Source organism: Hyalella azteca, unplaced genomic scaffold (assembly GCF_000764305.2).
Source record: "Hyalella azteca isolate HAZT.00-mixed unplaced genomic scaffold, Hazt_2.0.2 contig12479, whole genome shotgun sequence".
NCBI classification, from domain to species: domain Eukaryota; kingdom Metazoa; phylum Arthropoda; class Malacostraca; order Amphipoda; family Hyalellidae; genus Hyalella; species Hyalella azteca.
Genome location: NW_025942437.1, coordinates 164,024 through 236,112, shown reverse-complemented (window position 1 = coordinate 236,112; position 72,089 = coordinate 164,024). Strand labels below are relative to the sequence as shown.

The 72,089-nt window shown below is 38.8% G+C and overlaps 7 protein-coding genes across 7 annotated transcripts in view; 3 read left to right on the top strand and 4 right to left on the bottom strand.

Moving 5' to 3' along the window:
- The window catches only part of LOC108678330 (sodium-independent sulfate anion transporter), a 43,955-nt gene extending 43,312 nt beyond the window's left edge, over positions 1-643 (bottom strand). The window contains exon 1 of the mRNA XM_018166711.2: positions 589-643. Coding sequence (XP_018022200.1) covers positions 589-643 — 55 coding nt within the window. The remainder of the gene's footprint in view (positions 1-588) is intronic.
- Positions 644-7,559: 6,916 nt separating this feature from the next.
- LOC108678329 (serine protease 27-like) lies at positions 7,560-16,747 on the top strand. The gene is made up of 6 exons (XM_047883286.1): positions 7,560-7,656; positions 7,957-8,134; positions 9,662-9,740; positions 11,301-11,456; positions 14,707-14,845; positions 16,516-16,747. The coding sequence occupies exons 1-6, from the start codon at positions 7,617-7,619 to the stop codon at positions 16,734-16,736; spliced, it is 813 nt and encodes a 270-aa protein (XP_047739242.1). The 5' UTR covers positions 7,560-7,616; the 3' UTR covers positions 16,737-16,747.
- Positions 16,748-25,312: 8,565 nt separating this feature from the next.
- On the bottom strand, positions 25,313-26,708 carry LOC108678341 (endochitinase). Its single transcript, XM_018166723.2, has 2 exons — positions 26,563-26,708; positions 25,313-26,330 (listed from the first exon to the last, which is right to left on the bottom strand). Exons 1-2 carry the CDS (start codon positions 26,612-26,614, stop codon positions 26,008-26,010), a joined length of 375 nt encoding a protein of 124 aa, XP_018022212.1. The 5' UTR covers positions 26,615-26,708; the 3' UTR covers positions 25,313-26,007.
- Positions 26,709-45,247: 18,539 nt separating this feature from the next.
- Positions 45,248-46,938, bottom strand: LOC108678340 (salivary glue protein Sgs-3-like). The gene is made up of 2 exons (XM_018166722.2): positions 46,804-46,938; positions 45,248-46,252 (listed from the first exon to the last, which is right to left on the bottom strand). The coding sequence occupies exons 1-2, from the start codon at positions 46,862-46,864 to the stop codon at positions 45,330-45,332; spliced, it is 984 nt and encodes a 327-aa protein (XP_018022211.1). The 5' UTR covers positions 46,865-46,938; the 3' UTR covers positions 45,248-45,329.
- Positions 46,939-47,878: 940 nt separating this feature from the next.
- Positions 47,879-49,934, top strand: LOC108678344 (probable endochitinase). The gene is made up of 2 exons (XM_018166725.2): positions 47,879-48,008; positions 48,884-49,934. Exons 1-2 carry the CDS (start codon positions 47,966-47,968, stop codon positions 49,576-49,578), a joined length of 738 nt encoding a protein of 245 aa, XP_018022214.1. The 5' UTR covers positions 47,879-47,965; the 3' UTR covers positions 49,579-49,934.
- Positions 49,935-53,210: 3,276 nt separating this feature from the next.
- Positions 53,211-54,357, top strand: LOC108678342 (cell wall protein DAN4). Its single transcript, XM_018166724.2, has 2 exons — positions 53,211-53,349; positions 53,457-54,357. Exons 1-2 carry the CDS (start codon positions 53,286-53,288, stop codon positions 54,179-54,181), a joined length of 789 nt encoding a protein of 262 aa, XP_018022213.1. The 5' UTR covers positions 53,211-53,285; the 3' UTR covers positions 54,182-54,357.
- A 1,649-nt stretch (positions 54,358-56,006) lies between these two features.
- LOC108678346 (zonadhesin) lies at positions 56,007-57,828 on the bottom strand. Its single transcript, XM_018166727.2, has 2 exons — positions 57,715-57,828; positions 56,007-57,348 (listed from the first exon to the last, which is right to left on the bottom strand). The coding sequence occupies exons 1-2, from the start codon at positions 57,764-57,766 to the stop codon at positions 56,414-56,416; spliced, it is 987 nt and encodes a 328-aa protein (XP_018022216.1). The 5' UTR covers positions 57,767-57,828; the 3' UTR covers positions 56,007-56,413.
- Positions 57,829-72,089: the final 14,261 nt, after the last annotated feature.

Sequence of the window (72,089 nt, the reverse complement as noted above, 5' to 3'; positions counted from 1 at the left end):
AGGTAATGGAACATGCTTTTCCAGTAGATTTATTTAGTGTACATAAATTACTTCAAACAAAAAATTTAGTGCCTAAATTTACCCCAAAACAGGAACACCTACACATAACTGTATATAAATGAAAATGACACAAATGAACACAAGAAAATCTGATCACTTAAACTCCTAAAATTCATAGCTTAAAAGTGGGACATCTTGAGAAAAATAAATAATCAATTTCTTTGGAATATTGTTTGCAACAGTCATCCAAAAGCTATCAAAAAATATTCAGCAAGAAAACTTTCGGAATTGACTTTGCTACAACAAATATTACAATTTTACTGACTGAAGAAAAAGATTGGAAATGATTACTATACCCAAAATTTTTTGGTCATTTTTTCATCAATATTTAGTTTCACACAAGAGGAAGTTCACTAATCATATTTCAGATTTTTCCAGCATTTCTGAAATTCGTGCAAATGTATTGAACTTTATCTGTTGATCATGAGTTATAACTTGATATTGTAATACAAGATCTCTGGAAATGTCTTCTATGGTTCACCATTCCCTCCAAACAGCTATAATAGTTACATATATGAGGAACAATACCTTCAATTTGGGTCATAAAGGACTGATGGGGCAAATTGGGACAGTCCTCCATCATAGCGTAAAAATGTTTTAGCAGCAAAACTAATTGACATATTTCAAAACTGAAAAAAGGAGGCGTAAATTTCAACATTTTTCCTATCTATGTAGCCTGAAGGAAATTAAGAAATCTATTTCTATAAAATTTCAGGAAAAAATGTTGAAAAATTATATTTGGAGAAGTACCATCAAACGAGGTAATATATAAGGAACGGGCGGGGGTGAATCTGGACAGTCCTCTGCCACATCGGATAAATATTAAAGAAGCAAAACTGATTGAAATATTGTAAAACTGAAAATAAAAAAAATGGCGTTAAGTTCAACATTTTTCCTATCTGTTTAGCATAAAGAAATTAAGATATCATACATTTACTAGCTTTAAAAGAGACTGAAAAAATGTTGAAAAGTTATATTTCCAACAGGTAGGTACTTCTGTTAAGGTCCGTAGTAATAAAAGTATTCGCCGTATTGAAAAATTTTGCTTAGAAATAGTTGCAGACAGGTGTCGGCTAGAAAACTTTATTGACAGAATTTTCGTACCTCGATCTAAAACAAATTGGCGGCCATTTCCGCACGATGTGGTAATTAGAGACACTCCCTCCCGGGGTAATTTGGGATATCCCTAAAAACGCATTTACATTAGAACATCAGTTAGCAAAGGCTCAAGTTAACAAAAACACTGATTAACAACAAAGAATTCTTATCACATTTAAATCGCTCGGTAAAAATATTTCACTTTACGAAAACTTAATGCATCATTGTTCATCACAAAATTTTGCATAGAATGTCATAGATAGAATTGTGCATAGAATGTTATAGATAGAATTGTGCACCGGTCAACATAGAATGAAAAGTAATCAACCTAAACAACGATTTATTTCTCCAAAATATATGATGGTTCTTACTAAAATATTCCTTTCTGTTTCTGCTACATTTTTAAAGCTTTTTTTATAGTGAATTCACTTAACCCTATTACAACGGTGCTAAATTACAAGCCCAGTCAAATAGGCTAACAGAATAAATGCTATACAGATGCTGTCATTTTGGGTGTTTTAAGACTCTGCATCAAAGCGCTCAGCCGCGGTAGTCGTCTATGGAGATTCTTAACTATGAATTCGACAGATAACTCCCCTCGTAAATAAGATACAAATTTGAAATTTGGAATGCTATCCTGGCTAATTATTTTTAATCTGTGGACATTAAGATAAATTATGTAAACTTTGTATTACCAGTGTTATCGCTAACGAAAATTTTGAACCATGAGGATCGTAAAACGAGCGACTTTTCTAACATTTTCGCGTTACCAGTTTGTTTAACTCGTTATTCTTCATTGATCGCTATACCAAGCCTTTCTGAATCATTTTTCTGGTGGTTGATATATTCGTTTTTAACAACAGGTCCGTGAATTTTCCATAGATTTAATCGAGATTTGCCCCTCCGTTGTCGTACTTGGCAGGAAAGGCAGGTCTGTCCTATGGTAATAAATCTTCTATGGGTCCGCGGTAAACATCCTCCCTCTCCCCCCCCCCCACACTTTGCAGTCCACTCAGCTTTCAAAGTGCTTGTCTGGTGCTGGTGTGACTTTTAAAAGGCCAAGAATGACAATACATATTTGCATGCATAGTCAATAATATGTAAATATTGTTAAGCTGGTCGTAAATAAATGGCATGCGTTACGATGATTACGGAGAAATAATCTTCGTGACCATACTGCTATTGATGATGACCGTGACCGTACCGCTACTGATTATGACCATTGCCGTACCGCTACTGATTATGACCATGACCGTACCGCTACTGATGATGACCATGACCGTACCGCTACTGATTATGACCATGACCGTACCGCTACTGATAATGACCATTACCGTACCGCTACTGATGATGACCATTACCGTACCGCTACTATGACCGTACCGCTACTGATAATGACCGTGACCGTACCGCTACTTATAATGACCGTGACCGTACCGCTAATGACTATGACCGTCACCGTACCGTTACTGACTATGACCGTGACTGTACCGCTATTGATGATGAGCGTGGCCGTACTGCTATTGATGATTGCTGTAGATTTTATGTTGTATTGTTGGAGTGGTAGTGGTATAAATCTCACAGCCTCACACTGTTGTCGGCTGTTAGGTGTAAAACAGAGATGATTGTTTACGATATGGGTGGGTAGGGAATGGGATGAGGGTGAGCTTTGAGAGGGGAAGAGACATCCTTCCCGCTCGAATTCCTGAGTAGTCTATGGTTAGGAAAATCCCGCCGACAAATTACCCGCGTAAGCAGTGCTTCTTGGTTAATCCTGCATAAATTCTTTTACCAAATCAATAAACAGGCTCATGTATGTCCGAATTTCTGGAGCTTTGGATCATGCTATGAAGGAATCCCTCGGTTCATGAAGGAATGAAGGAATCAGCCTATAGTCTAAAACGCTCCACCCTATAGTTGCGCAAGTTTGCGTGTATACACATCGTATACACGCAACAGAACAAAATTGATGCAAATGGAATTCCGGAAATTTTGGTAACTGCTGACGGAGCCTGGTCAAAACGATCGTATATGGTCACAGTTATTCCTCTCTCTCCGGGCTTGCAGCAATCGTCGGCTTTCAAAATGATTTGAAATTTCTCGCACTTAATATTGCGATTGGTGTTTTTGGAAGAGCTTCTGATGAAATAAATAAAAGCATAACAAAATAATCCGTTTGCAACTAGTAAAAATATTGTGAGATTAACGATGGTGTTGTTCATGAATTCATGAGTACATATTCAAATGACGTTGATATTTCAATGTTACAAATTATAAATTAGTTAACATTGCTATGTTACAATATCTAGAGTATTAATGAATGATACCCGTCAGTCAGTCCATCAACAAATTTATGTAAGAATACAAAGATGCGTGTAACTATACAGTGCATCCAATAACTATACATTGCAGCTAATAACTATACAGTTATGAATAGTTATAGTGGGTAGGTGAGGGGACGAGGGGACACACCACACTCAGACACTGCCATCAGCCTATACAGCAGTAAATCACTCCTCAACCCTCACCTATCCCACTCATCCGTTCCACCGTTGTCCTCAGTTACACAATACTGCTGTTGTCTCGAGTCTATACACGCAGTTCTGCTTTGGTAGCGTATCGCGGACTTCAGCGTATCGCTGTCTGCAGTGAAGATGAGAAATTTTGCGCTAACTCGGGAAATAGAGAGAATTTAAATACATAGCAATGAAAATGTTTGCCTCGACTTAACTAAAAAAATCCATGCACAATTAATGTGCAGCTCATACTCAGTGGTGGGCACAGTTCCGCTAATCCGCTAACCGCTAATTAGCGAAGCTAACTTTTTCCTTATCGGATTAGCTGTTCAGCTAACTTTGAAAACCTTTAGCGGACCAATTAGCTTCCGCTAAATTTAGTTCCGCCAACTGGAAGTCCGCTAAAAATGTTTAAAAACCTCTGATTTAATGCTAAGTATCGTAAGCCATGTGCCACGCCCACACCTATACTGCAGTCCCCTGGTGGACGCAATGCTGGCAGGCATCACGAAAAGGTTTGGGCCCCTCCTAGAAGACAAGGAGTGCCAGCTGGCAGCGGCCTTCCACCCTAAGTTTCGCCTGTTCTGGCTGGAAAAGCATAATCACAGCCATCTCAGCAGGGTATATGATTTATCGGTTTAGCGTTATCGAAGCTAACTTTTCAGTTAGCGGATTAGCGGTTATCGAAGCTAACTTTTAGGTTAGCTGTGCCCACCACTGCTCATACTTCACTATTCTCGCGCGCCTTCGGCCACGTCACCATACGCTGTCAGACGCTGCCGCTGAAATTTACACTGCTTTCGCCCAGTGTGCCGAGTTTAGAGTTGGAGCGTCCGTGAACAGGCCACTTAAATGTGTTAGTATAGAACAGAAAAAATAGTTCTTCTTAATGAAAAAATGGATAAGGTAATATCAATAAATTAAAAACATTTACACATCACAGAAAACGTCATTTATTCTACATCTACATATATAAATAATATATATATATATATACCGTATGCATAGATTACAAGAAATATGTGAGTACTCGTTTACAAACACGTGAGATATCCCAGTTAAAATTTAGGGCAGGGAATAGAGCAGGCCGTCGCCGGCTGCAGAGCCGACGAAGAGACGCGACAGAGCAGCGATAGAGCAGAAATGTCCGCTTTAGAGACGATATCGCCAGCCGCGTATCAGCGCTAATTAGCTTCTGCGTACCTGCCCAGGTGTGCTCTGTCCTGCCGTCACGCAGCCCTCACTGAGCACCGCCTGCTCAAACCTGCCCAACGCCTGCTCTAGGGCGGCTCTGGCAGAGTACGCTGCAGTTACGCGTCACCGTTTGTCAACAACGATTTAAAAAATTTTGTTCCTTCTCTCTCTGAGATCACCTAGACTACTCTCTTGCAATGACAGGTTGTATTGACATTGGTTACTGACATTCTCATCGTATTGACTTTAGCAACGTAATTTAGAATCTAGCAAATTCAATTATCGAGGAAATATACAAATCAAATTACTGACTGCTATGAACTATCTGCAAACGTCGAATGTAGCTCCGGGATTCGAACGCAGATCCTCCGCGTCGTATGTCCACGCCTGTACCAGCTAGGCCACGCGAACACCTTACCAGCCCAGGCTCTATGAACTACTTAACTGTAATACAGAACAAATGACTCGCCATCATCTAGCAAATCGAGGAATAGCTATATTTGTGGTTGAACTTGATAGATATTATTCATATTAGTGTAGTTAGGCAGAAGTTCTTCATTTATACAGGTTTGGTTGAAGACCAGAGCGTACTTTTTATTTACGATTTTCTTATTGTTCTTTTCTATTCGATAAGTGAACAGATCAATGTCACGAATGTAATTGAATAATTTTATCAGCCTAAACTATAGTTTTGGAGATTTCTTCAATGTGCAAACGTATTTTTGAGCCAGTCAATTTTTCAGTAAGAAACTAAATGATCGTAGTTGTTAATAATCATGAACAGCCTGAATGATCAGAATAGACTGGTGGACACTGTTCGCAGTGCACTGAATTTCTCCTGTCTGTAGCGAACGGTTCATCTATTAGTGAAAAATAAGCCGCTGTCTGCAGTGAAGATGATAAATTTTGCGCTAACTCGGGAAATAGGGAGAATTTAAATAGTAATGAAAGTGTTTACCTCGACGTAACTAAAAAAATCTATGCACAATTAATGTGCAGCTCATACTTCACTATTCTCGCGCACTTTCGGCCACGTCACTACGCTGCCAGACGCTCCCGCTGAAATTTACACTGCTCTCGCCCAGGGTGCCGAGTTTAGAGTTGGAGCGTCCGTGAACGGGCCTCTTAAGCACATGTCCGACCTGGGCTGTATCCTGTACAGTTACCAGCAGCGGTCTACAGGCGGTAGCGTCTTTCGATCGCAGCCTCATGCATGCCGTTATATTCACAACGACGTTAAGTGCCTTGCCACAGCAATCAGTAATAACTCAGCATCCGGATCATTGCTTTCGGGAACGTTAAACCAAACAAGATTAAGTCTTCTTTTCCTTCTATCTAGCAGTTCACGAATGCTCTCGTTGGCGAGATCAGAGATGACCTCTTTGCGGCCTTTACTTTCTGTGTTATCGCTATTTTCTGTTTTGTGCAGATGATCTTTCATTTCCACCAGCTCGTTTCGTAACGAGTGTAATTCGCTTCGCAACAAGCTCAATTCTTTTATTGCGATTCTCTTCCATTTCGGCTCTTTTTCTCAACTCCAGTTTGATGGTTTCCTCCATTTCGGCCTTAAAGACAGAAAACATAGAAGAGCACTTCTCTTCCACCATTTTTTCGCTTTTCACAGCGCTAAGTGCAGGTTGTTGGCAGTCCTGGCAATACCAGTGTACAGTCTTGTTTCTGTGAATAACCGAGCAGTCTGTCTTGCTCAACTTTGCATACTTGTTGTAGATGATATCCCCGCAAACGGTCACAGGCCACTGTAGCGTCATTGACGTTAATCGGAACCAGCTTGCAAAATTTACAAATTTCCCCTCGCTCATTTTGCGATTTGATTTTCGCATTCGGTTTTACAGGACTGGAGGCCTTTTCAATGAATCTTATTCCTCTCTGACCAGCCATCTTGAAATGCAAGAGCTAGATAAACACAAGTTAAAAACCGAAATCAAGTTGAGCAAAAATTGTACAAATTGTTTGATTGTTACAAATTGTTACAGACTTGAGAGCAAGCGGCTTTCAGAGAACGGCGATCTCAGCGGCTTAGGTGTTCATGGGAAGAGGTAGGCTAGGAAGAGGTAGGTATGAAAACAAAGGCTGTATTGTCCCGCGTGGGCGAGGAGTTATACGTTACCCTCGCAAGCAACCCTCACTGACTCAATAAGTCCGCGTTATTTAAAATGAAAATACTTTCACTATAGACTTGTTCATTCTATTCGCACTCTCTTTTGCTGAAATTCGGTTATTCTCTGACACGGATCATAAAAAAATTCGAAAAGAGTTCCGAAAACGGCACAGTAAAAAGTTAAAAATTTAGAAATTTGAGACCACTAGCACGAGCGCCCTCTCTCTACCACGGCTGAACGGAGATCCTATCTGTGAGATGGCGCTACGGATCATTTCTGTGAGCTGGCATTTCGTTCAGATATGATCTGAAACTATAATTTATAATTAGTATCTGCTAAAACTTACCCTTCTTTGTGAGCAACCATCTGTTCAACGCATAAATTTCTGGTAGGTTGGTCTAGTGTTGCTGAATTGTTTATAAACCTGTATTAATGGACTGATGAAACGTTCTCCATGGAAAGAGCTGCTGTGCAGGCACCATCCTGGTTATCATTCACACTCCGAGTTTATTGCTATGATATATATTATATAATATAAACTTGCTGAGGATTGGTTATTTGTTAAAGATGTCACGATGACGGATTCTGGAGACCGTTCATACAGGAGGACGGATGGCTTGAAAAGAAGATGGCCATTCTATGTCAGCCGTACTACCTCAACTCGGAAGGTACAATTATTAATTATTCCATGATACCCTGTCAAATGTTGAATTTATTATTGATAAGTCACAGTCTTGCAATACTATAGCCTAGCCAGGCTTCCGTCCCATGTGATATCCTCAGCCTCTGTCTCCCATTTGCCTTGTTAACTCTTTGTCTTTACCACTTTCTGCCCCTCATCACTCTCTGCCCCTCACCACTCTGCCCTCACCACTCTGTTCCTCACCACTCTTCATCTCACCACTCTGCCCCTCAACACTCGCCCCTGGCCACTCTGCGCCCATCACCACACCCCTCTCTCTCCCCAGTCTGCGGTCGCCGCACGCGTTACGCCAGCACAGGCGCGGTGCTCAACACCCAAGACTTCGAGAGACCGCGCAACCGCTGGCCGTGGGTGGCGAGTCTGCTACGAGACGACGCCCACGCCTGCACGGCCACTGTCATCACCCCCGTGTACCTGCTGACGGCCGCCCACTGTGTCACCAGGTGGGTTGACGGCCACTGTCATCACCCCCGTGTACCTGCTGACGGCCGCCCACTGTGTCACCAGGTGGGTTGACGGCCGCTGATTGTGTCACCAGGTTGGTTGACGGCTGCAAACTGTGTAACGTGTGCGTACGCTTGTACGTTGCAGGCATATGTACAGATGTAAGTACAGTTGTACACATTCATACGTTAGCACTCAGTGCAGGGTTTGCTTGGGTGATGGTCTATGGTTCGTAAAAAGGCTCATATTATAAATATTTGTAATATGTATTAGTGTAATCACGCGCTGTTGCTCATTCTACCGATGTTGAAAGAGATTTGATACCTCCCATTATTTAGATAAATTACGACTCCAGTAACTTCATGGGTGTGCTCTTAAGGGGACCGACTACCCTAAAATTTTCAATTTTGGCGTTTTCCGGTTTTTGAGCTCATCTTAAAGCTGGAATTCTGCTCTTTCCAATGGTACCACTGCCATCGCTGTACGCCAATATTTACGTTAATGACGTCTCTTTAAAGGGAAGCGGGTGGGAGAGTTCTTTAAGTAATTAGATATAAAGTAGTTAGCTGCTGAAATCTTTGAATGTAGTTTCTACTTGAGTTGTGTTGCAGTTACATGCTTGGTCTCATCTTAAAGCTGACATTCTGAGCTTTCCAACGATACTACTGCGATCCATGTACTGCAATATTGACGCAGATGGCCGGGCTTTAATGGGGGGTGGGGGTGGAGTTCCTTAACTAAATAGACCTAAGAAAATTACAGCGGCACGACTACATATCTTGGTGTATCTGGCATCTGAGCTCAGTTACCCTCCTAACATTGTACGTAGAGGTGCGCTACAAGTTGCTGCTAGCATCCTTGAGTGGATTAAGCTACAGAAGCCTGTAGTTTGGTATCCATTCTACATTGAGTGCCTATTTCGAGGCGCACGGGACTTTGTCGCGCCGTCCAGAAAAGTTTGAAAAGTTCAACTTATTGTCACGGAAAACCTATCTCCTCCTACAGTTTTTAAGCTACAGCAATGAGACATACACCATTCGATTTGTAAGGAAATTACCTAAAAACTTGATGATCATTTTTTTGAATTTCTGTCTGGTTCGTTTTTTATATGGGAGAGAAGGGGGGGAAGGGGGGATAAATGAGAAAAATGGGATAAAACGCGCATAAAAAAAAACTAAGGGGAAAATGAGAAAAGTGATCATCAAATTTTTAGGTGTGGTCCTTACAAACCGAATGATACGTGTCTCGATGTTGTAGGATGATATTTGTAGGAGATAGATTTTCTAAACTATCCCTTTTTAGCCGTTTTCTATGAATTTCACGTTTTCTATCAATTTTTTCGAAAAATTCATAGAAGCAAAATGTTATTTTTTTTACATTTTACGTATGAATGTGAAGTTTCATGATGATCGGATAATAACTGTAGAAGTTTTTCCGGAGGGTAGTCGGTCCCCTTAACTCTAACTCAATGATGCAGTAATTAATGCAACTCGATAAATAATAACTCAATGATATAATTATTTCAGGACCCCGGAAACCAGCACTGAAGCCATAGAGTCGACTCGTCTCAAGGTTGAGGTTGGAGCCGCTCACTCCAGGCTGGAGGTGAGTAACTCGTACACTCACAAGAATGTGTAAGTAATAATGTCCTAATAATAATGATCTTTTAGATATACGCACTCATGAATGGTCGTACGAAATTAGGAGTAACAAAAAAACTATATATTTTATATATCTTCATACCTAGGCCGAAAACAGTTTGAAATTAATTATAATTCCAACAAAAATAATAGTAACAACAATTTTTGCTAATAAAATAATGAATAAAATATAAATTACAATGAAATGAAAAATTAAGTTTAAGAGAAGTAATCCAATTATAAAAATTTTCAAAAATTGTACAAATGACGGAACAAATACAGACGAGAGTTAATTACCTGACCTATGCTGAATACCTCAAGGATTTCCTGGATAAGCTGGATTAGAAGAGGCGAGACGCGGTCATGGCACGGGAAATTAACTACACTTTGCCAGAAATTTGGACAAATGCTGCTTCAGTAAACTGAGTGTCATCTGGCACTGTTTAGTGGCTTGCACACCTGCTGTACAAAAGTTACATTGCTTGATGACATGAGATGACATTGCTTGATGACATGAGATGACATTGCTTGATGCCATGAGATTGACATTGCTCATTGATGACATGAGATGACATTGCTTGATGACATGAGATGAAATTGCTCATTGAAGACATGAGATGACATTGCTTGATGACATGAGATGACATTGCTTGATGACATGAGATGACATTGCTCATTGAAGACATGAGATGACATTGCTTGATGACATGAGATGACATTGCTTGATGACATGAGATGACATTGCTTGATGACATGAGATGACATTGCTTGATGACATGAGATGACATTGCTTGATGACATGAGATGATATTGCTTGATGACATGAGATGATATTGCTTGATGACATGAGATGATATTGCTAATTGATGACAAGACAAATGCTCGCCTTAACAAGCGATATTTCATCTAATCATTGATGCCTATTTGGTTATGGTAATCGGAGTATTTATTTATTAATTTATTTGTTTATGGTGCCGCTTGCAATTGTTCCACTTTCTGGCTTCCTTCATATAGGAAACTTATGCAGCGAAATTATATTTTATGATAACCGGCTGATTTGATTCACTAATTGATTTCAATTTGGTCAATCAGCAAGGTATACATTAAAGTCTAAAAAAATTTGAAAATTTGTTGTGTTGTATAATTTGTGCTCAGACAATATTGTATGCTCAGAGTTTTCACGTGTAGCAGGCACAGGTATGTTCCACCTTGTTATTACTTAACGATATTACGGGGATTGAATCTGTCTTGAATATAATATTATTAATGCTCGGTGAAAGTTACTCGCCTGTATCCCTTTTCCTTAACAATATTTTCTGCGTTTAATTCATCTTGAATATCATATTATTTATCTTAGGAGAAATAAATTCGCCTGCATCCCTTGTACATAACAATATTCTCTGCATTCAATCCATCTTAAATATCATATTATTATTCTTAGGGGAAATAAATTCGCCTGCATCCCTCGTACTTAACAATATTCTCTGCATTCAATCCATCTTAAATACCATATTATTAATCTTAGGTGAAAGAAATTCGCCTGCATCCCTCGTACCAGACCGGCCGCAGCCCCCGCAACGACATCGCGTTCGTGGAGCTCCAGACGCCTCTGGTGTACAGCGCGGAGCTCTATCCCGCCTGCGTGGCGGACGCCCAGCTCAACGCCCGCGTCCATGCCGTCGTAAGAACGGCTCGGATTAAGAATATTTCGATAGTTAATAATATGCAATATAATGATACTTAATAGATACTGCACCGTATCTTGGTTTTTCCCAAATTAATTGCAATTTAAAATCGGTTTTTACTGATATTATCAGATAATAAAAAGAATTTTGCATTGTCTTCAGATTTTTCACACTCGGACAGGTTTACTGATTCTTCCAGCATTAAAGTGACAAAATTGTCACGTTTGCATATCCTCGAGTTAAGCAAATTTGAAAATGTATTTTTCTCCGATGGTTTACATATTCAATTTTGATGTCTTTCGCCGGCTGGGGCTGTAGGCGGACGTGTGCTGCTGAGCTCCGTTTACAACATACTCTCGTGCAAACATCTGATACCCTCGTGTTTGAAAACTACGTCACAAATCTTCATAAGCTGGTTCTTTTGATTTAGATGATTACGCTTTGAGGATCCAGCGACGTTGAAGGTCCTGCTGTTTAATCTGACTGTGGCAACCGGTGCCTACTGTACCAATACGGATCTGCCATCTTGGTCAATTCGTCCATGTTGGCCTGATCGGCTTCCGAATTTAAAACGACGAATCGAATATTTACGATCAAATTCTTCTGGACATAGAGGTCTAATTAATGAACGCTGATGCTCGACTCGTGTGCAATAAGCGAAAATTCGACCATGTGACGCCGATATTGCGCGATCTTTACTGGCTGCGCATTCAGCAGCGTACGCAGTTCATGGTCGCTGTTCTGACGTCTGATGCCTTCACGGTCTGGCGCCTCCTTATCTCACGGAAGGTCTGCAGCGCGTGTCAGATCTGCCTCCCAGAAGACGATTGCGCTCGTCATCTACAGCGGACCTCTTCGTACCATCTACACGTCTATCTACCGTCGGCGAGAACCTGGAACAGTCTGCCGGCTTCCGTAACTTCGGCTCCTTCGTTGCAGGTCGTTTCGTCGACGTCTATAAAAGACGGAACTATTTCGCGGAGCCTACGAATCTAGTGCTTGGTCATTTTATTCGTTCCCATCCTTTCTTGTGTCAATTTTATTTTTGCTTTCTATTTATCTTATGTGTGACCTGCCCTCAAAGTTCGTTTGAACCACGCCACGCGCCACAATAAATGCTTCGTGGAATAATAATAATTTACTTAAATCGCAATTTTACTGCAAGTTGGGGGCACTGGTTCATTAGCTGGCAAACGCCATTTACATGCGCAATCATTTACAGACGAGCTACTTAACAAGTCAGGACGACATTTCTCGGCGACCCTATAGCCAACTAATAAATCAATGTGATTATGCATTATTATTCCTCGTGCCAGAATTATTCCTCGCGCCAGATTGCATACATCTACTTATTGAGCAAATAAATTTACACAACAATTCCAGTCCATTTCAAAGTCATTTACGATATTACCATTAGCTACCACTAACGTTAAGCATTACTAATGTGAATCCTGATAACCAATTTCGTCGCAGTCAGGGCATTATTCCTGATCAACACCTAACAATACTCGCGGTCTCTGACCAATGGTGTTACTTGCTATTGAAAGATATCGTGTAAATGTCTATGATTCCATGCAATTGCTTGCTCTGCGCTGGCTCGAGCGGCTGTTCGACGTACCGTGCATGTGTCTGCTTGTTGTGCCTTATTAGTTTCAGCTGTTGTTCACCTATCGTCTCCTGATTACTAGTCACTACGAAATTGAGCGCAGCTTTTTTCTTTCTGACTTGAGTATCAAATTGTTTACTCGTGATATTTAAGTATTATTTGGTCTGCAAAAGCTCAGCAACATCAGACTCTCTGCGCAAGCGATTATCTTCCGGCCTTAATCCCGATCGAAGTCCTTTTAACGTGACTGATAGTAGCGTGGTCAGCAACCAGCTCTTCTCTTCAGACCCGACATGTGGCTCTCTTGGTCGTGGCAGCGATCGAATGTTAATCAGATAGCGGAAGATAAAACGCCTTCAAGGATTTCAGCATTTCAAATCAGAAGGAAAATTATTTTAACGAATTTTTCATGCAAATCTCTGAGTCTGAAGAAGGGGAGATCCATCCGTAACCATGGCATGTGCTAGCTCTTATAATGCCTCCCACACTCACCATTCCAACAAAAAAAAAAGGAATTGATTTTATTAATTAAAAACAGGGAATGGTTTCATGTCAATGATCAGGGCCCCGACCTTAACGCCTCTGATGGTGGCCTACACCTGTCTCTTATACACATCTAGATGTGTATAAGAGACAGANCACCTCGCTATATCGTACTCACATGCACCTCGTTATATCGTACTTACGTGCACCTCGCTATATCGTACTTACATGCACCTCGCTATATCGTACTTACATGCACCTCGCTATATCGTACTCACATGCACCTCGTTATATCGTACTTACGTGCACCTCGCTATATCGTACTTACATGCACCTCGCTATATCGTACTTACATGCACCTCGCTATATCGTACTCACATGCACCTCGTTATATCGTACTTACGTGCACCTCGCTATATCGTACTTACATGCACCTCGCTATATCGTACTTACATGCACCTCGCTATATCGTACTCACATGCACCTCGTTATATCGTACTTACGTGCACCTCGCTATATCGTACTTACATGCACCTCGCTATATCGTACTTACATGCACCTCGCTATATCGTACTCACATGCACCTCGTTATATCGTACTTACGTGCACCTCGCTATATCGTACTTACATGCACCTCGCTATATCGTACTTACATGCACCTCGCTATATCGTACTCACATGCACCTCGTTATATCGTACTTACGTGCACCTCGCTATATCGTACTTACATGCACCTCGCTATATCGTACTTACATGCACCTCGCTATATCGTACTCACATGCACCTCGTTATATCGTACTTACGTGCACCTCGCTATATCGTACTTACATGCACCTCGCTATATCGTACTTACATGCACCTCGCTATATCGTACTCACATGCACCTCGCTATATCGTACTCACATGCACTTCGCTATACCGTACTCACATGCACCTCGCTATATCGTACTTACATGCACCTCGCTATGTAGTAATCATCAAATTTTCTTTCAAAGATTTTCGGCTATCAATAATCTTACCAAAATGCCATTGGAAGTCTTTAAATGACAAAAATTACGTAGGTTCTACCTTTTTTAATCTCTTATTCCTGAGAAATTAACTGCTCGTCTCGCAACACATAATTTTTGTAGTAAGCTTTACTGACAATTTCTCGACAGGTATTCAATCGCAGCTTCGAAAGGCCCAGTTTCGCGTACGAGGTCGTGGGGATGAGAGTGTCGCCCGAGTGTCGGGCGCAGGTCAGCGAGTGTCCTACACTGCAGCTCTCCAAGTCGCAGTTCTGCGCCGAGGGCAGAGGTCAATCATGGAGTGGTATTTAATTATGAATATTTCGCTCTGGGAGCTGACAAATATCAGTAACATAACAGAAAAAGAAGTTGACTTTATTTCAATAGGCAAGAACTACGGCTGGGCAGAGTTATCAGCTGAAAATGTCACAGAAAAACTGGATAAGAGGCTTATGAGGTGAAACGGGATGAGAAGAAGTCCGAGAGTGGGGTAAAGTCCACGAAGGGGGTGAAGTCCACGACGAGGGAGAAATCTTTGGCTGTGTTGAAGTCAAGGTTGGATAGTGAAGTGTGGGGTGGAAGGAGAAGTCAAGAGAGGGGTGAAGCCTTACGCGATGATTAAGGGGACCGGCTACCCTCCAGAAAAACTTCTAGAGTTAGCAGCCGATCAGCATGAAACTTCGTATACATACGTAAAATGTAAAAAAAATAACATTTTGCTCCATGAATTTTGCGAAAAAATTGATAGAAAACGTTAAATTCATAGAAAACGGCTAAAATTGGGTACTTTAGAAAATCTATCTCCTCCTACAAATATCATCCTACAACATCGAGACACGTATCATTCGATTCATAAAGACCATACCTATCGACTTGGTGATAATTTTTCTCATTTTCCCCATAGTTTTTTATGCGCGTTTTTCCTATTTTTCTCATTTTTCTCCCCTCCCCCTTCTCCCCCATATATAAGACAAACCATACACAAATTAAAAAAAAATGATCACCAAGTCGATAGGTATGGTCTTTACGAATCGAATGGTATATGTCTCATTGCTGTAGCTTGAAAACTGTAGGAGGAGATAGGTTTGCCGTGAGAGCAATAGGAGGTTTACACCACGCCCAAAAAACTGCCGCGTGGCACGTAAAGGGACGTAAAAGAGTCGTAACGTAGACTAGATACCATAATTAAGCCTCAAACCAAGTCAGCGAGGCATGGAGCGACTGACTGCATACCTCTCACCTCGCTGTCATGATGGACACTGACTGCTCTGGCTGCAGCAGGCTATATTTATAGCCCTGCTCTCGAATTACGCCCATAGGAATTACTGAAGGCCGCCCACCATCGCCCCCCATTCCACGGTGCGTCGTGTACGTCAAAATGCAGGTAGAAAGATAATTCTGATACCGTTCGACGCGTCAGAAAGTAAGCTTTAAGATAAGTGTAAGCACCGGATAATGCCATAATTGGCCGCTTTACGTCAGACGTTCCTTTTTAGTGTGTCCAGCCTTCGAATTAATCCCATAGACTTTACTGAAGGGCCCTCGAAACCGCCCCCCTTTAGGGAGCTATTACGAAATCATTTTCCGACGTAGAGAGATGATTCTGGTACCGTTCGATGCGTCAGAAAGTAAGCTTTAAGATGAGCACAAAAACCGGAAAACGCCAAATTGAAAATTTAGGGGTAGCCGGTCCCTAAGTCCACGATAGGGGTAAAACCCTCGAAGTCCAGGGTAGAGATGAAGTCCACAGCAGAGGTGAAGTCCAGGGCGGAGGTAAAGTCCACGGCAAGGGTGGTAAAGTCCAGGACGAGGTCGTGATCCGCAATAGCTGACTCGCTACTCAGACGCAGATACGTTCGGTTGCTCAATAGACCAGAAATAGATAGGTATAGGATTATCAGCTTAATAATTATTTTTAAAACTTACTTAATGTTTTAATTTCATGACCTGTTTCTGCAGGCGGTGGCTCAGTTCTGCTCGTGAGAGGCTCGTCAGGAGGGCCGTTCTTGCAGAACCTCGTCAACGAAAGCGTCACAGAAGCGTGGACGGTGTCGGGCGTGACGTCCTCGTCGTCCCGGACCGTGGACTGCTCCGTCCCTGTCTTCACAAACGTCCATTTGTTCTCTGACTGGCTCAAGGATTCTGTCCTCGAGTTTATGTCCAAGCTCACACTTCCGTGAGCAAAGATTTTTCGCGGCGAGCTGGAGTTGCCGCGAAATTTGAAGAGGAATTTATTCTTATTATATTCTTTATATTCTTATATTTATTCTTTCATATTCATTCATTCATATTCATATTCTTATTTTTATTCTTTATAAAGAGGAAGGAGGAATTTATTCTTTTAATAAACTGAAATATTAATACTTCTGCTTCATTTTAAACGTAGATATTGTTCCCTCTAACTACAAATTGCTATACCTCTAGTGCTTTTATTTCTTCTGTATTTCTTAATTTAGATTGGTATTCAATCAGTTCTAGAGCGTAGTGCTGGTATTGGTATGTGCGATAAGATACGTAAATGATTGATGATTGGCCCATGGATGATGACGGAGCCTTATTGGGACCAAAAATAGGGCATTTATCAGCAATAAATTTATAGCTCTGTCTTTTCCTGATAAGATTAGAAATATTTTAAGGTGTTATNATGCAGTGTTAATTCAACTCTCTCAATGTGTTCAGGTGCATGCAGTGTTAATTCAACTCTCTCAATGTGTTCAGGTGCATGCAGTGTTAATTCAACTCTCTCAATGTGTTCAGGTGCATGCAGTGTTAATTCAACTCTCTCAACGTGTTCAGGTGCATGTAGTGTTAATTCAACTTCAACTCGACTGTTTCTATTGCAGGAGGACGTTAAGGCCCTGATTGAAAGCCGAGAGGCTTCGAACAGGCTCGGCTTTTCCCTAAGCGTTTCTTCACTAATTAGGATAGACTTTACTCCACTCGCAAATGAGATGGCGATATGGATTTTTCCATACTTACCCAGCTATTTATTTATAAGCGTCGACCAGTAACAAAAAATATGTAAACTTTGTATTAAAAGAGTTTTAATGAGAGGAAATTTCAAGAAACTTTGTATATTATTGTTCATCAAGCCTGCGAATTTTACACTTCCTTGATCAGCTTCCTTGTTATAGATATTTTCCACCAAAAAATATTTATGATCGAGTCTGCTGATACGCGGAGGGATAATCCCGCATACTAGCTGCTCAAATGGAGACGTTGTGCAATGTTTGAGGGGAAAGAGACGTCGTAAATTACTCCAACTGTCAGTTCACAACAGGTGGCATGGTAAAGGCGAAGTCAATGAGGGGCGAAGAATAATACGTGGCCAGTTGTCGGCATATCCAATTAGTTATAGCCGACCGTTGGCCATTTCTCGGCCAACTGAAAGCGACCAGTTACCGCAAAGAAGGGTCTGGCTAGGATATCATATTACAAAGAGTACAAGCTCGAGGGTAGCGACTGGCCGAGCTTTGGGCAGATCAAGGATTTTACACGATGGTCGCGAAAACCTCGCTCTCAGACTTCGCTGCATTTTGACTACAAGCCTTAAGGTGAGATCCAGCGCACCATGCTGGAGCTGCTCAACCTGCTCGACGACTCTGAGTGGAACGTTAATGTAAGGTCTGCTTCTTATTAGTAGCTGGTGCTGGTTTAGGGTCTTACTTAGGATGTGAACAACTATTGTCGACATACTGCTAATATGAACAACTGTCAACACTCTTTTGTAGCGTCCTTCTCAATTTGGAATCTAATAATCATACGTGCACTGATGGCCGAAAACGGTATTTTTTCATCTACTCGGAGTTGGACTCAAGTAGTTTGCGTTTATAAAGGGTGTATATGTAGTGTATGTAGTGTATCTCTCTATATATATTTTATGACAGATTATAAATTCTGTCATGGCATAAAATGCTTAATGGAATATTCATATTTAAAAAGAAAGTCGTTCCTACTGTAATTCAATTAAAATTATCTCTGAAATCGGACTAATTTACATGTTTATTATTATTGATGAACTTGTGATACGGTTTTGTGTTTGCAGGCGATCTGCACAGAGGCCGGGCTTATGCATAAGCCTTATGGCTTATGCATAAGCCCGGCATAAGCCATAAGGCTTATGCATAAGCCCGGCCTCTGTGCAGATCGCCTGCAAACACAAAACCGTATCACAAGTTCATCAATAATAATAAACATGTAAATTAGTCCGATTTCAGAGATAATTTTAATTGAAACACAGTAGGAACTACGTTCTTTTTAAATATGAATATTCCATTATGCGTTTTATGCCATGACAGAATTTATAATCTGTCATAAAATATATATAGAGATACACTACATACACTACATGTGGCGCTGCGTGAACGCCGCATGAAGATAGCAAGTGATGACTATAAGAAGAGCAAGGAGAGCGTCCTCTATCGCAAGGAGGACACTACTCCTATAGACTCTACGTTATGAAATTCTCATCAGAAATGCCCTCTCAAAAATTTTGCACAAAGTAGAAGGAACGGAGTCATTGCGTCTTAACACAGCTGTCTGGGTCTTTTGCTGCTTCGTAAGGCGTATTCAAGCCTTCCAGTAAACCCGGATGATGCTTGTTTAGCGCCAATCAGCCTCCGCTAATCTGAAAAGATGTTTATTTTTTGTTTATTTAGTTTGTTCCAGCTTACGTTTCAAATTCACTTGGCGTCCTTGCATGTTAAAATATTTCCTTATCCGTTCCTCTCTTGGTTAAAATGTATGGCAATGACATTATAGCTAGTGCTGTCTGCAACGCGACATATGCAGGAGTGCAATGCACTATGTTTATTATTCCAATTTTATATTAATAATATAGTTTCTCTTATTATTTGAGGCTTGAGAGTTGTTGCCCTAGGTGATTCATCAAAACAAGCAGAAATAACTTTTCATTTTATTGGATTGGTTCATTTCTGTACAAAAAAATTCGCCTGTGTGAAATCCATTTCTCATGGCGCCTAAGTTGTCAACAACATTGAAGGACATAAGCCGATATGCACCTCTCAGACAATTATCCCTCCTGCTGGTCTCCAAGTTCCGTGAACAAGAAATATCTCGAAAACAATGAACGCAGCTCGATGAAACTCGCAGCTCGAACTACTCAAATTTAAAAGTTTTGTCTAAGCAATATTCTAAGGTTAGCGAACTTGATAAAAGGAATGCTGTTTATTGTTCATTTCCTTACTTTGGTCCCGCTTCGGAGTCTATATCTAAGGAGTTGGAAAGTTTGTTCTTTGAATAGCTCACAAATGTAAATATTCATATATTGCAATCAGTTCTTTTTTTTTCAAGTATAAAGATACACTCCCTGTTCCTATGCAATCGTCTCTGCAATTGATGCTGCCCAAAAAGGGTAAAAATTCGAAGAGAAGTTAAATGATAATGAAATTGGTGGACGTTTCACTATTTATTTTACAACACAATTCAACTGCAACACAAAAAGCAGATATCAACACAAACGATTTCGACTATTTCCAATAATTTCATCCAAAACAAAGATAATGCCTACAAAGTTTTTCGAGCGAAAAAATATGCAACGAGAAAAGCGTGTTATTCAAAGACGAACGAAGATGGCGTTTCTACGAACAAGCAAGCAAATCTTGATCAGATAACGCAGGAAAAAATTAAAATGGCACGCAGTTTGCAAAATAAGGACAAATGGTAGAAGCCAGCAAATAATGAATATCATTCACGGCATAAATTCACGAAATGAAGATACTTGGGTCGTGGTGAAAATAAATGAAAAAGTGCCGTGCTCAGCTGTTATAATTTGAACTGCACCCACTCAAGTACAGAACAAATGTCCTAGCATAATACTGATTTCTAATCAATTATTCAAAGTATACAGTGACAAATTGGAAACCAATGCTTCAATTAAATGTCTCGGCTGTAGGCCCATTGGCCGTAACATTGCAGCGTATGTTTACGAACTTGAGACTTGCGTGCAAATGCAAAATTAATTATAATGAGTCAGACAGCATGAATCCTAATATTACCGTGTCAATTCGATCTTCGCAGCATTTTTGCACGACGATTCCTGGAACTCTTTTAGCAAACCAACCCTCGTTTACACGCCCTTATAATCCAGCACAAGCAGTGACAATGAAAGCTAACAGTCAATGCACAGTTCATGATATTGCTGACGAAATGTATCTAAAATTTATCGTTGTAAAATGCTTGATGCTATGTCGGCATAAATCTCAATCAATTTATCCGTGAAATTTGGTTTCATTATCAGTTCTCCACTTCTCCTGTACTGGTGTCATCACATATCTACATCGATGTGTTTATTTTTCTTTGTTTCCAGTTCAACAATTTACTGATGCCGATAACCGTTTAAATTTTGAGATTGTTCTTCACCTGGAGCCCCGACTTCGCCGTGAATTTTCGATTTCGTTCTTCTTTCGTATTTCTAATATTTCCAATAACGGCCTCATTACCTCGTCCACCTCGGGTTCGTCGAGGGACCGCATTTTCTCCGCCCCGATGATGTTTTCCCTGTTGATCTGTTCACTTTGAAGAGTCGAATATATCAAGGATGGTTTTCATTCGAATTCTGCATCGTCCTGGCGATTCTTCAGAGTAGCAACGGCGTAATACCTGTTTGAATTCTGGTAGGTGTTGCCCTTAATAAGGGCCACCTTCATGTTTGCCTCTACATTATCACCATATATTTTTTGATCATAGCGTAGAACTTTCCGGATTTTCAAAAGGTAAACCTTTGTTTCCCTCGATCCGGGCTAAGTTTTTGAAATTTTTGGCTGTTATTTCGCCGCCGCTTGTAGCTGCACGCATGCTGGCATTGGTTGTAGTCGATTTGCTGCTGATAAAAACCGGGGCTTGAGGCGTGTTGTCTAGAGTGATTCTTGGTCGCTAATATTTCACTTATAATTATTGCAGCATGTCATTGCATGCGCCCACCAGCTACAGGTGGCATAGCAGTGACTTTCCGCATTTATGCTTTCTGACCTTATAAACTATTCAATCGTATTCTATAACAAAGGGGGTGTCAAACGATTGCATAGAGGACGTGGTCATCTCCAATTGGATCACCGTGCGGTCGAGATACCAATCATTGTGATTAAAATTCCTCGCCCATTGCCAGCCGTTTGGCGGGACGGTGCCACTGAAAACAGCTCATTTGTCAAGGGATTGCCTGCATCGAGATTTTTGCTGACTTCTAAAACCTTGGCGACATAGTCGGTCATGAATTCGCTTTACCTAAAACGACAGAAGTCTTTGCGCGAAATCTGTGTGATTACATTTCTTTCATCAATTTCTTCAAGTGAGCGTAGGTTTCTATGTCCCGAATCACAATTTCGCAATACTTTTTCCCCATTCCCTTGATACTGTCATAAGAATAGTTGCAAACGATATCTTGACCAGGAATATCTTGATATCTTGGGCAGGGTGGCCCAGTGGTTTAAGTTCAGAGTACCAAGATTGGCGCAGAGAGGCGCGGGTTCGATCCCAGCTCTGTGCGCCAGTTTCTGGTTATTGTCGGCAAGGAGGCCGGGCGGTTAAGTAAAGCAGAATTGTAGCAGTGAGTTGCGAGTTCGAGACCGTAACAAGCTGTGAACATACTGCGATGTTAAGAATCGGCGACAGGCGCTAATAATAATAAACGCTGAAACCGCTATTATTATTATTATTATTATTATTGACCGAGCTGCAAATTGTTGGTTAACTCGGCAAACTTAGTGAACGCGAAAAGGTAGCGTTTCGAACTTTCGCGTCTCAAAGCTCCTGCCACCGTCGCCAGGTAGGCGGTCATTGCCGTGGTCAGAATTTTCACAAGGTTCGGTTCTCCATGTCAGCTCTATAGCATCAATCGGCAGTGATGACACATAGGTCGCAATAACTGTCAGAAAGTGCTTGAAATTCACTTATGCTGGTTCTCGTTCTTTTTCTGACCTGTCAATTACAACCGGATGCACGTGAAAGTCTGTTTAGATCTTGTGGAGGTGATTGAACCACAACATGACTCGTTTCACCAGCGCATCTCCCATCCGCCTCTCCAGCATCTCTCCCAGTTCGTAATCAAAGTATTTGAGAAGGTTGTTGCCAGAAGGTTGGTGCAGTACATGGAAGACGCTGACCTTTTCAACAGAAGGCAACACGGTTTTAGACGAAATCGTTCCTGTTTATCTCAGTTACTGGAGCATCACCACCAAATCCTGGCCATGCTGGAAGAGGGGGCCGGGGTGGACGTGGTGTATTGGACTTCGCGAAAGCGTTTGACAAAGTCGACCATGGNGCGCGCGTGGCTCAAGAGGTGCTGATGTACCAGCAGCATCGCTGGAAGTCCAAGAACTGTCTGCAGCGCTGGCGACTCAAGAACACCTGGCCTGGTGGACTGTAGGTGCCCCTTGCGCTCTGCCCCACTGCTTGGTGGACGGTAGGTGCCCCTCGCGCTCTGCCCCTATGCCTGGTGGACGGTAGGTGCCCCTTGCGCTCTGCCCCACTTGTTGGTGGACGGTAGGTGCCCCTTGCGCTCTGCCCCTCTGCCTGGTGGACGGTAGGTGCCCCTCGCGCTCTTCCCCTCTGCTTGGTGGACGGTAGGTGCCCCTCGCGCTCCGCTCCTCTGCCTGATGGACGGTAGGTGCCCCTCGCGCTCTGCCCCTCTGCCTGGTGGACGGTAGGTGCCCCTTGCGCTCTGCCCCTCTGCCTGGTGGACGGTAGGTGCCCCTCGCGCTCTTCCCCTCTGCTTGGTGGACGGTAGGTGCCCCTCGCGCTCCGCTCCTCTGCCTGATGGACGGTAGGTGCCCCTCGCGCTCTGCCCCTCTGCCTGGTGGACGGTAGGTGCCCCTTGCGCTCTGCCCCTCTGCCTGGTGGACGGTAGGTGCCCCTTGCGCTCTGCCCCACTGTCTGGTGGACGGTAGGTGCCCCTTGCGCTCTGCCCTTCTGCCTGGTGGACGGAGGTGCCCTTTGCGCTCTGTCCCTCTGCCTGGTGGACGGTATTTTTCTTTTCTTCTTGGGACACCGACGGCTTCAGGGACAACGCCCGTGAAAAAAGTAGTACTCGTGGATATCTTGTAGAAATAGGAGATCCTTCTTGTCTGGAAGACACTGCAGTTCGTGGGGATGCTTCAAGTCGTGAACACCCTGCAGGTCACGGAGATCGTTCAAATCGTGGCAATCACGCAGCTCGTGGAGATTCTGGAATTTATGCAGATCGTGAAACTCATGAAGATCGTGGAGGTCTAAGATGGGTCGAAGAGCGATGCAGTTGGCTGTTGTCTCCACGGACGTCATCACGTGCAATGACGTCGTAATGAGTGTAACTGGCAGTGACGACAATGCAGCTTGTGACCGTCTTGTAGTGGAGTCCAACAGTCCACTGGTAGCACGAAAACTAGCATCGACAACGATAACAATCGCACAAATTATGTTGATGTGCTCGATGGGACTCCTAATAATGTCCTTCCTGCACTCAACTGTAACTCTATCTTACGTCAATGACGATGATATTTCATGTGTGATGCAACATCAACAGCGTGTTCGAACATGTGCGTGATTCTCCCAGTAGGAGCTAACCGATGGCAAAATGGAGTAATATTTGAAGATTTTTGTGTTTGTGCAAATCTGAAAATGAAAGTTGTGTGAAAGTAGTGCCTTGCTTCAACGTCTATTTAGTGTAATATTTTAGTGTAATATTTTAGTGTAATATTTTTAGTGTAATATTTTAGTGTAATTAACTTATAGCTTGCATTTATTTAGATTATGATTTAAGCTCATAGAATTATTGTCAAATATTCAGCATAATGTGGTTCTTAAGCGCAATGACGGCACGAGTTAAGGCGTCGTCCTGTTGAGAATAATTTTAACGACGAATTTCCCATCACCTTGTCTTAACATTTGTATACGAAATTTTCCTTTATGTTAGTTGTCTCATCAGTTTTTGGTCAGATTTATGAACATCCTCCGTCAGTTCTACTCTTGCAGTGTCTACACAATGCCATCTACTGGAGACTTCCCCATGTTTGGGTAGTAAATTTGTTTATACAGACTCAAAAAATTTCGCCAGACGTACTGGTTCTCTAAGGGCATTAAATGCGTCGAAAATCATCGAATCACTTTAAAACTATCTTCATCTCTACTGGGACTGGTTTCTTATTCGGTACTCCTTGGTGTAATTTTCATAGTTATTTAGCTCAAGATATATTACGTTCCAGGTGAGCTACTGGATCGGTTGTTCTCATCTTCGTTCGATGATTGGCAACCGTATGTCTGCTTAAAGAGATTTTTTTACATTAGCTTTAAATGAAGGATCTTTTTTATCCACGTTACCATTGACTCTAAGCAAATTTAGGCAGCGCTTTGAAAAGAGCAAAAAGAAAGCGTTGTCTTGACTTGACGATAGTAGCAACTATACGTTCTGTATTTTTCATCACTATTTTATCGCTCCTATACAATGAATTATCTCCATGTTTTCGAGTATACAGGGCGAAATTTGTATTTTCGAGAATTTTGTTTTTGGGAATCTATTGGAAATGTAGGGCGTTTGCTAACCTGCGCTCTGAACTGCCGAATCTCTGACGCAGAAATTTACTAAAACTTGTCTGACGTTCTGATGTTTCTCCATAAGTCTTGGAAATCCCAATTGTTCTCCATAAGCATGGAAATTGTTTGTTTTCAGTTTCATTGAAATTCGTATTGTTTTTGTTTGAATTCTGATTGTCGAATTGCAATATCTGCATCTCTTCAGTGAGTTTAGGTCAATGGAAATGCGTAATTAAAATAATAATTTATTTTAAAATAAAATTATCAGGAGATTGCCTTCACATTATCAGGAAATGGCCTTAAATTATTGCCTTCACTACTCTGTAGAAGAACAATGCCAAAAATGGCAGCCAGAGAACATATTATCGAGACAATTTACTCAGAGTATCTCAACTATTATAGTGGCTTCACTAACATCGGGTCAGAAAGAAGAAAATTATATCGCATATTTTCGAGAGTAACGAAGAATTTAAATGGAAATAGTCTTTACTCTCATATAAAAGCAAATTGTACTTCTTATTGCATTCTTTTTACGAAATAAGAAATGCTTATCGATTGGTCTTCTTGAGAATATAGGGGTAGAATTATTACCACTAGTAATTAAATACCAACCAATGAGGATATATACGTGAATAACGTAAATAAAATGTGGGAAAATTTTCCATTACATGTGTCTGCATGATTAATGTGTACAGTGCTACAGAAAAGTGAGCGGCACCGGTTACAGTAGCTTGATCCGTATCGAAAGCAGTTACGAGAGCTCAAGTTAGAAAAGAACTACCAAAGCGATGAAAAAGAGTAAAGATCAATGACTTCAGTTTCGAAAATAATAAGCATAGAACATAATGACAGCTCAAATGAAACAATGCTCTTTAAAGACCAATTCTGCGCATATGAAAAGTTTTCACCAGTAACGATGATCGGTCATCAAGCAGGTGGAGAGTCGGAGTTGTCACAAGATGCTGTAGGGTATGCGGTGCACCCCGCCTCGTCAGGGTAGTCACACCTCTTACGTTCCTCTGAGTAGTGCAGTTTGGCAGGGCAGTCCATCTCGTACGGGGCGAGGTTAGAACAAAGGAAGAACTTGGTGCAGTCCCTGGGATGAGGCAAGATCCAGTCGGTGCAAAGCGGGCGGCATTCTGGTGCTTCAGTGGCAGTTGTTTCGTTGGTCTCGCCATGTGGGATAGATGGGACGGTGGTCTCATAAATTGGTCTAGGATTAGTTGAAACGTCTTCAGTGTAGTTGAACTCTGTTGACGGTAAACGCGAGCAGCCAATCAGACAGATATCGTTAAATAAGAAGATAATAGAAAATCAAAATTACCTCGCTGAAAATTTTCAACCGTTAGATGTGAAGTAATGTACTGAATCTGCATTAAGCAAATACTGCACGAGATTGAAAATAAAAGAAATTTTCGAAGAATCGAACACTATGATAATTTATCACTTGGCTGTACAATTTTTTATAAAAATCTTAATTACCTCGAGCAGCTGCCACAGCTGCGAAGATGGAGAGTAGCACAAATGTCTTCATGATCTATACCTCGTACCGCAAGCTTTCCAAATTAACATCAAGGTTCTACGTGGCTCTCAGGAGTTCAATTTTGCTTGAATGTTGTGGTGGTGGCTCGTGGTGCATTATATAGACCCAGACTTCACTCGGTGAGTTATATAGACCAGATCTGTCAGCCATATTTACTGCAGGTTCAGTAGCAATGCAATATTTCAGTCACCGTTTCATCGGCGGTGTGAAGTCCTCGCCTTGTTGACAAGGACGTCGGCTTCAAGGAATGCCGCTGCCAATAAAACTTCATATTGTCGCCTGCAAGCTAACAAATTTTCTACTATGGGCTGTTTTTCAAGTGGATTCACAATCATTGTATTGTCATATATTTTTAGCGTAAGAAATATTGAATAATACTTTTTTGAGACGAAAAAATAGCCATTTGTTTTTAATTTTATCCAGCATTATAAATTTTTTATTTCGATCTGAAAAACCTAAAAGATAAAACAAAATAAGATATATGTGAAATTCAACAGCTGTAATAAATGAGAAGGTAAAATAGGCATCGGTATAAAAAAGATTAAGGACGACTTGGTACTCTTGGATATGTTATACTTAATGGTTAGCTTTAACTCCGTTGTAGATGACGTCAGTTTTGTAGAGCGTCATAAAAGGTTCAACAACTTCATTGTAAACGCTGACGTAATGCAGTGCGACTCCTGTGTTATATTATGTGCCTGAAAACTGCGTTCCCTCCGTCAATAGGAAATGCAGTTGTTAAAAGATATTGCGTGGACTCTTTGCACCGCACAAAATAATGCCAGCTGTCATCATCAATTTTTTAGGGTGTGAAGTGCCATATTGGCTCCATCACGAGGCTGACTGAGGAAGCATCGCGAATAATTTTCCTGTTTCCAAAGTCGTGACGCAGTACGTCAACGCTAAATAACTAAACAACGTCACGCGAAAGGTACTTACTGTCGCTAAGAACACGTACTTAATTGTTCTTATCATGAGCTGTCTGCTCTCTATGAGGTCATCGTCGCCTTATTAGGAAAACCAGCAAATCAATTGACATCATCCAGAACAACCGAAACACATACGATACCAAGACTTAAAAATCCATCATGAACATAAAAATATAAATAGAAGAACATTTTGTTATGAACTAATGGCATGTGGAGAGTTCAAGGTTCGTTATAATTTTATCGTTCTGAACTTCAGTAATGACACGTGGCGAGATACATTTATCTTACAGTATCATTTGATTCATGCCTGTGCAAATGCGTGTTCTGGTAGACGAGGTGTCGCTTCACCCGCTGATTATGTAATGGTAGAGAACGAAATTAACTATGGTGTCTTCGCTTCACGCGCTGTTTATTTCATGAGAACGAACGGATTAACGATCATGTCTTAGTAAAACAGAGCACATTCCAAAAAATATAACTCAGACCTAGCTCACTGCAGTGAGTGACATATAGAGCGCATTTTCTCGTCGACGAAAACGTGAAGTCACGGGCAGACGGACGGACATGGCGAGCAAAATCCTGCGACTTTGTAACCTCTATGACCAAAATATAGATGTTGTGAATATGAAAGAGTCTTGTTATTTGTAACGAGCAGATGCAACTGTTGGAATGCTGACATTTCGCATCAGTCGAAAATTTCATTGATAGATGATTGGAATCGTATGTACAAATAAAATAATAATTTGTATGTGTTATAAAGAGAAGAGACTATTCTTTTTCATATATGTGAATTACAATATGTTTTATATCTACGGAAATGGGCTCTCCATATACTAATATCCTATAGATAACCGGAACGTCTGAGCAGTTCTTACCTATGCAGTTTCCTCGTGACAAATTTTTTCATCCTTATACATGCGATATAATTCTTGGTGCAATACGTCTTCTGATATTTTAGAAAACAGGAGAAGAAACATCAACTACAACCTCAGGCTAACATGCTACCGAGATTAACCTAGCTGCACCTCATGTTCACCCTCCACCCGTTATTTAAGGTTAACATGCTACCTAGATTATCCTGCACCTCATGTTCATCCTCCACCCGTTATTCCTGATACGCTGGGTTAACATGTCACACGCAACCTCAGGTTAACATGCTACCGAGATTAATCTGCACCTCATGTTCACCCTGCACCGTTATACCCGATACGCTGAGTTAACATGTTGTCACACGCAACCTCCACAGCAATGTACGCTTAACTGCAAGTTTATTTGGTACTGATTAGAATTGTTAAGATATAGGGCAAGAAAGCTGTTGAATGTGAAATATAATGTATTGTTCAATTATGTCGACCCACTCATCTATAGTCACACTACTGCCGACAGCTAAAAAATTTACAAACTAATATTTAAAGATAGAACTTTCATTTCGCTTGATGGGAATTGATTCAAGGCTATACGCGAATAAAATTCTAGCTATTTAATATTCAAGAGGGAACAAAATAAAATGCAAATTAATTAATTTAATAGTTTCAATTACCCCTGTGCGATGTTTACCAAAAGGTTGAACAATTGTTCATAGATTTGCGACCCGCGGTGACCAAAAATAGCATCGGAAATGCATTCTACATCGCATCACTTAAGTTTCATTCTTTTGCCAGAAAGATCACTGTTTATGGTTGTAATTAGTTTTAAAAGCCGATATCCTCACAATAGAAACGACGAAGAAATTACAAATTTGAAGCTGAACAGACAACGAGCTTTGTCGTCTTACGCCACGGCCTGAATTCTGAGTCTCAGTGAAGTACGTATATATTTACGTAATACATGTATATACTGTACACACCGTACTGTTTACTTCATATATTAAAAAAATCTATTTACTCCGCATTCAAAAAACGTGTTCACTACGCATTCCAAAACGTACGTGTTCATAACATATTCTTCACAGTACTTAATTATTACACGTTCACTACCGGTAAGTTGTACGTGTATACCGTTAGACTGCATTACGATTAAATAGGCAAGTCTTACATCGCAATGTTATTATGAGTGATTCTCTTAACCATAACCTGTTGTGTATAATAAATGATGCAGCCAAATTTTGCCCACTAATGCTAAGGTAATCAGGTTTCTTGCCTGAAGAAGTCCGATAGAAGAAGTCCTACTCTTTGTACGAAGTCCGATAAATATCAAGTCAAACGAGAACGAAACGTGTTACGTCGGCTGTTGTGAGGCGAGGTGAACAGAAGCAACATGGGGTGGTCTGGTAAATTAAATGCGTGCATTTAAGGGCAAAACAAAGCACTCGTAGTTGGGAAATTGGCTGTGATGATACTTATAACAACATTAATATTACTGCTAAATAATGTTGTCAGACGCGTGGATGCAACACGAGGGAAGGAATACTACAGCTTATCTGTTCTAGTCTAATTATTGTCCGGTATTCTCACTTAACTATATATATCGCTCTTTGTTTGCATATCTGAAAATCAGGACTTAGAAACGTGTTGTCAAATTATCAACTTAAAGCGGTTTTCAAGCGCAGTGATGAATTTAAGGCATCGTGCGCTTGGGATAATGTCTGGTGCTTTTAGAAAATGTCTAACAAATGGCTACTCAAATTATCATTCGTTTTGAGCGATAACGGCGTCAGGCTTGTTCGTATTAATGAAAAAATTTAAATGATTTGCAGTATTTTATTTGTGTATATTTGCAGTAATGACCAATATTTGAAGTATCATTTATAACTTTTTATTTACATATCTGGAAATTAACATTTCGGTCACGACTCATCACGCACTTCAGTGCGCGTTGTGCGTGGCATGTTCCTCGCATTTATTATCGCGTGATAAGCTATCTTGCTCGTAACGTCTGAACGTCTTTCTACAACTCTATTCAATCTTTTAATATTCAGAATTCCATTATATGTTTAATTAATTATATATTTAATTTCTTTCCCTACTTCTTGTTTACTGATCATTGTTTATATCTGCACATGTGAATGTGCTGTCATCAGGAAATACTTTCTTGGATCGACTTCTCTATCCATCTTCAAAATTTTACCTCTATTGGCAATGATTGTCTACATACACAAAATTATTGTTCGTAACATTATGACTCATCCCGAACCGTTGATAAAAATTTAAAACGTATTAAATTAAAACAATGAATTGTTTTGTTACGTCTTGCGTAGGCTAATGAAACAGGAAGCTTGACTATCGCGAAAGTACTCATCAAACCAATATTATACCAATAGCTACCGACGAAAAATCTTCATATATACACATGCCTCCAAATTACTCTACGAAACTGAATAGTTTATACGATCTGTTTTTTCCGTAAACCATAGATGGGCACTTGCAAAGCATGACCCCATGAACGGATAGGCTTTGATTTTTCATTTCTTTTTATGAATTCAAGAGCTTCATGAAACTCAGACCAGTTAATCGGCATGAGCGGATCAAAATCAATTCATACGGTAGTGTGAATCAGCAATCACCACTCATTTTCAATGCGTTACTGTATGCGTTACGGTATGCGTTACTGTATGCGTTACTGTATGCGTTACTGTATGCGTTATTATTATTATTATTATTCCACGAAGAGATTGTCGTGGCGTCTCGTTCGGATCGAACTTCGAGGGCACGTTACAAGTGGCTAAAAAAGACATGAGAGGATAAAAACAGATGACGTCTATGCTAAAACATAGGACATATGCCAAGACTGACGACGTCTATGCTAGAACAAACAACACCTATGCTAAACCAGTAATATCCATGATAGATTAGATGACGGCTAGGTCTAAGATTCAAAGGCTCTACGGAAAAGTTCTGTTTTTAGGCAGTAACGTATGCAGTAACGCATACGTTACTGTATGCGTTACTTTACCCGTTAAACTACTCATTTTCAATGCGTTACTGTATGCGCTACTTATTTACCCGTTAAACCACTCATTTTCAATGCGTTTCTGTGTTACGCCTTACACCTCTCATTTTCAATGCGTTACTTTTCGCGTTACTGTATGCGTTACTAGCTGTATGCGTTACACCTCTCATTTTCAATGCGTTACTTTACGCGTTACTGTATGTGTTACTAGCTGTATGCGTTACACCACTCATTTTTCCAATGCACCACTCATCAACAACTGCGCTGAGAAAATTGTTGACACACCTTCCGCATTTAGGGTAGAGCAATTCGGACGCGCCGTCCTGGCGACGAAGGAAGATTCCGTAGAGGACGAAGTTGGAGGAAAAGAAGAACCTAGGGTGTGATATGATCCAGTCGTCGGTGCACGTTGTGCTGAATGATTCAGGAATGTCGGGATAAATGTTTCGTCTATTGGTATGGCAGCGATCACGGCAGTCTGTGAAGAATTGGGGGCGCAAGCTTTATTAATGGAGTACATAGTATAGGAAGTAGTTTAAAAGTCTGATGTGATCGCAATTCAAGACGTTTATCACGAAAGTTCTTAAAAATGCATCATTATCAAGAGAAAGTGATTACTATGTCTACATCACTGTATGTTTTATTAATTTCCCTTAATGTCTTCTGACGATGATCATTTTTCTCGTGAACTTAATTGATTCGATTCAGAGGACTCGTCGAAAAGTCTTTAGTCTTGCAACAAGTCGGCAAATTTAAAAACCTGTGGTACAGTGGCCTCGAATCTATCAAAATCATCTTGTAGATTAACAAGTGAATTATAGGGTCTAGAAAACCTATTGAAAAGGCACGCAAAACCAATCCTCCTGAACCAGTATCTCTTTAAATCGTTATCTTTACATTTAATGGTCGGGTCAGTAGTGCAGTTAGTAGGGCTAGGTTGCATGCAAGCGTGATTCAGGGGGGCGAGAAATTTGAGTTTTCCGGGCACGTTAGCTGTATAGGTTCGAACCGAAGCCAGCACACGTAGAATTTCTGACATTTTTTAGGATGAGCGTGAAGAGACATGAGAGTCCGAGCAATCAGGATCACATGAGTTTCCTGCAAGTGAATTAAGAATTTATAATTATTACTCTATTAAGCCTTACCCTAAAATAAGAGGAACAGAAAAAAATTGAAGGTTTTCTAAAGTCAAAACTCCCAACGTCAGGACAACGGAATAATATTGGGTTGAGCCATGCGGAAATAAATTTAATATACGCACGTGACATCGACAATGGAGACGCACTTATAAAAAATTATAACTCAGTACTCACTGCAGTGAGTGACAGAGAGCGCATTTTCTCGTCAACGGAAATGTGAAGTCACGGACGGACAGACAGACAGACGGACGGACGGACATGGCGAGCACAATAGTGCATTTTTTCCATGAATGAGAAAAAGCGCTGAAAGTAATAATAAACATCTGACTCGTAAGAATGAAACTAATACAGTAAATATAAAATATATATTATTAGTAAAAACTACGGAACATTATTGTGCAGCGTGTATCTCAGAATTTTAAAAATTCTGAGTTCTTTACGCCACTAATTCATTGTTTGTTACTGAACTTATACCTTGTGCAGCGACGACAAAGGCTGAGACAAGAAAGAATAACGCCTGCACATTCATTTTTTAAATTGCAATCAAATCGAGCAAAATTTAGATCAGAAAATTGCGAGCCCATGTGTTCTCACAAACTCTATTAGAAACTAATTCTCATAGATGTCGTAAGGCATCTATCTATAGTGAAATTTTGTGCGGAGATGTACAGGTTCGATTAGCTTGCTTTTAAATAGACTCTACGAAGTTATTCGTTACTGAAGATAATGTGGTGCGTTGATGGGTCTCGGTGAGCTATATATTGCCAGACGTCGGCCATCTTTACTGCAGGTTCAGGAGAGCAATGCAATATTTCAGTCACCGTTTCCATGGCGTGAAGTCCTCGCCTTGTTGACATGGAGGTCAGCTTCAAGGAATGCAGCCGTCAATAAAACTTCATATTGTCGCATGCAAGATAATAATGTTATCACGGTCTGGATATTTGATATTTTGCATCATCGCGTTCTGTCCATTTTACAGTTTACGGATGCGGCAGTATTGGTTATATACAACTTAACCTCGTTCAGTGATATGTCTGAACTATATACTATTGATAGAGGTATCTTAAAGATTCTTAACTTAAATTTATACGAATTACCATAGTTAGCATTCCTTCTCCGCATAATGCTCACCCCTTCTTGTCATGACATAACAACATAAATTACATCAAGTTCAATTTTTGCCTACTTCGAATTTGATATCGATGGCTTTTTAAAGGTTAAATGCCTACGTAATTCAATGTGGGTCACAGCAATCAATATACGGGTCACAGCGATCAATATACGGGTCACTGCGATCAATATACGGGTCACAGTATCAATATACGAGTCACAGCGATCAATATACGGGTCACAGCGATCAATATATGGGTCACAGCGATCAATATACGGGTCACAGCAATTTTATCTCATGTTCATAAGTTATTCAGTGATAATCGATGAATAACCATCCATGCAAGCACGCAACGCGGAAAAAATCTCACTGCAACACAAAAGTGAAAGGTATGCGCGAGATTGAAAAATATGTATTAACATCGTAGTTGTGCATTCTTTATAAAACCAACAGATTGATTCAAGAATTCGTCTGTATTAATTTCGCGATACAATTTGCTAACGCCTGGGATCCTGCCTTTAGTCCATACATTTGACTTCAACTTATTTTGGTCTGTTTGGCTACACAATCGATATCATTTTTACAACATTTCTCTTTAACTCCACTTCTTGTTTGTTTGTCTGCTACAAATCTTATAATCGCTATTTAACACACTTCTACCTGTCCAATCGGTCAGAAATTTTGCACACTTACATAAAGTCGGAGACAATGCTTGAGTCAATTGACAGAATAAATCATTTTAATTTTTTTTTATATTTTAGAAATTTGAAAATACTTTTTATTATTTAAAAATTAGATAAGAAATTTCTTGTATATATGTAACATCGGAGACACCGGCCTCTTTAGAAGTGTTGTCTTTAAAAAGTATTTTTTTAACGCATATTACTTCTGATAAGATTTTCTTTTACGACTTTAAGGTGCAAATTGAGAGAATGTCATCATGAATTATATCAAGGCTAAAAACAGCTTAAAATCTGCAATTCACGTATGTACCAAATACTGGAGTAAATAGCCAAAGCACTAGAGTGTATAATGTCTAAGACTATATACCTGAAGTATACGTTACAGTTTCACACTTTAACCAGTTTTCTAATTGTACCAAGCTCGCAACGTACTATATATGACCAATCAACTTTGCCCTCCTTTGCCCTTTGCTTTGAGTTACATGAAACCTGCCTATAGCACCACCAGACCGATGATCAAATTAGCTTTACCTATCCTTTGGCCTGCTCGCTGGTTCTTAAGATACCGATGAAGAAAATTAGTGTAGAAAATAGAGTATTAATTACTAAGATTTAAAGTCACGAGGATTTAAGATCGCTCTTTTACAGAATAATATTCTGTAATTTTGAGGTACGTTTAGATTGAGCAGAGACTGAATACTGAAATATCACAGACTAAACAGCTCGTGATCTTCTAAGATGTAAAATCTTGAGAACTGATTATATTAGAAATTGAGATTTTGTCGATATATTGTTCTAATATACACCACGCTTTAATTAAACATAAATTGCTCACAGTACATTTAAAGTTTGTACACACATTGCCGTTATAAGTGTCTTACGGAGCAGTAATTAAGTCTTGTGATCACGACTGAGGCGTGACATGCGCAGTGACATCGACAAATTGCCGGCTTCGCGTCGATGTAAAACCATGAAATCTCATCAGGTAAGCTAGCATGACAATATTCGGCATCAAAGGGGCCATCACCCTCTCCATGATCGATAGTTCCAACATCAAAACTGGCGCTGAAAAATATTTTGTGGTAAATACGATGAATTTTTTGGCTTTTTGTCATATATATTTTGCTGTTAAATAGTTCCCTGTATCTCGTTTATGATTCGTCAGTTATTTTATTTAACGCCAAGAACTTGGAATTTTCCTAACATCACCGACAACAAATATTTTAATTTGTGTCAACAATCAAACGATTATCTGGCTTCACCGACAACCAATATTGATTAAGATTTCTTGATATCTTGAATATCAAGTTTATCAATGATTAAAAGCAAAGAAAACAGCCAAAAATTTCATCATTTCTCGTGAGAGAAAACGTTTCTAAGTCCAGGTCCATTGTCAGTTCAAAAACCTAAAACACAGATACAAACAATTATCAAACGAAAATTAACATTGAATATCTTAAAACATAAATAGTCATATGAAAAAAAAAATAAAAATGATGTAAATATGAGCAGACCATCTTATTTATTTACAAATTCAAAGGGATACGAACTGTAGGCGGCATTTAAACTTGGCTTTTGTTGAAAAATATACCTAGCTATAAAAGATGCCTGATAATATCATATGTCCATAATACTTGACTTGGTTAATATCCCACAATCTCTTTGTGATTATAGACAAATTGATGGTTTGGGCATGGGTCTTCCTCTCGACCCTACTTTTGCTAATATTTTCATGTGTTGTCACGATGAGACATGGCTAGCCAATTGTCATTTTGATTTTAAGCCATTATTCTATAATCAATATGGCGATGACAGTTTTTTATTTTTCAAGCATCAATCTCATGATGGCTTTTTCTTTGATTGTCTTAATCTCAAACACAGGTCCATCAAATTTACCTTGGAGCTTGAATCCAACAATAGTTTATCATTTCTTGATTGTAATGTTACAAAATCAAATGGCCGTTTTCAGACCTCTGTTTACCAAAAATCAACGTTTACCGGCTTAGACACCAGTTTTATTTAGCTTCTGCTCTTTTCGCGTAAAGTTTAACAGTATTAAAACGTTACTAAACTGCGGGTTTTCGTGTCTGCTCTCCTTTCCATGCAATGCACTTAGAATTTGAATTTTTACGCGGTACCTTTTCAGTTAATGGGTTTCGGTTGTACTTGGTATATACTCATAATAGAAAATGGTTTCTAAGCAATATTCTGAGGTTGTTCCCGAACGTGACAATAGGAATGCTGTTATTGTTAATTTCTTTACATTTGTCCCGCTTCAGAGACTATGGCCAGGGATTTGGAAGTTTTGTTCGCTAAGTACCTCCCAAATGCAAATCTTATTCTATTACAGGTGAATAATTTCAGAATTAGCTCTTTTTTCCAAGTACAAAGCTACACTCACTGTTTCTATGCGATCGTCAATAGTTCATCAATACAGTTGTGAGCAGTGCGCATCTGCTCATGTCGGTAAGACATCAAGCAATCTTTATACTAGGCTGGGTGAGCACAAAGGAAGAAGTTTCAAAACAGGAAACATGCTAGCGCATCCCCTTCATGCAGCAGTACGCGTTCATGCCGAGCAGTGCAACGTCCCGGAGTCCGATAGTGATTATAGAGTTTTAGCCTCAAAGTTAGCCTTTAGTGTATCTGACCTGCGAAATTTAGAGTCCTTGAATATTTTTAAACAAAAGCCTAGTTTAAATGCCGCCTACGGTTCATATCCCCTCGAAATTGCCTAAAGACAAGTTGGGCTGCCCATATTTACTTCATTTTTATTTGTTTTCATCTGACGATTTAATATTTATTATCCTAAATGTGAATTTTAGTTTGCAAATTGTTTGTTCTTGTGTTCGAAATTTCTGAACTGACGATGGAGATGGACACCGAAACAACGTTTTTTCTCATTAGAAATTGTGAATATTCGTGCATTTTTATTTTTTTCGAATTCTTGACAACCAATATTTTAGTTGCCGCTTGACCGATACCAAATATTTTAGTTACCGCGATATTATTAACCCAACGTAACAGTGTAATCCGGCGTAACATAACTCGGCGTGGCAGGTAATCCCATCACGCAGGCACAAGGGGATTTATTCAACATCATTAGGGTACGTGCTTTAATGTTTATAGCATTAAAAGAACAACGCCATGCATTATTATGATTAAACAATATACTTTATAATTAAAAAATTAATTCCGGGGAATTGCGGGATTAAAATTCATTATCTGACCTGGTGTACAAACTTTTGAAAGTTCTAAAAGTAGTACATGCATGGGTGCTCTTTAATAGGGAATTATTAGGAATGGGTGGCACAGTTTATCCTCACTGAAGTTGAAATTTATTAAGAAAGCAAGAGAAATGTTAGAGATTTGTATATATATGGGATTATATAACTAAGCCCGTATCTATTTCTAGCTGCATTTGTTCGCTTATTAGCTTATACATTGAAAATTCTAGCTTACAATTTATGTTCCACTATGCACTACGTAATGTACGACCATCATATAACACAGAAGTCTTCAGGAATCATTACATCTTGTTAGAGGAACTTGGTGTAAGGATGAATGAACTTTGATTTATAAACTCGAAATACCGAATTTAAGCAAAAAAAACTGTCATATATTTTCCTGCACACTGTATCTCTTTGTGGTTATATTTATAGATTAGTTAGGCGCAAGTAAATTTGCTTCGTATTTCCGATATGAAGTCTAGATCTAATGTTTGGTTATACATTTTTGCAGAGATTTAGGTAATTTTTATTCATTGGTTTATCAACCCTCATAACTGCAGGACACACAAGCCTTTGATGTCAACCAAAGGCAATCACCGCTTGGATGTTCGGTGGTGCCGTCACCGGAAATGGATGACCTCGACGCATCCACTCGTGAGCGACACAAGCTTTGGCAGCGCCGAATAACTCCACGGTTTACGCGCACCAGATTCCAGTGTAGCCTCAGATCATCAGCAAATGTTATTCGAGTTCGTAGGGAATTTTGATTTGCAATAATTCAACGTATTTATAAAATTCGGTAAAAATAACCCTTTATGCAAGCAAGCTCGTGAATATTACTATAGCAGTTTACTTGTAGCTCGCTCTGTTTCAAGGCGTGTGCAGTCGAAAAATGGACGGTGCGAAAGAGGTTAACATTGGCGCCATTTTTATTCGCAATAATATTTTTAATCGTACGGAAAAACGGTTCGTGTGACAAGATGGAGCAATGCGAGCTGAAGGAAAGTTCGCGGACTAGTCATTACATTTATTTTCTAAGCTGTTGCTCATACCAACATGTAAAATAAAACTGTCATTCTGCAAACTCCCGTTTGGAGGATGTTTTAGAGATTCTATTCCGAATAATATTTAAATGTAACTGAAATACAAACAAAATTTAGCTTTTTATTACAAAAAATAATAATCTCCTTCCTCTCCCCTTTGTTTTGCAATGTCTTATAATTCAGAATGTAAATTTTTTAGTCCGGGTCACGATAATTAGATAATTCTATAATTAGATAGCAGACTAAATTCCATATGATTTAATGGAAGGACTACAATCATGTTTATTACATAATATTATCTAATTTGTATGATGATATTTAGTACATGAATATGGATTTTCTAGCGTTTTCTAGTGTACTGTATATTAAATGTATATTAAGCCCGTCGTAGCTTGATAGCAGATGCAAGTTAAACCAACTAAATGACTAATCGGAAAGGCATGTACGGCTGACTATCGACCACGACTAATTAAGTGTCATGAAAAGAAATTAAGACGTGTCCAGGGAACGTGAACTCTCACTAAAGCGTAAGTTGGTAGGTGCTCTGGTATGTGCGGTATTTCAGCGAGCCCCATCACTATAGGTTATATGAGGCATGCTTCCAATCATTTAAATTTCAAACGATAACTAATTCACCGAAGAAGTAATGAAATGAATTTCATTTTTTATATTATTCAGATTCATATTATTCTTATTATTATTGTTATTATTATTATTATTATTATTATTATTATTAATATTATTACTATTATTACTGTTATTATTATTATTATTATTATTATTATTATTATTATGATTATTATTGGTGTACTTACTACTCATTATTTAGGGATAATTCGAGCACCGATGCGATAGACACCAGCAGCCCCTATTTACTCATTATCCATTTATCATTAAACGTAATTAATTTTATTCAAGAAACGTGTTTTATTGTCCAATCGATTCAACATGACTTTAATGTGCTTTCAAGTTTATTAAAGTTTGAAACCATCTGACGAAACACATTACTTCATTAAAAATATGCAAGAACAAAAAGCATGTAGGTTTTTTGTTGATTTTGGAAGATTGTAGAGAAGTTTCTCTGCGACTAGTAAATGCAGCTCTATTAAATGCAGCTCTAGTAAATGCAGCTCTATTAAATGCAGCTCCAGTAAATGCAGCTCTAGTAAATGCAGCTCTAGTAAATGCGGCTCTAGTAAATGCAGCTCCAGTAAATGCAGCTCTAGTAAATGCTAATGCGGCTCTAGTAAATGCGGCTCCACTAAATGCGGCTCTAGTAAATGCGGCTCCAGTAAATGCGGCTCTAGTAAATGCGGCTCCAGTAAATGCGGCTCCAGTAAATGCGGCTCTCAACCCTGCGGCTAGTAAATGACCAATGTCAGGCATTCAGACGACTGAAATTCATCGCCATGTGAGGAAGGAAATAAATGTTTCCATTGCATCGACCAAGGCTGACCAAAATTTTGTTAAGCAGCAATTAATCAATAATTCCTCATTAGGCACACTCATTATCCTGCAATCTATTTTGTGAGTGATTCATTATTCCCCCATTAATTTGTATATTAAAGGTTATGGTTTCTTTATTAGATATGTTATCACATTAGAATTTGTTGAATCTGCGTCCCTAAATTCGTCCGAGAAATGAGTAGGGATTCGAAGTTAGATGTTGTACGAAGGGCTTTGGTGTCAGCGCTCTACTTGCATTGTATCACATTGGCCGCCCGTGATCGTGTGAATGATTTCGACTTGACGAATTGCTCCAATTTTACTGTGATTAATTCTTTAAAATAGAAATTTTCATGGGAGATTGTCTTTTCCGAATCGTGCGACAATCAACCTGCAGCAATGTCTATGTATATAACTATACCGATTTGCTATAAACCTCTTTATATCTATTTATTGGTTTGTCTGAATGCCGTGTGAATTTAGTTTTGTTATTTATTTTTTGCTATTGGGAAGTCGGACTTAGTTTAAAGCTTACCATTTCAATATATATGCTATTCAAAATTGGTGCTTTGAATTTAAATATTAGTTTCAATAAATCGAATCAATCAATTTTTTCGTGTTCTTCGGTCTAGATTTGCGTTATTTTACTACGTTAGCTCCGAAGATCGTATTTCAATCCTTAATCTTAGGTCTTTGCCTTAACTTCCAAAGCATTAAAACCTTCAACAGGTCTTCCTATCATTATTTATTTATGCCGCTCCTAATAATGGCACGTTTAACTTTATTGCTACGTCACGCATTCGTCACGCTGTTCTTTTCAACGAGTTACCAACCCGCGACCTCCAACTTATTTTGAAGCGAATTTTGGGGATCGTATATTTGCAATTATGCTCCTAACGACTGAACTTTGTTCATTTTTTGACAGTTCTTCAAATCTGCGTTTCAGTGAAGCTAAACCACTTCGAATCAATATCAAAACTTAATTTTTTTTAGAAATAATTTTAAGATGTTAATTAAATGAAGAGCAAATTAAGCTTCCTTGATTATTTATTTTATTTGAATCCTGTCGATTGTGTGCAAACATAACAATTTATGAGTTATATCATTCATTTTGAAGCTACAATAATTTTTCAATATTTGTTGTAGGATCTCTCCGGTACTAGCAGCTTCAATTGCAACTGTATTTGATAAACTATTAATTGAACGTTCGGTCTAAATGCCAACACGACATAAATTTGGCAAATTACTCATCGTTTACGTAAGTCAACAAACTCTTAATTGAACGTTCGGTCTAAATGCTAACGCGACATAAATTTGGCAAATTACTCATCGTTTTCGCAAGTCAACAAACTCATTCGTAATCTTAGTCAACCAGAGAAGAGGAATTGATGTAGGTAGTAGTTTAGAGCAGGAGATGTAGGCAGGAGCGTCTAGAGGCCCTCATCGCGGGATCAGGCAATCAGCAGGTAATGAAGCGACCTTTGATCAAGTGAAGCTGGGTGCGCAGGGTGATGATGGGTGATGAAGCGTGCGTGTCGAATCATCAATCGTTGATGAGCGAGTGACGACCTGAAACTGCGAGAATGCAGAACATGTATATATATTCATGTGATCATGTCTAAATACCTAAGGCGTATATTTGCTGAATAATGAATTTTTTGCAAATTTTAAGACACGAATTTCACTAAACTGGGGTGACAATTTACGCATAACTTGGTTTATTGAGTTATTTTGAACTCAGCCTTCTGATAATTCTAAAAAACAGGAAATTCCAAGACACGTATTAACGAAAGTCAACGACGATTTTCAAAAGACACCTCATCGAATATGCAAATGTATCGTTGCCAGATGAAAACGTCTGCGCTATACATTCCTATAGTCTTTTACATAGTGAATCTTTTAACGTAGAATTTCATTCCGCTGTTTTTTAAATAGTTCACATTCCAATCCTTCAGAATAACAGATAAAGTCACGGAACATTCTCTGCATCTCTTTTACAAGTCGGAGTATTGTGAGAAAAAAAAATTACTATCAGATGAGCTAAGTATATCATCTATAAATCACAAACTAGTAGCGAATGCCACTTCGTCTCTCTTCATCAGGTGAAAGAAACCAGTAATGTCCAAATTTATGGCAGTGTAATTACAGGGTTTAACCCTTCGCTTAACCCTACAAAATTTTAGGGTCTAATCCTTTGTGTACTGACGGGGGCTCTCGGTCCCAGGCCATTATTAGGAATAGCATGGACGACGGTTAATGAATCCGTAATATTAGTTCATCCTCTGTATCATCTGTTAGTTCTGTATCATCAGTGTTATTTTCAACCTCTGTTGCTGCCTCATCAGTGTTTGTTTCAACCTCTATTGTTGCTACATCAGTGTTTGTTTCAACCTCTGTTGTTGCTATATCAGTGGTGGTATCAACCTCTGTTGTTGCTATATCAGTGTTAGTTTCAACCTTTGTTGTTGCTACATCAGTGCAAGTTTCAACCTCTGTTGTTGCTACATCAGTGGTGGTTTCAACCTCTGTTGCTGCTACATCAGTGTGAATTTAATGACAACGAGAGAAAGGGAAGGATCAAGAAACTCATTCGCTGCAAATTCTTTGTTCGTTCGTGTAAGTCAGGATTTAATCATTGACTGGATGTTTAGTACCTAACTTACCTGATGTCATGCTGCAAATTCAGCAAAAAATAGCAAAATATAAATTTTGTTTTAACTTCATTTTCCTTGTAGTTGAAGCACTCAATGACCAGCTGTTGCTAATAGTCAAGCTAGCTCAGTATGAAGTGGGAAGACCAGCGCTAAGCAGCTACCAGTTAAGGCAGAGATAGGAAGGAAGGTTACAATAGCTCATTGCAGATATGGTGAAAAATATGACCAGCGTGAGAACGTAGCAGTTATTCATCGTGTGTGATACTGAAACTGATATGGACATTTTTCTGTATGCTGGAATTTGTGTATGACGCATTCTCCTCGTATTTCACTACGTATGATAAATAACCGATTTAAACATATAGAAATGATTCGATTAATCAATCTATCAATTAACGATTACGTACGAACTTTTAGTAGGAGTACCAAGGCTTTTTAAGGTACATAAATGTAATGAAAAGCTAATAAATTCTTTTAATTCCGAAGAAACATGAAAAATAATTTGCCACGCCTATAAAGTAGTATTTAAAATTCAGGGCTTATTAAGTAATCTCCGGCAAATATGCTCTTAGCGATGACGAGTTTTCTTCACCCGATTGCAAGTAATGGATTTTAATGGAGCTTCATGTTTGGAAATTTCTTTCTAAATCAAAGAAATTTTCTTTTTCGTTCCTGTAATTAGTAAACGAATTTATTGATTGACATCGCAGTACGATTGTAAATTATATAATGACTTATATCAAAGCACATTGCGCGTCCATATTCAGCAAACGAGAAAATTGAATTTCATTGAATGACGTCTTAAATTTAACCCATTAAAGTGAAGTCACCACTAATTTCAATCGTCATCTCATGCTATTTGCCACGCGGAAACACTACCTGTTTCTCAGAACTCATCCAGTGAATCAGAAGTGACCAGCGACATGCAGTTGACTCCATCGCTTCTCAGTTCTAGTTTCCGTGAAAGAAATTCTCTCCAATAAAGCCATTTCAAAAATACAATTGGTATTCATAACTTTTAATTCAACTCGAAATTTCTCCCAAACTTGGAAATTTATTCATTTTAAAGCGGCAAAAAGTCTGCTATAATTTCGCGAGTATCAGTTCAGCCGTTTCTAAAATGGAACTAGTATTCACAACTTTTCAAATTAAACTCGAAACTTCTCCCAAACCACGAAATTTATTCGCATTCCCGCTTTAAAGTGAAGAAATTTCTAGGTTTGGGAGAATTTTCACGTTAAATTTGAGAAGTTAACAATACTATATTCATTACAGAAACGGCTGAACTAACACTCGCTTACCAGCGAAATTAGAAGAGTAAGTTTGCCTTTTAAAGTAAATAAACTTCTAGGTTGTAGTGAATTTTCAAGTTGAATCTAAAATGTTTTTATAATAATTCTATTTCAGACACGGCAGAGCTGACACTCGTGATATTCGAACAGCATTTTCGTTTTTTTATAGTAAATTGATTTTCAGGTTTAGGGTAATTTTCGAATTAAATATAAATAGTCATATTCATATTTTTTCCGTTCTAATTAGCTTTGTGCAATTCAAATCGAAGTTTCAACTTTCCAGTACATTGGATAGACTTTGAGCAAAAGTTTGGGTTTGAAATAGTGGTGTACATACAAGGGTTCGATTAGAGCAATCTTCAGAAGTGCTTAATCATGAGATTTATAGTATACTTTCTTATATGAAACTTGGTTCGGCAACCAGTACGCATGAATTCGTAGGTCAGGTTAGGCATATTGAGTATATGTATTATATCAATAATTTTTTTAAATATATTATTTTATCACTAATTTTGCCAATTATTTTTGTTTCCGTCACATAGTCAATAAATTCCTTGCTTTAATAAAGATTGCTGAGAGCTTTGAAAGACGACCACGTGCTTCTGTGGGGAGGGAAAGCTGAGATCATCATTGATCAGAAAAGTCCTCAAAAACGTTTTAACAATGCCGAGGTGATAATAAATAAACTGCGATTAAATGGAATGGTGTCGTTATGGGCAGGGCGAACATCTCAACATCAAGCTGTTAAAGGACATCGCTGTATTGTGATAATTAATTGGAATCGCGGCAGATCGTGGCAGACAAGAAGTGGACTTGCCAGGACCTATTTGTCCCACAGTCGAACACAGCAAGTAGGCATTTAATAATTGTCATAATATATGACACAGTCACACATAATATAAGTCTAGCTGTTGAGCTCTCTTAGAACGATTTCGCAACAAATACTATTCGCTTTTAGTGTGTGCGGCAAGATACACAATCGAATAAGGAATGTTGGATAACTGCTCATGAAACATAGTAAATCTCACCTCATTAATTAACTTTCTAATTGATTATCATTTATTTCGGAAGTAAATGGTTCAACAGATAATGGATTGTGTATTTATATAAAGGGTGCCATTTCATCTCTTTCAATGGCTGAAAAAGAAGTACATTGAATTCTATACTACCGATCAAGGTGGGAAGGTTAGGAAGGATTAATAACAAGCACGTTTTAGTGGTATAATGTTTCTCACATGGATCACATACAATATATATTAGAGAATTGCTTCTCTCTTGACCTACGAACGCTTCATGGAGAAGGTCCTGCAACGCAAGGAGCGTCGGGGCCAGAAGTACACACGAAATTTGAAGGAAAATCGCATACATGCAATTTAGGGTTGAATTCAAGACCCTCTGAGCAAGTCCTTTTGATTGGCACGTTATTCGAACACTGGAAATAGTGGATGCAACTTTTTGGGTCAGCGTAAATTGCGTTGGGGTATGGGCATGGTGGAATGCACACCTCTGGTTTAGTAGTCGTCGTCGTCTGCGGTTGGTTACTTGTCTTGTCCGTGGTACCAGCAGAAGTGGTTGTCGGGCCAGCAGTGCTCCATGCTTCAGCGGTTGTTTCAATTTCAGTTGTAGGAGGTCTTGATGTTTCGCCTGAAGTGGTTGTAGGCTCATCGCTGGTAGTTTCTTGCCCAACGGTAACGGTTGTCTCTCCTTCGGTCGTAGTATCCTCATCTTCAGTTGTTGTTACATCAGTGGTTGATGTCTCAACTTCAGTTGTTGATATTGTTGATACCTCAACCCATGTTGTTGGACCTTCCTCAGTGGTAGTTTCCGGAGGACTGGTGGTTGAATATAGCGTGGTTTCTTGCTCTTCTGAAGTAGTTTCAACGTCTTGTGTCGTCGTCAGTTCAACACTAGGAGACGTGAACCCACCAGAGGTTTCACTCACAAATTGGGTGGTTGATCCCCAAGTGGTAGTTGGAAAGTTGGTGGTCGAGGCTACTCCGGTACATACATAGTTGGGGTTGGCGGTACAGCCTGCGTCAATGGGCTGGTTGCAGGTATCAAACTTTGGACTGAAGTACAATCCGTCTCTGCATTGATGCAAAATTGCTTGTTTGTTGGCGCAGACGTAGTAGAGCGTGCAGTCCTTCGGGTGGGGAACGTTGTAGGTTCCTTCCTCACACACAGGGGCACAAGGGTCGAAGTCGAATGACCTGCCTGAACAGGCATATCGGTGGAGTTATATATATTTACTTTCACATAGAAACAATTTATCTCGTGCAGCAATATACAGAGAATATGGCAATGAGCTGAAATCAATACCAATCAAACGACCCAGCTTTGTTCAAAGTGTCTCACCAATTTCTCGTTGAAATTATTCGACATCAAGAATGTGATAGGAATGTCAGAATGCGATATTAAAAGCAAAATGCGCAGTAAATCAGTTTTCTATTAAATAACATCGGTAGATAAATATGTTTCGGCGCAAATCGTCCAATGCCAATAACTTAATGAAGGCAGAACCACATGAGTTTGATAAAGTTTTTGCTTTTTACGCGACAATTACAGAATACCAACAAAAAAATGATATCTGAGTTTTAAAATCGGCATTTGATTTTTCATTCAAACATTATTAATTTTTATCAAATTTTAGAATATTTACAGAGACAAAGAAAAAAATTAAAATAATCCTCGAATCAATCACAATTATATGGAGTTATTTAAAATACTATAACAAATACAAACTTCAAATTGTCATGGCAACTCACCTAATGCCAGACTGCAAACCCAACTAAATACAACAACGTTTAGAACTTTTTTGAGCTCCATTTTCTTTTCATATGTAGGATCCAAGAGTTGTTGTCTGAACTAAAACTTAGGATGAAGTGGGAAGACCAGCGCTATGCAGCTTAGATTTTAGAGGCGTAGATTGGGTGGAAGGTTACCACATTGTCAAGATATGGTGAAAAAATTTGACCAGCGTGGAAATATAGCAAGTGTTTCTAATCTCGAGATATCTAGGTAGAAAATTAATATAATTATGTATGGTAAAGTTCTTCTGACATCAGCGTAAAGATTCTGATTTTCGTTCGGTTTTGTTCGCATTTACCTCTAATTGCCACTTCAAACCAATCACCGTTGAATGTTTTTGTGTAAACAGTTAACATTTAATCATCAGAACAACATTACATCTATATTTTTATTCATAAAAATAATTGTTCCAGTGATAATTAGATTAATTTATGCTCATTTTTATCATTTGTTCAAGGGATATGAAAACTAAGCTGCCGCACAAGAAAAAATGCAAATTGAAAAAATTAACCGCCAAAGAAGTACAGGTGGCAGTTTTACCCTCTGTTGAGATATTTTAATATCATCAGCAAATCATTTTTCAAGGTATATTCAGCAAAAATTTATAATGAACTCGTTCCATTAAGTTTATTCTCAGCGATAGAAACTCAAACACTGCCAATTATTGATGACTATTCATTAATATTTTCCCCGTGATTAAAACCGCATTACGTAACATATAAGACTTTCTGTACATAGTCAAAAATTCAATGACGATAGAGTTAATTAAAGCCGATTAGGTGAATGAATTTCTTTTTATTTTGCTAAAAGTTACAATCTATAAGAAGGGGCCCCATGCCTCTGTAAGTAACCTCATATCACAATGATTAGCAAAAAAAAAAACATCTGGACAACGACAGTAACTGGTTATCATTCTTAATAAATCATTTGTACGCATATGCAACAGGTATCCCATTGCCAACAGCTATCTAGCTCCTTCACGTGACAAATTCTCACAACTCGCGGTCTTTGGATGCCGTAAAGAAGGCAATATTTTTTGTTCTTAAGCTATCCCATTTGGACGCCAACGCTGGTCTTGGGTACGAAGGTCCTGCATAAAGTGCAACTTGTTCACGAGAAATGTTCCGGGCTTTCATTTATTGTCTTCTGGTGTTTGGAGCTTGTGAGTAATAGTGATTCCGAAAAAAAAATAAATGTATTTGAACCATTTTGCGATGTTGGTGAGCGCTACTATTTTATTTTCGCTACTGAGATGTTGCTGAACGCTACTATTTTATTTTCGCTACTGAGATGTTGGTGAACGCTAATATTTTATTTTTGCTACTGAGATGTTGCTGAACGCTACTACTTTATTTTCGCTACTGAGATGTTGGTGAACGCTAATATTTTATTTTTGCTACTGAGATGTTGGTGAACGCTAATATTTTATTTTTGCTACTGAGATGTTGCTGAACGATACTATTTTCAATCATATATTTTTAAAACTGATGATTGAGCTGGTTTCCGAAACGTCTTCATAGATTAAATTATGAACTTGCTTGGAATTTTCTTTGCTTTCAAATTCTTGGTGAACTTGCGCTCTAGGTTGAATAATGATCTAAATAAATATATTTTTAAAAAAGTCACTAGATTGCTTTAATCGCAGATTCACTAGAAATTTAAAAGCGAAGAAAACACCACAAAAATTTAGCATATCTCTTAGAGATATGCTAAATTTTTGTGGTGTTTTCTTCGCTTTTAAATTTCTAATATATTTTTAATATTGTCACGTTAAGTACATGAAAGGATCAAAATTTACTGCTTCGGAATACGAAAAAGATGGCAATGCCCTGATGTGGTGTCTTCATACATTGCAAACACATTGAGAATAATATCGTATATCATCTTCAATCACCTCACATCAGTCAACACAAACTTATGATTCGTTGCATGTAAAAATAGTGTAATTGTGATTCGTTATTGATTTTGATTCACCATTTTGTCTACATAAGCAATTTATCACAATTTCAGAATTGAAAATGAACATGTTTTGTACAGCGGCAGCGGACGACCCTTGCGCTCCCGACTGCGCACCCGGGGATGACGGCCTCTACCCGCACCCTCAGGACTGCACCGAGTACTACCAATGCGCCAACGGCAACGCTATCATCCAGCACTGTCCTGGCGGGTTAGAATACAATCCTACCGCAGGCGTGTGCGACTTCCCTGCCTCTGCAGGATGCACCGCTGATCCTGATTTTGATTGCGGAGGCGGAGAAGTGAGCACCACAACTTCGGCTCCATCCACGACAGCGCCAGCTGAGAGTACCACTGAAGTGCATTCTACTACTATGGAAACCATATCAACCGAAGAAACAACAACGGACAAGAAAACTACGACTGAAGAAATTGTTTCCACCTCAAGTTACACTCCTGAACTTACAACTGAATCACTCACCACTACACAAGAGGTGAGCTACACGACCACTGAAATCTTGTCTTCACTGAATCCCAGCACTGATGTTCCGTTGGACTGCTTCCCATCCTGTCCGTCGTCCTCTGCAATATACGCCAATCCCAGGGACTGCGACACCTATTTCATGTGTTTCGGAGGAGTTCCTTACCTGATGACATGCAGTCCTGGCCAAGAATATAATCCTGAGACAGAATTTTGCGAGGACGCAGGCACCTTCGAGTGCACTGCGGGGCCGGACCAGCCATGCATTGCGGTCACCAATCCACCTAAATTTTAGAGCTAACAATAGATACATATTTGCAATTTTACTAAACCCTGATTCGGAACTGCAGTGGAGAACTGACAATTCTATGCGAAATAATGACGATATTTGCAGTTATGCTGCTTTGTCGACTACGACGAGCCATCATTTTTTATCGAAATGTACTTGCCGATTTATATTGTTTTCATTTTTATATAATTTTTCAGAGATGTTTGCTGGTCTCATTTCATTGTGATATCGAACTAAACTTGCTTAACGGTCGGCGGAATTCAGTCGAGGTTCTTATCGTGTTAGCTACACAATAAAAAAACAACAACGACAATTGCATTGTTTAAATTGCATTGCCCTGATTAAACAGTTTGAGAGTCTAATTTTGTTTTAAATCAAGGAAAATTATGCAAAATGAAACAAAATCCGTGTTTTTTATTGAAGATTATATGTATTTTATGTGGCACTGAGTATCCTTCCGTTACATGTACAATTCCGATCAATAAAAAATTACGACAAAATAAAAATGTAAAAAAAGAATTAAAAATATTCCGAAAAAATCTTTTCAAAAGCAGGAAGCCACATTGTGGACGTCATTTATTAATTCTAAATAAGCCAGGTATGTGTAGATTTACTTTCGGACGCGGATACACGTGTCTATAATCATGAAATCAAATTGAATATAAAATGTACAAATAATAAACTCGGATCAGATGCAGATTATCGTAATTTTTATGCCGAATTGTGACACAGCTTAGATTTTTCAACAACATACAGGGTAGGCGGTTTTCCGAAAGACGGTTTTTTTTAAGTAGACAGTTTTTTTGAGTACGCTGTTTTTATTAGACGGCTATTTCGATTTGACGGTTTTCTTCTTTCGGAAATGGAATTTTTTTCTGTTATGCGGTTAATTCATATTGACGGTTAATTCAGGACAAGGCAGATATGAATCTTTTGCTAACCATGGTACGAGGAAAAATCAATGTATTACAGAAACCATTCTAACGTGCGCACTGTTGATTTATCTCGACGATATTCACTCTATGATGGAGATAATGTGGGCGGTATCTGTAACACCAGGCTTAACAGATACCAACACATGAAGAGATTATATAGTACATGCACATTTTGTCAGTTACTTTATGAAATTGAGACGAATTGAATTTAAAAGTAATTTAGATATAATCGAAAAAATAGCACCGGACGTCAAATTAAATTGGTTGGAAAACGTTCCTTGATGAATTAACTTCGATTGCTGGAAAACTTGCGGCACAGGATTATGAGGTAGTTGAAAATATTGTGGGATAAACTTATAATGTTTTTTAGAAAATTTGTGAAATAAGACGATTGCAAGAGTATACCGTTTAATCAATGAGCTTGAGACATGAGAATCAAATAACAGTAAAAAAATAAACTTTGATCTCAGACTATAATAAAAAATTATTAATTCGGTACAAATTTATTATTATAATCTTGCCATGATTTAATTTATTCGTAACTAGGCAAATTAATTGAGCAAATGCGAATTAATTCGTTTCAATGTTGGATAAACGCTCCCCCTGGTGGGAGGAAGCAGAAATACAAAAAAAAATTTTGCAAAAATTTTTGCAGATATACAAAAATTAAGAAGAGAAAATCGGTAAAAAAAATTGATGAATCTGACTATGGCTTTATCGGCTCCTATCCACTATTCTGTTTCAATCAGTAGCCGGGTCAGTTAATTATACTATCTAACGATATTGTTATCATATAAAGGACAATCGAAGAAGATGGACTTACGATCAGGTGACGACTCATGTCACAAGCATGCACAGTGATCAGACCGGACCATGCGCTCCTCTTAATAAATGTCCAATTGGGGAGCTATGAAGAGTGTATCTGAATTGTATTGATATATAAACAGTCTGATGTTATCAGCTGTATGATTATGGTTCCTTGTAAACGTTATCCATTGTGCACAAATTAAGTGAATATGTCTCTGCCGAGATGAAATTCAGGGAAATTCTGCCCTGACATATCCCTCAATAAATATATTTATTACCTACAACTCGAATTTGTTTACTATGCATGGTTTGTTCTTCAGAACGTAGTAGCTCAGGAATTTTGAAAAGCTATATTTCTGCGGTGTCTTTTTCGGTTAATGCTTATGTAATGTTCCTATTGGTTCGGGTTCAAACTGATGGGTTCATTGACTAGCTGACGGTAACTTGCGTTGGGCGTTTGGGTTATTAGGATTGGTCCAAGTTCCAAGTTTATTCTAGTAGAACAGCAGAACAGAGGAGGGAAGTTCTCCTACAAATAAACACGCATTTCATTAAATTAATTAAACACTAATAACCAGATAAGTCATTATTCTAAACACATTCTCACAGTTTTGCTATAACAAATTAGAGAACCTCGACGCTTACCAATAAGAGCAAGAACACAAGCGGTTGGCTTCAGTCAGGATCATCGAATGGCCGCACCGTAAGACAGGTCCTTTCAATACTTAGGTTAATGTTGCCAGAACATCTGCTACAATATTCCTAAAGCTAAAATTCATTACAGCTTAAATCCTTTAATAACTATTTTCTAGAGAAAAAATTATGCTAAATGGTGATTACCATTTTACTTGCACATATATCTACTATTAAGTTAGAAGGTTTAACGAAAAAAAATCATGTCAGATATATAAGATACAGTACACAAGATTGGAAATACTCCGTGAATATTTCCAAGAATCGTGGCCGTCCAAGTGTGAGATCCTCATGTGCTCACCGATTAAAATATTCCCATTGATTGCCATATCTTTCTTTGCCAGTCATGAGCTGCACCCACCTCTGTACACGTGCTACGTAGCTGTTATTTGCCCCACCTCTGTTCACGTGCTACGTAACTGTTATTTGCCCCACCTCTGTACACGTGCTACGTAACTGTTATTTGCCCCACCTCTGTACCCGTGCTACGTAACTGTTATTTGCCCACCTCTGTTCACGTGCTACGTAACTGTTATTTGCCCCACCTCTGTACACGTGCTACGTAACTGTTATTTCAAATGGCGCTTTCCACCATGCAATGAATGCTATTTACTATTTTAATGCTATTTGCTATTTTAAATGGCAATGGAGATTCGCACACCAATTACTCAACAAAGATGAAGAATATTAATAAAAAACAGTTCATACAATTTCAGTTTCCAACAGCAATCCAAGTTCATATTGATATGAATTTATACGGGGTTTTCACGATGAATGTCTTTTATTGGTATAGATTCTCAGTAATTATCGAGTACTCATGAATTATTATAAATCATATGTAAACTCCGTTGCAGCGACGTTCATGTCATGTCAACATTAATAATAATTTTGACCAATCAAATTATCAACATGTAACATCTACAAGAGTTGCATGCCATACCCTCAGAGATAAGTCGGTGTTTCAAATTAGAGCTCAAGCGCATGAAACATGATGTTCTAATAGTCATCCTATTGAGCGATTGCTAGAAAGGATGCAAGTTATCTATCGATGAATAATATTTAAAGTGATTGATATACAACTTACCCTATAGGACATTACACTAACTGATAAGTTCTTATCAGTCATCGGTGACATAGTGCTGGGAACTTGACAAGGTGGTAACTCTAAAAATCTCCTCCTGAGTTTTCTATTAGTAAATTTCGGGCCACTGAAGCTTTACCCTCTTGTCTCTTCAGAGCTGCTATAGATGTGGGAGTCCATCGATTTTTTAATCTCCCATGGAACTTTTCGAAGTCTGGGTCAAAGTGATAATCATCTCACTCTTCACCATTGGAATTCGAGGTATGTTGTTGACTGTTAACTGACCTGTACTGTTTAATGTTGTTGGTGCTCAATACTGTTAGTATTTCAATATATGTATCATATCAATATAGGTTGCTTAATTTCAGGATTCATGACCGATGACGACCCATGTGCCCCCGACTGTTCTCAAGGTGATCTGTTCTTACCACACCCGAAGAATTGCACAAAATATTACCAATGTGCCAACGGGGAACCAGTTCTCGAGGAGTGTCCAGACGACCTCTATTTCAATCCTAAATACGGCGTCTGTGATCACCCAATTAGCGCGGGATGTACGGCTGATCCTAATTACATATGTGGAGGTGAAATTTCCTCAACTTTATCTAATCCTAACACTGTGACAACTACCCCTCTAAACACAAATTTCATGACGACTCAAACTACCCAAACAACATTTAACCTCACTACATCTTCCTCGACAAGTGCTTCAGAGACAACGGATGAGCAAAGCACAACCGAATTGTCTATCCCGAGCGTTACTACAGCTAGTACTACATTGTCTACAGCCACTGAAGAAACTGATGACACAACCGCAGAATTGAATGAAAGCTCGACAGCTGATTCGACAACGTGGGACTTCGATAACACGACACATCCTCTCTCGACCATCCCTCCCACAGACTGTGTGCCGTCATGCTCAAGCAACGGCATCATACCAAACCCTCGTGATTGCTCCACGTTCTTTGTCTGCTCCAATGGCCTGCCTGTTCTAATGAATTGCTCTGATAATTTATTGTACAATCCAGATACTGAGAAGTGTGACTTTCCTGAGAATGTTGATTGCACTGACGATCCAAATGCGCCCTGTTGAAAACTGTTACAATGAAGTGCGGTCTCTGCGGTTCCGGAAAGTGAATTAGTCTCTTGTACAAAATAAACATCTGACGAGCTAGTTGCACAATTTCTAATAGATTTATCGCTCCAATACTCGCTTAAATTTATAAACGGCAATCAGTATTACTTAATAAAATAATTCTAGCGGGTTTAAGAATTCGTAGAACTAGTTAATATGAAATTAACTTATTATGTTATTATTCATTTTATATTATTATTATTCATTGTTTCATTTTTCAGTCACTCATAAGTAAATTAGGCGATTTAATTTTAAATTGAAGAAATTTTGTCATACCCTTACTGATTTAAGTATCAGTAAATGATTTTATTGTCGTTAGTCAATAAGCTGTTAGGAGATGATTCAGGATGAAGGAAATGTATTTAAACATCATCTGTTTGAATTCGAATAAAAATGTTGAAGTACAATTTCAAAACTATGTTTCTTTTTATGCCTAATTCTTGTATCACATTAGTAGTGTTTGCCACAATTCAACGCCTTTTTTAAATTAATCAACTGCTGCGGCTAAGAAATCCAGAAATTTAATTCAGATTATCTGCGTTAAATTAAATATAATTAAGAACTTGGCGTGTTACAACATCTTTAGCTTCCTATTGGTGTCCTAGAAAAAAATTAAAAGGTTTTATTTCCCAAAAGTATAGGTGCGAAATATATCAAAGGCAACTCTGAAACTAAAAGAATAAAAACAAATTGTAAGCGTACGGCTGGTCTACATTGTAGTGCAGTTGAACATGACGTTCCGACCAGCCTTTCTAATTCGACCGAATTCCTGCCTCAATCATGTCGTGAGCCACCCAACCCAGAGGCGGAACTCGAGTATCGCTCGTCTTATAGGATTTTCTGGTCGTGGTCTTCACTCCAGGTCCTGGGAGATTCCAATAAACGGAGTTGAACAAATAGAAGGCTTCATATAAGAGCTGCAATGCGATAACACCGCTCTGCGCCTAGGGTGTTTATTACGTGCGGGATATGAGGAGGACGGACCAGACAGACTTGGGGATGAACGGGTGTTGGGAGAAATTGAGATTGATAGAGAGAAAAAGGGAAAAATCAGGTCGCCGAGATAAGTTTGATGATAAGTTTTTTAGGTATGAGAAAATTTTGGTTGGTGAGACAACCGAACCTTATAATTTTCAGTTTGCCAAGCAAATTGGAAGAAACTTAGAGGTTGAAAACCACGTAAAAAGTTGCAGATTAAAGTTAGAATCGAGTATACGATGTCAGAGACAAACTATTTAATAAATTAATTAATGAACTATAATGTATTCCGTTTATGACGATGCTGACAATATCAGTCATCTTCATCTTCGCTATACGAATCAGCTTTGAACCTCAAATATTTCAAAAATTTCTTGATTGCTCTGTAGTAAACCCATGTGAACGCGCAAATTTTTTCCAGTAACTTCTTTTATGCGTTATTCCCTAAAGATTCACCTCTTGTAAGACTACGTGGTGATGTGATCAGTTTCTTTTCGTATTCAGAAATTTAAATGTGTCAATATTTACTTACAGGAGCATCAAGGAACAATCTCCATAACAATCTCTTCGAAAGCGTGCGGTCGTTGATGGAAAAATGAAATGCAAGAAATCTCATAGACAAATTATTTTCAATTTTTTTCCACATGAATTAGAATTAAAAACTTGAAATCAGCGTGCGAATGAAGTTAGCTCACCTCTTTCCTGCAGTGTTTATTCTTCGACATACAAATGAACAGCGTAAAAGATTTCATGGATATTTATTATTCAGAAATATCATTACAGGGCATATATACTAAGAAAAATGAAATTTAGTATCAAGGCATCAGTTGGCAAATTAAATTATTAATATTTCTGTTTTCAAATCTGATTCTTCTGCATGCAAATAAGAGATTTTATTTTAAAAAAGAAGCCATTTTTCAAAACTGCCACCATATGCTCATACTTTAAAGCATTTTATGCTTCCAAGAACATTTGCAAACAGTTTCACACTCCATTCCACCATATTCCCACTGTAGGAAACGTAATCTAACTCATAAGCTACATATATTTCAAAAGCTATTTTTCATATATGCCGCCATATGCTCAAAAGCTATTTTTCAAAACTGCCACCATATGCTCATACTTTTAAATCATTTTATGCCTCCAAGAATATTTGCAAACAGTTTCACATTCCATTCCACCTTATTCCCACTGTTGGAAACCAAATCGAACTCAAAATCTCGGAGCGACGGTGATGGCTACGCAGGGAGCGTCTGGTCCGGCGGTGCATTCCATGTTCTCAGGGAAGTCGCACCTTCCACTAGCAGGGTTGAAGTACAGCCCTGGGTAGCAGGTCATCAGAAGAGGTTCATCATTTGAACATTGGAAGAAGCTGCTGCAGTCGCGTGGGTTGGGGTAAGTGGCTTCTGGTGATGGACACGGCGGGATGCATTCAACTGGTACTGTGGTTACAGTCGTCTCTACTGTGGTTACAGTCGTCTCTACTGTGGTTACAATCGCATCCACTGTGGTTACAGTCGCATCTACTGTGGTTACAGTCGTATCTACTGGGGCAGCAGTCGTGTATGTTGGGCCAGCAGTCGTGTCTACTGGAGCAGCCGTTGCGTCTACTGGGCCAGCCGTTGTGTCTACTGGGCCAGCCGTTGTGTCTACTGGGGCAGCCGTTGTGTCTACTGGGCCAGCCGTTGTGTCTACTGGAGCAGCCGTTGTGTCTACTGGGGCAGCAGTTGTGTCTACTGGGGCAGCCGTTGTGTCTACTGGGGCAGCAGTTGTGTCTACTGGGGCAGCAGTTGTGTCTATTGGTTCAACAGTTGTGTTTACTGGGGCAGTAGTTTCAACAGTATCTACAGTGGTTTCAACTCCACCAACAGTCGTAGTGTCCACCAGAGCCTCGGTGGTCTCAACCGCAGAAGTGGTAGTCACCTCAGTTGTTGTTCCGCCGCAATCGAAGTCAGGATCAGCGGTACATCCTGCATCCTCCGGATGGTCACAAATGCTGAAGGTAGGGTTGAAGTAGGTGCCATCAGGGCACGTTCTGGGCACGGCGACCCCTTGCGCACACTGGTAGTATTTCGTACAGTCCGTGGGGTTAGGGAAAGAGCCTTGAACCCCCTCGCAGTCCGGAGCACATGGGTCAGCGGCTGATGCTGGAAATGGAATTTATTATCAATAATAATGCCAGCAAAAAAATATTATGATTATTCCAGAAGACAACGTTATTTATTTATCATTCAAAAGACAATGAATTGAAGATTTATGTACCATACTTTGCATAATAAAATTCGGGAATTTATATTTCTCAAAATGTTTATCGGAACATAGCACGACTGAGCATAGCATAATACAATATCCAGTGAGCCCTGAATTGTTGATCTCTACAATTTGAGAATCACATTATCCCGAAAAATTGTCAGTTTGAAAAATTCAATACTTTCCAAAGATAAATTTTAACAATTTAGCCCTTTTTAACTATCTAATATTTCCATATATTAGGATATATTCGAATGACTAACCCAGAGCGGCAAAAGCGCAAATAATAAATCCTGCATGCACTAATTTCATCATTTTGTACGGTTCGTCAATAATTATCGATGCTGACTACGAAGCATGTGTTTTACGGGGGAATATTCGAATTGAACAGGACAATGCACAATTGGGCGGCATAATTTATACATCGTTGCCCGATTGCAATGTGAATTTACCATCTGGGGTTTGAACTGATAACTATCGTGAACGAATTATGCTGCCGATCAGCCCAGAGTATGTTAGCGCTTTTTAATGACGCAAAATTCGACGATGATTGCATAATGACCATAAGTTAAGTACAACATACATGACACTACCTGAAATTCAGACGATTAGAACTGTTAGATTTTTTGCCGTTGTCGTCATGTGACGAAGTTAATCACATTCATATCAGCCATCAACGTATCGTCTAATTCAAGTTTTATGAGAAGTTGTGTTCAAATCTCATTACCAGCTCACATTCGAGTATGTATCTATAAAATATCCGTATGTTACGCACAAAAAGTTATTAACTTATAAAATAAAATGTAGCATGCTTTTACTATGAAAAATTGTAATACCACTTGAAACTTACGAAGGGCGGCATTCGATCTAAACTTATCTCGACTAGTTATTTTTTTAGACCGCGAAGAATGATTTAACTGCAGTCATTTTTCAAGCTATTCATACAAGTTTCGTGAGTTTAAAATTACTTTATAGGAAGAGTGTAAACCAATAAGGAAAAGAAAGAATGATTAAAGGAAAATAAAAAACGCAAATAAAATAAGATTAACGACAGAGTGATGATGAATAATGGCTAGATCAAGAATGAGGGAAAGCGACTGAGGGAAGTGGATGAACGACCTAGTTAAAAAAAGTTAGATAAAACTAAGATAGGAGAGACTGAGGTAAGAGTAAAACGACTGAAGGAACATGAATATTGAAAGTTAGATTAAAAAGAATGAATGAAGGAAGAAGGAGAACGTCGGAAGGAAACGCAAGAACGACAGAGGGATTAGATAGAACGCGTGAAGGTAGAAGAGAAGCGACTGCAGGCGTCACAGTGAAGACAAAAACTTGTCCAGCGCAGACACAAAGGCAGCTTTTGAAGTGGCCTCCCTGCTCGGTGACAATTTATTAAAGCTTACCAAAGAACCCGGCCGATATTGGCATAGCTTTGGCACCCCTGCCATCAGTACCCACTGATGGTGGGATCGATGGTTCAGCAACAAACCGCGGGAGCGTCTTAGTTTAAAATTGTATTTCGAAATGACTCTATTGTGATGAAAAATCAATATGTGCGTTGATATAGTGCTAGTGATAATTTAATTTGATTTATATTTTAGGAACTTCAATACAGGTATCTATGCTGAGTTGAAGAAACGTTATCAAATTTTCTATGATAGAAGTATTAATTGTTCTTAAAAACTTAAGTGAGTTTCATGGTTGATAAGTGGTAGCTAGGCGGTTAAATTCACATGCAATTCACAAAGGAACTTCCACAACACCTGTCACCAGGTTGTGATGCGGTCGTCGGATTTTTTTATCTCGTACAATAAGAACTGAAAAGACCTTCAGTATTTCTAGGAAATTAGTTTGATTGCCGACGACTTTTCCTCAGCTGTTCGTTGTCATTAAGTTCGTGATAAGAGGAACAGAAGTTATAGCCTTTTTTTTATTAGGCTTGCGTGTGAAAACCGTCGACATCAGACAAGAATTCTCAGAAAAATGGATGCGCTTCTCGCCAGCAGCTGTCGAACGATTACGTGAACAATTCGTGGAAAAATCGTTTCAGGAATGTGCGCAGTTATTGTGTGATAATAATCACTGTTGTGGGACTAAATCTTTAATACAGTAGAATAAAATTTACTAAACAAATTCTGCGGAAAAACTTTTGTGGACTCGTTTTAATATAAAGTTGAAAAGGTAACTAGTGGCAATGGCTAACATGCCGAATAAAAATACTTTATAACAAATTCTTGAACAAAAATGTCGAAAGACATCCGAATTATTTATTAGCTTCAAACGTGGAACATCGATTGAAGAATACCTCCTGGAATAAAATTACAAGGAAAATTTTAACCGGATGCAGGCCTACGAATTTCCTGACGTTTTTCATGCACTGACCGCTGGCCTGGCCACAAGTCGTGTTGATAGGTCAATGCGCAGGTGAGTGGCGGGTGCGAGCCCTATCCTTTTTCGCTGAATAAATCCGATTCATTTTTGCGTGTCCGAGGTAAGCAATCTCAGCGTATAGGATTTCATTCCTTGTGTTCCTCCGAGATAAACGATTTTGTTTTTCGAATTTTCAGTGAACGTCGAATTTCACAGAGCACTGTGTTCCTTGAAGATCGCCGAAATCAAGGCGTTTATAGGGTTTTCTTGTTGCTAAAGTCAAACCGTAATATAAGCCAGATTTTTTTAATTTGAAGGAGCGCTCTCACACTTGTAATACATTGTTATTTATATTTGACGTTAACTTTATCTATACTACATTGAATATCGGTGAACTCGATATTGTCATTTGTGCAAGGTTTTGACTTCGACACAATGTGACAAAGTATGACATGACAGAATCGATATATTATAACAATAACTTTGTCGTGGCGCACACGCTGCCTCGATTATAAGGTGGCAAGCATTTCATAGGAGCCTTAATTGGGCGATTGAATAGTTTTGGTGGTACAAACTACACTTTGAGGATAAAAACAAAACACTGACGATTTCTGACGTTAAACTCATAAACTTTATACAAAGTACAAACGTCTTCCTTATTCGGCTTCCACTTCTCGGCTCACTCCTGTCCAAATGTTCTACATACCGACACGTCCTTCTTCAAAGAACCATTTGTTTAGTTCATAAGTACGACTAATAATTGAGAAAAATACGTTCAAAACACATAAAGATAATTAAAAATGAGTTCAGAAAGCTTCAGTGTATCAAAGTTATATACAGATTCAAATGAACAAATAATTATTATGCGGTACGATGATCATAACAACATGTACTCGGACAGCCATCAATACGTGTATTTATATACGTTGTTACAAATATCGACCGAGACATCGATCGTTTAACTGACACTGACGATGAACGATACAATGGAAGACCATCGTGGTCAGGTGACTGGGACTGCTACGTCCGATACAAAGGAGACAGAGGAGACTAAGGATACTAAGGATACTAAGGATACTAAGGATAGTAAGGGTACTAAGGATACTAAAGAAACAAAGGATACTAAGGACTCTTGTAAGGCGCTAAGCTGTAGGTGTCAGCGCTGTGCAGAGGAAAGCTCAGATGCTGAGGGTTAGAGGCTAAATTATGAGGGATAAATTGCACAAATTAATGATTTTTGCACTAGTACTCGAAATAATTGTTACCATATGTGAAAGGAAAATTTTTCTACAAATGCAATATGAAAATAAACGTAGGGAGATGTAGCTAAAAATGAGGCTTTGATATAATATTGAACATTCTTAACGTAAGAAAACATTACGAAATAGAGTGGAGACAGAAGTAAAATTCAGAAACCAAACAAAAGACATGAACTTGAAGGATTGTTTACTGGTGAATTATAATCAAATAAATTTTTCAGTTTTAATTCTTTAGTCATTCATTGGAGAAAAAATTGTTTATGTCGGAAAAAACCTCACACTCAATATTTGTAAGACCCACGGATTACATAACAACACAAACAGCTACCAAGAGTTGCTAGGGCAAACTCCGGTCACTTGAAGGCAAGCGATTCAATGCAATCGCAATATTTGCTACGTCAGCTTACATTCTTCTCATGTAATTGCAAGACATCATATTTTTCATAATCCTTCATCCTGAGGATTATATTATAATCCTGAGTAGCCTTCATTATAATGAAGTCTTCTCAGAATTGAAAAAATAACCAACTGAATAAACAATTATTATGAATAAACCTCACATCAAAATTTCATTCAAAAATTGTTGACTCTTATACTATTTTCTTATACTAGATATCCTTTTTTTACAATAAAATTTAAATTTAATTAAATAAAAAATACAAAAGTTTACTACCTAAGGTGCAACGAAAAAAATGCGTTAGTCCCCTTACGTCACGTGCACGGCTGCGCTTTGAGCAGCAGCGCCAGCGTAGCCGATTGTTATTGAAATTCGACGCATTATAACTTTTTAATGCTGCCCTTAGCTTAGTGAAAATTGCCCTCCACTTGCTCGACAGTTTGAGAGAAGCGATGAGAAAACACAACTTTTGTATTGATTTTCTCAGCAAAGTTCGGCATAAGTTTTCCTAAGCGGAGCCAGCCCGACGTTTCTTCAAAGCCAGAGCTGGTCCCAACACGCGCTGCACGCGACAGATCTTCACATATTAAGTTGATCAGGCACAAAACTTGATTTATTCTAGGATCGTGATTCTGCACGAATATCAATGTAATATATGATATGCATCAACTTTAATACGAGATAAGAGATCAGTCACACAACTTAATTTATTCCAGGATCGTGATTCTGCACGAATAAATAAATGATATGCGTCAACTTTTATAAACGATGTGAAATGCATCAGCTGCTTCATAGTTTATTTCAAACATATAATCTGCTATTCATTATATGACGATCGTTAATTAACCGCTTTTGAGTGTTAAGCAAGGATAAGGATACAGTACTTAATACGCATTAATTGCTAAACTGTACATATGACGCGCATAGTCCGCCATCAATTAGGCAGGTTTTAACTGTAAGTAAGGAGACGTTTCCACAATTGTCTAGCATTGTTATTGCTGGATAACTATGCATAATATAGTTAGGGATTGCAAAAGGATTCGTGAAATTTGTCATTTTAGTTTAGATTCACCACCGAAATGACTCCGCCGATGGATGCATAGTTTCTTGTCTATGTTGCGTGATCCACCGCAGAGGTACGTGGTAGCATTATTTCTGGTATTATTTGTGATTAAATTGTGCGTGTAAATTCAGTGGTGCTTCAATAATTGTCCTTTATTTACGGATAAATGTATAAATTTTCTTTATTCATGTGTATATTCTTCGGTTCAATATTAAGTGCTTAGCTAATAATCACTAATCCTAAATTCGAGTTTGTTTTTACATTACAGAAAAGCTTCGAATCTCTAATGCAAAAGTAGAACATAAGCAAAGGAAACATACGGATACGTTATATTTTCATTTTTTGTTTTTATCACTTATTCATTATAGTATTCATTATCATTTTTTTTATCCATTAGCACCCCTATACCCACAAATATATGATATCGATGTTGCAAATAATTTGATATCGTTACTCTTTTCGAAGTGTAAATACAGTATTCAGTTACGTGTGATGCAATTCACTTCCTATTAAACTCGATTTAACTTCAATCATCTTAGCTTTTTAGTTAGAGTAATTAAAGTGAACGGTCATTAGAATGCGAGAAAATAAATTTATCGGTAGGCCGCCGCTCTTTAAATACCATAAAGTTAAATCTCAATCCCCAGGGATAAATCCTCTGTGTCATTTATATACTTATTATTTTCATTTCCTTGTAGCATAGAATTAAGTTTCCTATGTCCAACGCTGCAGTCCGGCGCATCTACTAAATTCCTCCTCGCGCTTTTCGTTCCCGTTTCCTCGTCCAGAACTGTACGCGGCTGAAGTTTCGATGGCCGAGCGGCGGTGATAAAATCCATCTGAGAACTGCAAATTAAAGCACCGCTATGAAGTGAGCCTCGGAAAATACAAGAAGTAACGCCGCAATGCCAGAAATCCAAGGAAGCCGCTGCGATTTTAACGATTCGCCAGGAACTCAGAAGATTGAGAACCGTTCGACTCAGAGGTCTTTCAAAGAAGAGATGACATTTTATCTATTGCCTAGGCCTTGATCTACAGATCTAACTTAAAGTAGTTAAGTTGGATTCGAGGCACATAACATAACATACGGCGAGGAATGTGCGCAGCACTCGTAATCGTTCCTCATACCTTAATCTACTATGAGCTACGCAGTCATTTTACTTCAAAATCGTTTCGATTGACACTGCATGTAAGATGCATCGAAATAAATATTCGGTACAAAAATTACATTAAATCATATATTAGAAATCTTTTTAGTAAATAAAAAATGTGGTATGCAAAGTCCTGTTTATTGATGTTCTCTTATATAGAGAGCATTGCCAAACCCATAACAATATTAAAAATTAAACTAGCAGTACTCAAAATGCTTCAAGAAATATTCGAAAAATTCGCTTTACTCTAAAATTCCGAGCGTAATTCTACTAAAGATTCAGACAAACCAGGTCATCAGAAGTCATTCCAGCCAGACGCTTCACAAGTCTTCCGAGCCAAACATTCCTAAAATCTCGCCACCTTCACTCGCCACCTTCACTCGCCACCTTCACTCACCACCTTCACTCGCCACCTTCACTCGCCACCTTCACTCGCCACCTTCACTCGCCACCTTCACTCGCCACCTTCACTCGCCACCTTCACTCGCTACCTTCATACTCCCAAAAAGTCATCGTGAGCAGGATTACAGAAGGTCCCGCTGTGGCAAGGACATCGTAAGACACGTCGCTCCCCTGCTACCTTAATGCTCTACCAGCGGCCATATGGGGCGCAGCCCCTCTGCCACCCAACCAACTGTGCAGATCTCCGTTGCAGTATCGCTTTTAAAAAAGTAAAACGCAGCAAGATAAATAATATAATAATAGCTATTGTGGAGCATGAATGATCTACGGGCAAACATATTTTTGGAAGTTTAACAACGTGCGATCGGGTAGCTGCAAACGCAAATCAAGAAATTAAATGCGTCGGCAAAATTTTTTGTCATTGCATCAGCCTCTCTGAAATTAAGATACTGACCAGGAAGAACTGTACATACGTTACCATAACTGAATTATTTATTATTGGATTGTAATTTAAACATTTTCTATTTTGATTGAAGCTGTAAAATTTTCACAGAAAGTACTCAAAGTAGTAAGTATATAATTGTAAACATTCATCAAAATATTTGATCGAAAAGAGACTTTTACCAAAAATTACAATGATATCTCACGAGTCATCTTTCTTTCAGCTAGTCATTGCTCGGCGACATGCAGTCTCGTTGGTTTGAAGAATCACGATTACATATTGTACACTAATACAAGGAATATCAATAATACGATATGATTGACTGCATTAAATGCATTAATGCCCTTGAGCTCATCGATATCAGTCGAAAATCATAGGCTTCGCCAGGACCAAGAATTCTAAGAACTATGATTTACTTCGGACATATTATTTACCTGATATAAACTTGATGTTCATAGAGGAAGGTTTGTGCTGCGACAGCATTGAATAGTTACGTTTATTCTGTATATAAAAACAGAACATACTGATTAAATGAAGTTTAAAGAGGAATGCGCATTTCGAGCAGAATGCAACATAAAAAAGGGAATGCTTAAAGGAATTCTTAGAGTTTTTAGTAAATATTAGCCGTGGCAGATAGATGGATGATATGACAGATGATGGATGATCTCATAGATGTATGAGAATATTCTATGAAGCCACAATATATATTCAGTATACAGAGAAGAAACAAATATCAAACATTTTCCAAATATTTTTGCCTCATTACCCAGTTTAGCGTTGCAAAATTGGCATGTTCACAAATTTTTTTTCCTGATTTAACTTTTTAACTGCATTAACTTTTAACTCATTTAAACTTTAATTATCTCCGAATGTTGTAACTGGCCCGTATGCTAAATAGGGCACTAGCACTACGAAGTAGCACTATGCACTACGAAGTGTCCTGTTGGTATGCTAAATACGTCACAGACACTAAGCACTTCGAAGTAGCTCTACAATGTTTAGTGTCGCACTACTGATTCGTATGCAGAAAGACTTTGAAGTGCTACTTCGCTGTTAGAGTACTTTATAGTACCGCACTACGGTATGAGTCTATTGAAGAATGGTAGTTAAGTGCTCAAATAATTAATTATTCCCTAAGTAATTCTCATTCTTTGCAGAAGATTGATGTAAAATGTCTAATTGTGATGTTAATGGTACTAGTGAAAATTGTGATGGTGAGCTGAAATTCGCAATGCGTCTGCACACCTTTCCCATCATATATTCAAAGTCGGGAAGACATCGAACAAAAGAGAGAAGCATGGAAAGTTCTTGCAGAAGAATTCAAAATGACTCCAGAAAAAAAAACAAAAAAGAAAACTCAAAACATGGTATCAAAAACAAGAAAAGTATTTTCTACTTCTACTTTGTTCATCTGTTTAGCCAAGGAAAATGTCAGCCATAAGAATAACATGTTGTTCACTGAAGCGGTACACTTTTTTATATTCATGGCATGTAGTTCCTGAGGTTTTTACGCGATGATGCCTTTGCTGTAAGCCAAACAGATCCATAGATGACGAAGTAAACAAGGTTAAATAAACCGTAGTGTCGTCGTGAAGTGCGGTGTGAAGGACACTTCAGATTTTTGTAGTGCGCGTTATGCTTTTGGCCCTATTTAGCATACCAACCGTAGTGTTCCATGCCGCACTTTGGCTTGTAGTGCGTAGTGCTACTTCATAGTGCTAGTGCCCTATTTAGCATGCCAACCGTAGTGTTCCATGCCGCACTATGGCTTGTAGTGCGTAGTGCTACTTCATAGTGCTAGTGCCCTATTTAGCATGCCAACCGTAGTGTTCCCCTTTCGCACTAGTAGGCACTACGGCTTGTTGTGCGTAGTGCTACTTCGTAGTGCTAGTGCCCTATTTAGCATACGGGCCTATGATAGTAAGTTACCCCATGTCTGGGAACCCCTGAGGCAGGGTAAAGAGAAGATTTCTCCCCAGAAGCTGCTCGACCACTCGACCAGCTTGTGATGAGGACAGACGACGCAGTTACGAGGAGGAAATCATTTCTAGTTTGTGATTTAATTCGATAAGAGCGAAGTGACCAGGGAGACCTAGGACAGTTCTAACATTATTTCATGGCACGGAAAATGCCGGTAAAAGGAATTTGTAGTCATTCAAACCCAGCCCTTTTTAGTTCTTCAAGTTTCAATGCAATCATTTCAACTTTTTTGTTGCGTTTCACTCAGTTCAAGTTAGATATGGTTTTGTTGTTCTGTTATCGCGTAAAATATGTTTCCCAGCTAGCGTTTTACTCAGTTTCTTTTTTTATTTTATTTGGAATAGATTGGCATCTCGATAAAACATCGTTTTTTAATCTAGCATATTCCAGATTCCATTCGCTCTCAAAAATATGCTATTAAAATACATGGTAACTTTTATTCGGTTATTTTTACGGTGACACCCAAACATTTACTGGAAGGTCTCGAGAGACCCCCGCTAAAAGGTTCTCCTTAAGAATTAATCATCGTCTGCTAGAAGCCTCGTCCCGCCACTGTCGTGATTATTCTTATCGTGCTCGTTTTACAAACTCCCACGACGTTTACGTCCTATTCGGTCTAATTAAGCTGAGTTAAAGCCCTGCACAGAGAAATACAAGTGGAATTTGGGTTTGCTTTTAAGGAGAGAAACTTTATGGTGACCCAGGACGAAGGCCACAGTAGAATTTAGCAAAGAACAGAGTTCAATATAAATTTTAATCACATTGTTTGTTGAAAGCAGAGACACATATACATACATATTTATGCGTTAGGTACGATTCATAGAAGTTCATTATAAAATATTTATGAAAGCTACAAAATAAACTTATTTTTTAGGACAACATTAATTTTCTAACCAGAATAAAAATGAGCAGATTATTCACCGCTGATTTTAATGAATATAATATACGCTACGAGTAATTTATCCGTTATAATGAAATTCATTAACTTTTTCCCAGCATCATCAGTGCTTTGGCGAAAGATGAACCATTGAGTAATGGTTATACGAATTTCTCAAACTCGGCTATTGTTGATCGTCAGGAAGTATCAAGAAAATTTGACCAATTATTATGCAAACCGTTATCATTCAGTGCATGTTTAGGACAAGAAGAATCCGTTTTAAATTAGATCCTGGCTTGTTGAAGGGAAATTAAATCCTGACTTTTGGAGAAGAGAACCTCTGCTGGTATTAAAAGAGTAAACTTGAAGGAACTAAGGTAAAAGTGAACGAACAAACAAAGCTATAGTTGGTCCAGTCCTCAGCCTGGTCCCAACTTTGGCTGAACTTTTGCTCTTCAGACTTCAAGAAGCAGAAAAATCTCTGACCACCTTAACTGCGTTTTAAGTTTTCCTCACTTCACAAGAGCTGTAATTTTATTTTAATATTGGACCTGAGAAAAAAATACATTCGAAAATTGGTTTGTGACTAATTTGGATCGAAGGACTCACGAATAATGAATCTTTTGTTCTGGACTGTCAACGCATCGCGGTTAATGCAAAGATACAAGAAAAATATTTCATCAAAGATCAAATGTTAACCTAAACTTCCGGAAATAAGAGTCAGCTAAAATGTAAGTCAGACATGACTATTTTGATCGAAATACGAAGTGTAATGCCAAAGCTATAATACAGAAACGCCGCATCTCATTTGTGCTCCCCGCTCCTAAACCTGGCTCATTTCCACGGAAGGATCCCCATTCCCCAAGGCAGCTTTCGCTCTCTCAAGGAAGCCATAAAAAACTTCATTACAAGTAAATCTCAGACACATGAATTACCAAACGTGACTGCAAATCCAGATGATTCTTTCATATTTTGTGTTTCTTAACTTGGATCATTAATCAACCATGTTTGGGCAGTAGTTATAATTTTTCTTTTCAACATTTTTGATACTGAAAGTCATATTTATCAGTATTCTTCCTCTCCAACACTTCTACGTGTATTGTATTTATGGGGAGCGGTTTGACAAAAAGCGCTTAATAACCTGTAACGATACAATTACCGAAGAATTTAATCCGCAACAGGATACACAAAAGTGGTATATCAAGTGGTACATTTGGTATGTCAGAACACTGCCCCTCCCAAATAGGTCAATACACAACAAATGTTACTCCTGAAGACTCCCTTTCATAAAATAGTTCCTCGACATCTGGTGCTCTGGAAAAATGCCCTACAAAGAAAATCTACTCTACATTTCAGACGGCACTCGGTGATGAAGACTTTACTTTAACATGGAGTTGATCTGAGTTCTCTGAAGACTTCAGTCCTCGACAACACATGATGAATGCATTTATTAACAAAGAACGACTCATTTTGTATATCTGAATACTGCACTTCATCACAGTGCGCACCACATTCTGTATATCGTGTAAACCTGAAGACTGCACTTCATCACAGTGAGCACCACATTCTGTATATCGTGTATATCTGAAGACTGCACTTCACACTCGTGTCTCTGGAGGCGGCGGCTCGCACAAATTGCGTTAGTCGACATCGTCTGGCTGAGCTGCGGGCGCTTAGCATGGCAGGCTCGACGCTCCTGCGCTGAATGGTTAGTAAGTAAACGTACCTGAATTTTGTACGTTTTAATGGAAGTAATAAGCGACTTTTCAAGTGATTTCTTTGTCGCCTGAATGCGTGAGTAAATTTTTTATTGCGAGCAAAGACAAATAAAGTAGTGTTCTATCCGATTAGTATAAATTTAACGTTTATTCCTAAAAAAATCAGAATTGAAGGATTAATTATCGAATACACGTTAAACGCGGACTTAGGTCAATGAAAAGTGCTTTAAAATTCAGTATACTTTCAATTTTGACGCTGATCTACCGATGTTTAACTCATAGATGCCATAAAAATTTAAAAGACGATAATAATATATTTTTATCACTTTATCGAAGATATATAATTATAACAAAGTTTTATATACACGTTTTCGTCAAATGTAAAACAAAAGGACCCATGTGTTGCAAAATCAGATAGATTTTATGTTTTCTTAGTAACAGAATGTAATTTTTACGTTTTTGGTTTTAAACATTTATTTATTTTTATTGTCCTTTATTTTTTGGGGTCCTTTAATTTTCTTTTCACGTTTGGGTCCTTTAAAAATTTAGAAGCTACAATATTTAAGACTCGCTTGCTGACTGTGAAGGTCCATTTTTTACTTGATTTAAATGGAAACCTTACGAAGGCGCGGAAATAAAGTGGCCGAATAATACGCTGAACGCGCATTATTCAATATGCCTGCATGAAAAATGATGCTCATGTCGCTCAAGGGAACAAGCTCCCAAAAAACAATTACTTCTTGAAAATTTGCAGCAAATTCCCCGGAAGTCACGCGAAAGATTTCGTAGCTCGGTATGGTGGTAATGTAGGCCAATGTGAATGCTATGTAACTGAACTGAAATGAATAGCATACCTCACAACACAAGTCAGTCGATACTATGTCTAGTCACTATGTATAGATACTGTGTATAAACACTGTTTTTAGACACTATGTATTGACACTATGTATTGAAACTGTGTATAGACACTGTGTTTAGTAACCATGTATAGACACTATGTATTGATACTGTGTATAAACACGGTGTTTAGTTACTATGTATAGACAGTATGTATAACCACTATATATAGACACTATGCATAGACACTATGTATAACCACAATGTATAGACACTATGCATAGACACTATGTATAACCACTATGTATAGACACTGTGTGAAATGTAAATGAACAGCGCAGCTGACCACTGCCTCACATTGGCTGAGTCATGAACAAGTGCATCAGTTGGCCAATTAACACCCACGTTAGCGGGCCCGTTAGAACCTAAACGTTCTGACCCATTAACACTTACTTGAGCTGGCCCATTAAAACATACATTAGCTGGTCCAATAACACAAGCATGGGCTGGCCCATTAACATATACATGACCATGGCCCTAGTATCAACTTGTACATTAGCGTGGTATGGGCTGGCGCTGGATTTTACTGCTATCTTGAGTTTCTTGGCTTACTTGAGTTTTATTTTAGTGTCCCAAGTTAAATGGAGGGCACGGGAGGGTGAGGGGGATAAGGTGGGGGATTTGAGGGGGTGAGCGGAACATGAGGAAGGGTAAACAAGGAGTGAGGAGAAGCAGTGTGAGGGAGGCAAGGGCAGCCAGAGTAACCATCAGAGGGTAAGCGAGGGTAAGCTGTGGTTAGAGATGTAATGAGAGATGCTCTCGTGGACGAACAAGTGAGAATGAGACGTGACCGTGTCAAGTGGATGCATTCCGTAACTTTAGAGATGAATTTTATATTCGTAGATATATGTATATCAATTTTTTTATTTATTATTCCCCAATTATTTTTATAGAATTTTATTCACCGCTATGCACTAACTTTGCTTTGTTTTGATTCGACTCAGCTTGTCAAAATTTTAGAGTTCTAGTTAAAAACTTTCGCTATTGTGTGGATTTTTACCTATTCTTTAGATTTCTTCCGAATTCAAGCAAAAGTTTACTTCTATTAATTTTCTTCTAATTTTACACTAAATGTCACAACATTGTTATTGCAAGTGTCGTGTAGGATTCCAAATGAACATAGTCTTGTTACTCAACATATTGCCACTCAGCCACAATAAAAGCTGTATTCCAGGCTGGAAATTTCATCCTCTATAATTATGCCATTCTTGGCTCGTTATGACAACGCCTATGGATTTAAAAATAAATGCCTTGAAAATTCCATTTCAACTCGTCAGACCGTGAACCTGGCTTGCAAGCAGACTAATCGGCATCTATTGATTATAACCTCCGAACTGATGATTGTAACCTCCGAACTGGTGATTATAACCTCCGAGCTGGTGATTATAACCTCCGAGCTGGTGATTATAACCTCAGAGCTGGTAATTATAACCTCCGAGCTGGTGATTATAACCTCCGAGCTGGTGATTATTAACTCCGCGGTGCAGATTACCAAGGGACAAGGTTCAGCACGAATTCAGATTTCGCCAAAATTCGATTTAATATTTATTTCAAACACTTTTCTTTTTAATAGAAATCCTATAATTTCCAAAACCATTCCACTACATGTATTCTTCTTTGAGCTCAGCTCTACTTTTCCCTAACGCTTCGCCCTTTTGCCCAGAGCTATTAAAGTTCTACACTAAAATTCTCTAGTAACGCCTCACATTTCCAAGGAGTCTCCCTCTGCCTTTTTTCTCCTCTTCCTAAATGAAGAGCAATAAATACAAGGGAATCACAGTAGGATCAGATTCAGCCGAACCTAATCCGTCGCAAATGGACTCAGAAATGGCGAGCTTAATCCAGGCTTGGAATTTGTGCATGATTCCAGCCATAGGCCGCATGAAGGCCTATGATGCTCTGGAAAACTCCTGGCGGCCACTCTCTTCCGTTAATGTCTTTACATTTTTTCTTTGTATTTTCGTTGTATATTTTTGGAATTTGTATGTATTACATAATATTATTAGTTTCCCCAGAATTTTGTTCTAAATTAAGTCTACTAAATGAGAGACCGAAATGTTGTGATATGCAAAGAAATAATTA

Excerpts from the sequence above, each read along its gene's own strand:
- LOC108678329 (XM_047883286.1), top strand. The coding sequence starts at position 7,617 with ATGGCCATTCTATGTCAGCCGTACTACCTCAACTCGGAAG. Across the intron at positions 11,457-14,706 it reads ACGCCCGCGTCCATGCCGTC|GTATTCAATCGCAGCTTCGA; the intron begins GTAAGAACGGCT and ends ATTTCTCGACAG. Across the intron at positions 14,846-16,515 it reads GTTCTGCGCCGAGGGCAGAG|GCGGTGGCTCAGTTCTGCTC; the intron begins GTCAATCATGGA and ends CTGTTTCTGCAG.
- LOC108678341 (XM_018166723.2), bottom strand. The coding sequence starts at position 26,614 with ATGAAGACATTTGTGCTACTCTCCATCTTCGCAGCTGTGGCAGCTGCT. Across the intron at positions 26,331-26,562 it reads AGCTGTGGCAGCTGCTCGAG|AGTTCAACTACACTGAAGAC; the intron begins GTAATTAAGATT and ends TACCGTCAACAG.
- LOC108678340 (XM_018166722.2), bottom strand. The coding sequence starts at position 46,864 with ATGGAGCTCAAAAAAGTTCTAAACGTTGTTGTATTTAGTTGGGTTTGC. Across the intron at positions 46,253-46,803 it reads GGTTTGCAGTCTGGCATTAG|GCAGGTCATTCGACTTCGAC; the intron begins GTGAGTTGCCAT and ends ATGCCTGTTCAG.
- LOC108678344 (XM_018166725.2), top strand. The coding sequence starts at position 47,966 with ATGTTCCGGGCTTTCATTTATTGTCTTCTGGTGTTTGGAGCTT. Across the intron at positions 48,009-48,883 it reads TCTTCTGGTGTTTGGAGCTT|CGGCAGCGGACGACCCTTGC; the intron begins GTGAGTAATAGT and ends TGTTTTGTACAG.
- LOC108678342 (XM_018166724.2), top strand. The coding sequence starts at position 53,286 with ATGGAACTTTTCGAAGTCTGGGTCAAAGTGATAATCATCTCACTCTTC. Across the intron at positions 53,350-53,456 it reads CTTCACCATTGGAATTCGAG|GATTCATGACCGATGACGAC; the intron begins GTATGTTGTTGA and ends GCTTAATTTCAG.
- LOC108678346 (XM_018166727.2), bottom strand. The coding sequence starts at position 57,766 with ATGATGAAATTAGTGCATGCAGGATTTATTATTTGCGCTTTTGCCGCT. Across the intron at positions 57,349-57,714 it reads TTGCGCTTTTGCCGCTCTGG|CATCAGCCGCTGACCCATGT; the intron begins GTTAGTCATTCG and ends TTCCATTTCCAG.